This window comes from Pleurodeles waltl, chromosome 9, assembly GCF_031143425.1.
Source record: "Pleurodeles waltl isolate 20211129_DDA chromosome 9, aPleWal1.hap1.20221129, whole genome shotgun sequence".
NCBI lineage: Eukaryota > Metazoa > Chordata > Amphibia > Caudata > Salamandridae > Pleurodeles > Pleurodeles waltl.
The window spans coordinates 1,036,006,329-1,036,078,417 of record NC_090448.1 but is presented as its reverse complement, the minus strand read 5'-3'; positions in this window follow the sequence as shown (position 1 = coordinate 1,036,078,417).

Genomic DNA, 72,089 nt, shown 5'->3' with positions numbered 1-72,089 from the left:
ACCACTACTTAAGGAAAACACACACAAGCAACATCACATACCAACAGGACAACATGGAGGTGCCACTGATGCAGCTTGCAAAACGATGCCAAGCACAGGACCAACAGCAGCAGCCACCACCACCCTAACGTGGCCTACAAAGGCAAGGGGAAAAACAGGAGAGGTCTTCAGGAACAGGACAACCCTCCATGGCCTCAGGGAACAGGACATCATCCGGAGGTATCGACTGAACTGGGAAGCCATACAGCAGCTGCTGCGCCAAATTGAGCCACAACTAACAGCTAACCTGCAGACACCACACAACATACCACCGGTGACAGCTGTCCTTCATATGTTGGCAAGTGGTTCCTTCCAAACAACTGGTGCCCTGGTCGCTGATGTATCACAGCCCTCATTCTCAGCCTTTCTGCCCAAAGTCTTAGATGCCATAATCTCCCTCACACCCTGCCACATCAACTTCCCCAACACCCATCAGAAACAGAAGGAGATAAAACAGGGCTTTCCACAAAATCCATGGCTTCTCGCATGTGCTTGTGCAATTGACTGCACCCATGTCTGGATTGTACCACCTGCAGCAACAGAGCACCTATTCCAGAACAGAAAGCACACGCATTCTATCAATGTGCAGCCCATAGTTGACCACCAGAGATTGTTCACTAACATCCTGGCCAAGTATCCTGGGAGAGGCCATGATTCATTCATATTCCACCACAACACAATCAATCAGCACTTCCAGGATGGAAATGTGGCAATGGCCTTCTTGTCGGTAAGTCCATAAACCTAGCAAAATACACACAGAACAACAACCTTGTAGGACACACAAAACATTCACCACTACATTGACACATGGGCAGGATGACACTGAGGTGTGACACTGGTAGTTATGTTGTACACCCTGACACAATGGGATACACACCTCTGGACAAATGACGGCAGCCACAAACATTTGCTGCCACTCTAGAGCAACAAGGGACCAATGTCAAAGCCCACAGTGTCAATGACATGGCCTGCACTGGAAGTACAACTTAGAAGATGAAACATTTGCAAATACAATAGGCCACATAGTCAATCTGACACCCTCCCAAGCAGTTTGTAGCATGGAAGGGGTGTGCAATGTGTGTTGCAGCAGGTCTAACACCATGAGACACATAGCATGATGATGCAGACTCACATGTAGGGGACACAGAAATCCTGAGGCATTCACAACATCATACATCACTCCAAGGGTGCCGTTGCCAGATAGCAATAAGGATGTAGACTGTGCTATGAACACATATTGATGTGGCACAGATTCAAACTGCACACTGCTGCACACACTGAAAGAGCCAATTGTCCATGAAAATAGCATATATACAGGGAGATGTCTCTTCCTGCACAGATACATCAACCTCCACAAGGCAGTTAGCCAGGTTATCTGGAGCAAGTTTGGTAGTGTAGGTGCACAGTTGTACATGAGCCATTGGCAGAGGGAACAACAATGGTTTGCCTAGAACCAAGTCACACATGGGACAATTGTGCATTGTCAATACTGAACACCTCAGTGCTGCCAACTTATGGAGATGTGTTGTGCATTGTCACCTAGCCAAATCAAAGGGCCTCACTGTTGCATTTTATCTGCAATGACATATGTCTAAATTGATGGGATGTCCAGGACATGTAGTACAACCATGTTCCCACTACATCGGAATTTATTGCATGTGTGGAAGTATCATGTCCCCTCCAGTGAAAGCACGTTGAAACATGTTGGGCACTACAGAATGCATGGTACATACATACTGACCAACAGTTTGGAAACAAAATAATAGATCCCAGGTCAATGAGCCAAACACAAGTTGTCGAGTGAAACAACCCACTGCAGAAGAAACCTCACAGAAGCCCAGGATCTCACACAATACCACAAACACATATGAGTCACAGACGACACAAGATATCAACTTCCATGCTACATGACATTCCTGTTGCAACCACTAACAAAATATTAACTCCTATTATCTTTTGCAGAGGATCAGGGTTACAGGATCCAGCCATGGATCATGAACCCTTTCGCCAACCCAAGCACAGCAGCAGAGCATGCCTATAATGAGGCATATCGGAGGACACACACCATTGCGGAAAGGACCTTTGGCTTCCTGAAGTCCAGATTCAGGTGCCTCGAGATTACAGGATGCAGCCTCCTATATTCCCCACACATTGTGTGCAAAATTATACTTACCTGTGCTATCCTGCACAACATTTGTGTGAGGAGGAGCATCCCTCTATATGAGCCAGAGCAAGAACTGCCTGAGGAGGAGGCGGAGGAGGAGGATGGTGACAGGGAAAATGAGGGGGAACAGCAAAACACAGCTGCAGGAATGCGCCGCAGACAGCTAATTGTACAACACTTTTTCAACCAATAGTCACTCTACACACCTTGTTAAGATATGTAAATAAACACCTTACTTGATCACACAATTCTGCTCTGGTTTCTTCTTTCTCCATCACATGTTCCTTAGGAATGTGAGTATTACCTCAGGGAGTATGTTACAAAGACAAATCTGAAGACTTCTGATGCAACATCACATGTGATGCGTATGATTGTACACCAAACGTCACACACATATAAAAAATACTCATCGTCTGAATTTCACATATGAAGGACAAACTCAATGGAACACAGCATATGACTCACATTCACGTTGCCAACATGGTTTACTGTAGCACATGACACACAACTATGACATCTCCAATCATAAGGTAAATAAGCCCCCCATACATGAGACTGTGGATGTGAAATATCAGTGGAAACAAGAATGTATGAACAGACCCCTGACATTAGTAACTGTGACATTTGCAATCTCTGAAGGAGCATATGTGACAAGTGGGGCATCATTTGTGAAAATGGATTGCATGAGTGTCCGAGGTATGACAAGCAATGTTCACAACACATGCCCTGCGCAGTCCATCCCTGGAAATAAGTCCTGCCACTGCCATATATTACGTCTCTGCCCTCCCATCACTAGGGGGTGCTGTAAACGGACTATCTGTGCCCTTGGAATCATCATTAACACTCAGCCAGTGTCCCTTTCTGACTCCTGTTTGCTCCCATCTTCCACGTGGTATGCAATAGAAGAACTACATTAGCTTGCATGGACTTCAGGTCCCATAATGCACTCCCTGGTAGTGGGTAAGACCTGTAATCTTCTGTCCATTGCTTCCTATGGGAAAAGTCTGGTTGTCCCTTTATACAGGATTCTCTCCTCCAGGACTTGTGAGAGACTGAAGCTGCACACACCTGTGACCTCTCCTGTGCAGCCCAGCTATGTGACTCTGCCCCGGCCTTGCTGCTGCCTGGAACTGCTTATAAGCTGCAATTCCCTGAAGCTCCTCGTCGTGCATTGGAGTACGATTCCTTTGTGTTCCAGACCCCTTGTTGGATTGTGTTACAGTCCTGATTCAGCCTGAACCTGCTCTCTGTTTACCTAGTCCTGTTCCTTCTTCCAGTCTGAGTCTGCTTCCTGTTTCTCAGCCTTGTTCATTTTTGTTTCGGCCAGAGCCTGCTTTCTGTTTCCCAGACCTGTTCTAGCCTTTGCGTCAGTCTGAGCCTGTTCCCTGTGCCTGGCTTTGCCTCCTAGTTGGTTCCTTCGCTTTCTGTTTCCTCTTAGATTATCGTGTCTGGTAAGTGTCCTGTCAGTCCTCACCTGTGTAGAAGTGTTTTCCTTTGTACTTGGGTTGGCACCTGGTTTCCAGGAGGCAAATCCAGCCCCCATCCTTTGTCTAGTGTTGCATGTAGTCTTTAGTGCCTAACAGTGACAGTGTGCTAGGGTTGTATTCCAGTAATTGCCATTGTGTTTCCAGATGGACCCACAAGGGCTATTCTCATATATGTAAGTGCAATCCTTGTTTGTAGCCTATGGGTCCAGACACAGAATCACTTCTGCTGCCTCCTTTCTATGGGGCTTGTGTGGTGACTATCTGTAAGATTAATCTGCACAAAGGAACTGATGTTCCCTGTTGCCGTGGAAAGTTCTGAGCCCTATTGTTGGACTTTTTTGCTTATACAGGGTCATCCCCAATCTTTTTGCCTCCTGACTCCTATTTATTCTGACCTGTTGCTGTTGGTTTTTGAACTCTGAGCACTTTACCACTGCTAGCCAGTGCTAAAGTGCATATGCTCTCTGTGTAAATTGTATTGTTGATTGGTTTATACATGATTGGCAAATTTGATTTACTAGTAAGTCCCTAGTAAAGTGCACTGGAGGTGCCAGGGCCTGTAAATCAAATGCTACTAGTGGGCCTGCATCACTGGTTGTGCCACCCACATAAGTAGCTCTGTAATCATGTCTCAGACCTGCCACTGCAGTGTCTGGTTGTGCAGTTTTAACTATAAACCCGACTTGGCTAGTGTACCCACTTGCCAGGCCTAAACCTTCCCTTTTCTTACATGTAAGGCACCCCTAAGGTAGGTCCTAGGTAGCCCCAAGGGCGGGGTGCAATGTATGGTGAAGGTAGGACTTATAGTAATGTGTTTTATATGTCCTGACAGTGAAATATGCTAAATTAGTTTTTCACTGTTGCAAGGCCTGTCCTGTTTAAGATTGAGTGTTTGAAAATGCCTCTTTTAGAAAGTGAGCATTTTCTTGCTTATACAATTTCTGTGACTCTGCCTGTTTGTGGATTCCCTGTCTTGGTCAGTTTGACAGTTGGGCTGGTTGTACCTCACACTAGGCAGTGACACAAAAGGTGCTGGGATGTAGTCTGCCTTTCCTGATGAGCCATCTATGCTAGGAGGGAGGGGAGGAGTAGTCACTTACACCAGAAAGGGCTGTGCCTGTCCTCACACAATGCAGGCTCCAACCCCCTGGTGAGTGTCTGGGGCCTGGCCTGGGCAAGGCAAGATTTCACATTCAAAAGAGACTCTACTTTGAAGTAGGCCTACTTCAAAGGAGAAATTGGGTATAAGAAGGGCACCCAAAACCACAGACTTTAGATCACTTCTGGACATCAGGATGAACCTCTGCCTGGAGAAGAGCTGAAGAGCTGAGGAGAAATGCTGCCCTGCCTGTGACTGTGCTTTGTGGAGCTATCCTGCAGTTGCTGCTTCTGCCAGAGTAAGAGGGCAAGGACTGGACTTTGTGTGCCTTCCATCTTGTGAAGAAATCTCCAAGGGCTTGATTTAGAGCTTGCCTCCTGTTGTTTGAAGTCTCAGGGACAGCAAAGACTTCTCTCTGCCAGCACCTGGAGTCTCTGGAGAGACTCCTGCTCTGACAAGTGATGCCCTATCCAGTCCCAGGGCCCTTGAGAGGAAAGCTGGTGGAAATCCAAGAAAATCGACTTCGGACGACTTCGGACCAATGCCGCTGATGAATCCGGTGACGTGGCCTGCAACCGATTCCCTGATCTTCGATGGAATGCAACGACCTTCGCAGGCGCGACGCTGCTGCAGCCCTGCTAAAGTCCGCAACTCCGTGGAAGTCGCCGTACCACATCATGACCGACGCAGCTCGAAGTGCGCGGGTTCAACGTTTCGCACAGACGACGCAATCCCCGACATTGACTTGTTCTCACTCTTCACCAAAGGTACTGTACTTGGGGGTCTACGCGAATCCGTGTCCGGCGGCGCAGGTGTCAGCTTGTTGGGAACGACTCCGTCTTGACGCAGTGTTAACACCTCATTGAAGCATTTTGTGTTTCTAACTGCTATTTTTTCGTTTAATCTTGAAAAATTCATAACTTGATTTGTGTATGTCAGAATTTTGTTGTTTTGGTCTTGTTTTGTTTAGATAAATATTTCCTATTTCTCTAAAGTGGTGTTGTGTCATTTGGTAGTGTGTTCATTAAGTTACTGTGTGTGTTGGTACAAATACTTTACACCTAGCACTCTGAAGTTAAGCCTACTGCTCTGCCAAGCTACCAAGGGGGTAAGCAGGGGTTAGCCGAGGGTGATTCTCTTTTACCCTGACTAGAGTGAGGGTCCTTGCTTGAACAGGAGGTAACCAAAGACACCATTTCTAACACCTATTCTGTGTACAACCTTAGTGATATCCCCAGCGTGTTTGTCCATTACTGAACCGTTCCATATTTGTTCACACTAAGGTTGCTTTGCCTTCACATTTCTGTTTTCTCTGCCTTACCATAGCTGGCCTTTCCCCTTGTATGCCTTTAGCTGCTCTTCTGCTTTGGTACACTACCTACTTGAGAGATACTCTGTGAACTTAAGCGGTGCCCTTAACAGAGTCCTGACTAGACCCGCCCAAAACCGTATGGTACACATACCCACACACTTGAACTGGACACTTCTGTGGAATGCACATCTGAAAATATGTGAACACATGCAGCCAGGGCAGCAGGTCCACCACAACAACATAAGTAACAAAGGTAATTGTTATGAGTCACACTAAAGTGTACCAAACATTTTATGGGTGGAATTAAGGCACAGTGTCTCAAACACAGTACATACCAAACATGTACACATGTCCGACATTTGTGTAGTTCACACACAAGTCACCATGAAGTCTTAACCAACAATTAATGACATATGAGAGGTAACATATCCTACATAGCACTCATCAGCCATTCTCAATCATCTCTGAGTTTTGTTTGTCGTGTGAAATGTAATGTCCCCAAAGTCAAACAACTACACACATCGCATGAGTCAACACATATTACAAACACATGTCATGACTATTGTAGATCACTGATTGCCATCAGATGTAGATACCCATTTGGAACACATTCATTCATTAGCATTACGTCCAATGTATTGCATGCCGTTCCTTCAGAATCACACATATTGTTGTTACAGATCATTCACACCCTAAACACACAGTTGCATGCTCTACCACATGTGGCCAACCACTATACCACACACTGCAGGCCATACCATACTATCTTCATATTGATACAGGGTGCATGCATGGTAAAAATTTTAAAATCACGCAATCACAGATTGAGTCAAAAATGTTGATGTAAATCCAGCCAAAAATCACGCAAACGCTAACTAACCATCTATGGGCCCTCAGTGTGAGTTGCACCTGTGCACCACATGCATGTGGATATCCACTGAAATTGAAGTCTTCAGATAATGTGTGGCATTTTGCCACAAATGTAGGTTATGCGTTGAAAATATGAATGCAAACATTGTATACATCAAAAAAATACACGCATGATGGAAAACAGGCCGCAAAGGGGACAGTAAGTGATGTAATAGGAAATCCTATTTACAGGCAAGTTACAGTGGGTGTACTTTCACTTTCACTTTACAGTCTATGCTTTTTCTTGACTGTGTGGCTGCGTCTTGGTGTTGCTGGTGTCTCGATTGCGTTTTTGTATCTTGTAGTGTCTCTCGTGTGTCTTTTAAGAATTCTGTTTGTTTATTGTACCTGTTGTAAGGAAATGCCTCCTTGGCATGGTTACCCCCTGACTTTTTGCCTTTGCTGATGCTATGTTTTGAATTGAAAGTGTGCTGAGGCCTGCTAACCAGGCCCCAGCACCAGTGTTCTTTCCCTAACCTGTACTTTTGATTCCACAATTGGCACACCCTGGCATCCAGATAAGTCCCTTGTAACTGGTACCTCTGGTACCAAGGGCCCTGATGCCAGGGAAGGTCTCTAAGGGCTGCAGCATGTATTATGCCACCCTAAGAGACCCCTCACTCAGCACAGACACACTGCTTACCAGCTTGTGTGTGCTAGTGAGAACAAAATGAGTAAGTCGACATGGCACTCCCCTCAGGGTGCCATGCCAGCCTCTCACTGCCTATGCAGTATAGGTAAGACACCCCTCTTGCAGATGGAGGATTCCCCCAATAGGATTAGGGATGTGACCCCCTCCCCTTGGGAGGAGGCACAAAGAGGGTGTACCCACCCTCAGGGCTAGTAGCCATTGGCTACTAACCCCCCAGACCTAAACACGCCCTTAAATTTAGTATTTAAGGGCTTCCCTGAACCTAAAGATTTAGATTCCTGCAACAACAAGAAGAAGGACTGCCTAGCTGAAAACCCCTGCAGAGGAAGACCAGAAGACAACAACTGCCTTGGCTCCAGAAACTCACCGGCCTGTCTCCTGCCTTCCAAAGAACTCTGCTCCAGCGACGCCTTCCAAAGGGACCAGCGACCTCTGCACCCTCTGAGGACTGCCCTGCTTCGACGACGACAAGAAACTCCCGAGGACAGCGGACCTGCTCCAAAAAGACTGCAACTTTATCCAAAGGAGCAGCTTTAAAGAACCCTGCAATCTCCCCGCAAGAAGCGTGAGACTTGCAACACTGCACCCGGCGACCCCGACTCGGCTGGTGGAGAACCAACACCTCAGGGAGGACCCCCGGACTACTCTACGACTGTGAGTACCAAAACCTGTCCCCCCTGAACCCCCACAGCGCCGCCTGCAGAGGGAATCCCGAGGCTTCCCCTGACCGCGACTCTCTGAAACCTAAGTCCCGACGCCTGGAAAAGACCCTGCACCCGCAGCCCCCAGGACCTGAAGGACCGGACTTTCACTGCAGAAGTGACCCCCGGGAGTCCCTCTCCCTTGCCCAAGTGGAGGTTTCCCCGAGGAAGCCCCCCCTTGCCTGCCTGCAGCGCTGAAGAGATCCCTTGATCTCTCATTGACTTCCATTGCGAACCCGACGCTTGTCCTAACACTGCACCCGGCCGCCCCCGCGCCGCTGAGGGTGAAATTTCTGTGTGGGCTTGTGTCCCCCCCGGTGCCCTACAAAACCCCCCTGGTCTGCCCTCCGAAGACGCGGGTACTTACCTGCTGGCAGACTGGAACCGGGGCACCCCCTTCTCTCCATTGAAGCCTATGCGTTTTTGGGCACCACTTTGAACTCTGCACCTGACCGGCCCTGAGCTGCTGGTGTGGTAACTTTGGGGTTGATCTGAACCCCCAACGGTGGGCTACCTTGGACCAAGAACTGAACCCTGTAAGTGTCGTACTTACCTGGTAAAACTAACAAAAACTTACCTCCCCCAGGAACTGTGAAAATTGCACTGTGTCCACTTTTAAAATAGCTATTTGTGAATAACATGAAAAGTATACATGCAATTGAAATGATTCAAAGTTCCTAATGTACTTACCTGCAATACCTTTCAAACAAGATATTACATGTTAAATTTGAACCTGTGGTTCTTAAAATAAACTAAGAAAATATATTTTTCTATAACAAAACCTATTGACTGGATTTGTCTCTGAGTGTGTGTACCTCATTTATTGTCTATGTGTATGTACAATAAATGCTTAACACTACTCCTTGGATAAGCCTACTGCTCGACCACTCTACCACAAAATAGAGCATTAGTATTATCTCTTTTTACCACTATTTTACCTCTAAGGGGAACCCTTGGACTCTGTGCATGCTATTCCTTACTTTGAAATAGCACATACAGAGCCAACTTCCTACACCTGTGTATGTGCTTTTGTGTAGTTTAGTGTCTTTCAGATTGTATTTGTACTGTTGGGTGTCTGTCTGGGGGTTAGATTGGTTGGGTTAGTGGGGTTCTTAGGTTTGGGCTGTAAGTTTCCTTTTTTTACATTTATTTTCCTTCTTTTTTACACTTTTTCAGTTTTGATTTGTTGTGCAAGGAAATTTCAGGAAGGGTGAGGCTGACCCGCATGGGGGAGGAGGAGCTTGGGGGCTTTGTGTGGCTGGTGTGCCACTTCCTTCCCCTGACGCTGGAGATGGGTTGGTGTGTGATACAGGGGTATCACACAGAGGCAAGGTGGCTGCGGTCGGGCACGGTGCTCTACCACCTCAAAAGAGTCTACCATATGAGCTGGAATGAGCACCAACTGAAGCATCGCTGGTCTGACCTGGTGGCCAGAGAGCAGAATCTGCTGGACCACCTGGGTGTGGTGATCAGTGGCCCTGTTGGTGAGCATCACATTGACGAATGTGTATAGTAGAATGCTCCTGAGTGACAGAAGCAGATGTCTTGACGTGCTGCATGCAATGTTTGTAGCCATGTTGAATGCAAGCAGAGCAAAGTGTTAGTGTCCCAGTACTGAGATGGAGTCCACGTGTCTATACATGTTAACAATGCTGTCCTGAGGTTTTTTGAGTAATGTAGGGCTATCACTTAGGGCCACATGTACCAAGCTATTTTAAATTTTCACAAACGACCTAGTTTTCTGAATTTGTGTGTTTACGTCAAGAAAAAATGTTTATTCCAATGCACATACCCAGTTTTGCCATTCTGCAATCACATTGCCGAATCACAAAACAGGGTTTGCTAGTGGCATTTAAGAAGGGGCGTTCTCCTTCATAATTGTGAGTCGCCGTCCACTGATTGATTGTTTGGTGACTGCGAATGCCGTCACAAAACAATTACAGTTACCACCAGTTTTAAGTCAGTGCTAACCCATTCACAAAAGGGGAGGGCTCCCCATGGGATTTCTTCCCCTTTGTCAATGCATGCCAAAAAATTGTTTCAAAGCAGACAGTGGTCAGACAGAATATAAAAGTTATAATATTTGTTTTTGACATGCTTTCTGTTTACCCTTAATGGTCACTGCCAATGGGGCATTTGTTACCTACATACAACTATACCACATCTGTCATGGAGCACTGAATGCATGATAATTGCAGACTGAAAATTGAGCCACATGTCCATCACACAGTAACTCAGTGTCCCTTGATGCACAAGCCACAATACCTGAGTCACTTGTATTGCAGTGCACCAGGGAAGTGCCATTGAAATTGTCACCAAAATACAAATCATGACATGGAGTACCATCTAAAATGGATTAGCCACAAATGGTTGTAAGCGGGTTTAGCACCACATGATTGTTAGGCCCAGTGCATGTGTGCAGATGTGTGGCTGTCGCTTACTGGAGTGTCAGTGTCAATGTGAGTTTGCAGTGGTATGTCTGTTGGACTGTCTACATGCAGGATCACCAGCTCACTCATGTAAAATGTTACACACTGTGATATGTTGTCCACACGTTTGTACAGTGATCTGACATTGAGCATATATTTCCTTTCCATGTCTTACAGGTGGACCTGCCCCCATACCATCGGGGAAGTGGCTTGATTTCAGGACCCAGACATATCCAGTAAGCGTGATAATGTCTGTCCTGTGTAGAGATTGTAGCTGTTCTGTGAGTGACCCTTGTGTGTTGCACTCATTGCAAGATATGATAAGCTTGCACATGACCTGACATATTACTTGACTGGATGTTGACATAGTGTTCCGTGCAAGGGTTAGACATTAACAGGCAGAGTCATACCTTGGGAGTCTTGTGCTGCGCAATATGCAGCAGCATGTGAACAAGTTGATTACTAGCCACATGTAGGCCCACATGTGACTTGGAAGTTCTCCAGTGTCAGTATATTGATACTGGGTCATACCCTCATTCTCAAAACACAGTGATGCATCAGTTTTCCAATCAAAATTGTACATCCCTGTATTGCAATGTGCATGTAGGACTGTATGGGTAATGGTACCCCAGCATCTAGCCCCATAAGTTGTACTCCATTTACGTGACACTTATGTTATATGCAATAGGTGTGCATGCAGGTCAAGGCCAGACGTGTGCTGGCATCAATGTGGGTATTTTGTGAATGTGTTGGCAGATCAGGTGTTGATGGTTGTCCACAACTGGACACATGAATGCATATGTGAATGACCTATAGATACCTTATTCCTAGGTGGCAGCCCTCCTCACATGTGTTCCTATGCACTAAATCCATGTACAAGTGGACATGCCTTCGTGGTTGTCCTCAACAGTTGTGCTGATGTATTGCATGCCCATCCCCCCTGAGATACAGGGGTAGTGGAACAACATATATGTAGGTAGATGAGATGGTCACAGTGTAGATGACAGTCATCTAATTCAAGCATTCATGTGTCCCAAACAACACTGACCCCTTAGGATTAGCAACTGCATACCATCCTGCCAGTTACATCTACAAGTCACTGGTCTTGTGTGCTTTGAAGTTGACTCAGATGATAAAGATTGTTCTGCCTGGCCCATGTGAAGTGGTTGCTGCCTTTGCATTGTGACACATTGCACTACATCAATGCACAGATCACTTTATTTGGTCCATGTTGTGCTTTGCTGTGGTGTAAAATACATGATGGATAGGCAGTGTTGCCATTACATACATTAGGGACATTGTATTATCTGGACTGTGATTTGGACTGCATTTGCAAATTGAGGCAGAGTATCATCTGTACATGCATGACACAATGATGACAGTGATGGTTGCCTGGCTCATTTTTACAGCTGCCAACATGGATTTAGCGGAAATCAGGGCTTTCCAGAAGCGGGCAGTGAGATACATCTTGGATGTGGAGTCTGGGTACCGAAAGATGGCAAGACACTATCAAAGAGGGTGAGCCACAGGGGAATGGGGGGCTTTCAGCCAAGGTGGACCGGCATTGGCCACAAAGGATGTAGCCACCACCACAACTACACAGAGTACCACAGCGGCTACCGTCACATCTGCCCCACCTGCTGCACCATCAACCTCTGCACCACAAACCACCACACCTGCTCGCAATGGACATGGCCGCAATTGCTGAGCTCCAGAGGGACATGAAGAAGGTGTTAAAAAAGCTTAACAGTATTCAGAAGGATGTGGACAAAAACACACAGAGACTGAAGGCAATGAAAAAGACAATGAGGAGGACCAACCTGTGAACTCTTTCCTCCCCTCACCCCAAATTCAGTCCCCTCCCTCCTCATTCCTCATCCTGTTTTGTAGTGGGTTTAAACAGTTTAGTGATAGGTTAGAGTATGGTAGTTGTTTAGATAGGATCAGTAGGTTTGGGGGTGTTTTTTCATATTATTACATGTTAGTTTGTGGGTGGGCGGGTGGAGGTTAATGTTGGGGCTTTTGTGTATTTAAAATATATATCTGTTTAGGTTAGTATATTTTGTCCTGCATGTGTCTCGTCGTATCAGGGAGGTGGGGGCCAATGTTTAGAGTGTGTTGTTAAATGTGGTAAGTAAGCTTAGCATAGGGTAGTTAGGGCCAGTTGTGGATAATGTATAGTTAGGATAGATTAGGTTAGTATAGGTGTGTCACATAGTTTTATGTTCTGTTCAGTACATAGTTATTAAAGATTTAGGTACTCCCTTACTGCATGTATCATATGCTTGCGGCTCAGGGTCTTTGCATGAGTGTACAGTGCCAATTGTCTGTTGGTCTGTAAATTTCGTCCTGTATCCACATCCCTCTCTTGACATGTTAACTCCCACTTCCAACTGAGCTGTCACATTGGCAGCTACAGCAAATCTAAAACTCAATGCATCTGCCATCCATTGTAGACACCATTCAACATGACTATGGTTCCCATGTATTGGACAGGCAGGTGTGCTTTTGAAGCTGTAATTGTTTTGATCCTGTGTCAGGGTGTTGGGCACTGTGTTGCATCTGCCTGCAGCCTGAAGTTCATGTGAACACTGCTAAACTGAATAGTGCCGATTTCAGATGATGTCAAGCATACAAATTTCACACCAATGTGTTTTATTTGTATTCCCAGCTGACGTTATTGGCCGAGCACTGTTACACAACCATTCCTGCTATATGTTGTGGGTGAGGCATGTCTTTTTTAAAGTTTTAAAGCAAATGTCACACACACAGTGACTTGCTTGTAGGGGATGTGTCCAGCATTGACGTTCATCTTGTAGATACCTTCTGCGTAGATATCTGCCCAATTTTTTTCTGCACTCTGGTATTGACACTCTGTGACCATAGACATGTTTCACGGATCACAAATCTCCATCAAAGTAGGTGTGAAGGTGCTGTTTATTTGAAAGTGCTGTATTGCAATATTTACATAGTCCAGGTCTGTGACCCCCATTAGTGTAAAGCATTCTATTGTGACACAACACAAGTGCAAGTTTGAGGGACATGTCATTGGACATGCTGAGGAGAAGTGTCATTCAGTACAGAGGAACGTGAATTGCCAATTGAGTAGTAGGAGACAATTGCAGTCCATAGTGAAAAGGTTAACAGTGTGTTGGTGAAGAGTGCATGTCACCAACTGTAGCCACACTGGCATGTTTTCAAGCACAGGATAAAGGAAAATCAGTGCCCATGTGGCATGGGCTGGTGCTACCGGGTACTCCTACAGGTGAAGATGAACTGTTCCACATCTTCATCCTCTGATGTGTGTGTCATCTCCTCTGCCCTTGATGGTGGTTCTGGTGCATTTGAGGTGGCCACACACACTTCAGTGGTTGGAGAAGTGGACACCAAATTCCCGGCAGCTGCCATCTGTGGAACTACATATGGCATCACTGCAGCAAGGAGGACCAGCTGATTAATGAGTATGGTAGCAACATCCCTGTGGTAGGCAGCCATGTCTGCCCTGAGGGAGGCCAGTTCCCAGTGCATGGAGTCCAGCTTGTTGTCATGCATGCAGGAGCAAGTTTGGGAGGGCAGGTGTTGGTAACTCCCTCACAGCAGTGGTTAGATCCTTCACACACTGTTGGACTCCATGCAGTAGGGATTGTGTGCCTTATTTGGCTGCTGTCTGTTCTGTGGATGTCATGATAGATAGGCGCATCCCCTTAAGGCGGGCTGCCATAGTTTGCATCCCCACCCACACCTACCTGACCAGCTCCCGTTGTACTCCCACTGCTGTCCTCTCAAAGTGGTCCCTGTGTCATCAGAGTCCTCAGCCATGTTTGAGCTGGCAGGTCGCACTGTTGGGGTGGTGGGTGGGTCCTCTGGGATGGCTGCTACATGAATGCTCCTCCTTGCGACTAGAGGTAGTGTCTGGAGGGTTCTCCGGGCATCTTGGAGGGTTTCCTGGCTGATGGTTGTCAGCTGGTCATCAAGGTCATCAGGGTTGTCCAGGACAGGCAGATTCACAGGAGAGCCATCATCCTCTGCAATGAGATATTGTACAAATAGTGTGTCTCTGTTGTGCCAGTTGTAATGTGACCTCACTGACTTCCTATTGGTGGTACATTGTCATCTTGGTTCCCATTCATTGTTCCTGTCATTAATATTTGCAGTCTCTCAGCCCTATGCCCCACCTGCATGTCACATGTAGTGTGGGCAGTTTGGGTAATTGTCCGCGTCTCATCTTCTAGGTGTGGGTTCTGTCAAAATTGCAGCTTGCTACCTTCTTTTCCTCATCAACCCTCCCTCTGCTTCCATTTGCATGGTGAGGCCTTGCAATGGTTGTTGGTGTGCTGATGCCACAGCACCACACATAACAATATGGCCCAGTCCCAGTCTATCATTTTTCACATACACCTATGCGGTGCTGAGACCTGGCACCACACCATGCATGGCATTTCCATGAGACAGTACAGATGTTACCATTGATAGTTTCTCATATTGATTGGTTTGCGTATGTGTGCTACATTGCATTGCACTGATATACCTGGCAGAGTTCCATTTCTTCTTGTGACTGTGCAGGTGTGTTTGCCTTCCTACACACATATGTCCTCCCCCTCAATGCAGTTGTCTTAGCACTATGATATCTGAGATGTTGCATGGTGGCATTGCAGGTATTGTGACAAAGGCACAGGGTTAAACCCAGGGATGGATAGCATGGCTATGAGATTACTGCTGTGTACATCATTATGTTTGTGACAGTGCCTGATGGTTATTGAGTCTATGGATATGATCAGTTGACAGGAGTTGCACTTGGATAGGCATTGATGGGGATTTATCACGTAGTCATACTGAACCCTCATTTCGATTGTGTTTGTTCCATGGGCACCTAACTGCCATATCCTAATTGACCAGCGCATACAGCGCAGGTAGCTGTGGCAAATGTTGCCAATGGTGAATGCCGCTTGAGCCAATGGCCCGAGTCTGGGCATTGTCCTCTAGTTTACATTCTGACAATACCAGCTGTCCTGTGACACCAGACCAGTTTTACGTTCTACCCTACCCTCCTGATCTGCTTCAGCATTTCCACCAGCCTTGGCATGGCGGTGTACCCCCATGCAAAGGTTGTTGGTGTTGTGTTGTGCTATGCCCCTGGATGCCCCTGCACAGCCCATGCACCTGTCATGAGCAGTACAGGGAGCCCCGTGCCATGCCCCTTTGCCCTTTCCACTGCCTGATTTTCAGGGCTTTCATGCATTGTGTAGTAGGTATGTGCCTCCTCCTTCTTGCACTTGACATTTAGGCATTTTGCATGCAACTTACCCTGTATATGTGTTGTTTTCTGGTAGTCTGCACTTTCCTGTCCTGCGATACCTGTGACGATTTCCTCCGGGATGATGGCTTCAACCATCTCCTCCATCTCGTTCAAGTCCTCTTGCGGTGCTGGACTCCCACCTCCGGCCTGCAGTGTTGCTTTCCTGTTCCTTGCCATTTTTTCCTTTGTCCTCCGCTTGCAGTCATGCCAGTGTTTCTTGCACTCAGTGACAGTTCTCCTGACCTCTGCCACACTGTTCATCTTGTCCACAATCTGTTGCCAAATTGCCTCTCTCCTCCCAATTAGCAATTTAGAGGTGATGATGAGTTGATGCTGGTCCTCCGTCACCTCTCTCACCAGTATTTCATTCTCCTCAGCGCTGAAGCGACACTTCCTCTTCTTCTTGTCTCACCCCGGGTCTTGTCTGTGTCCTCCTGGCTGGTTCCTGGTTGTCTGGGGTCTCTCCTGGCTTCTGGGATTCCTTTTGGGGCTCCTTAGCACTGTTTGCTCTGTTTGCGTTGCTTTTTGATGCTATTGCTATGAAAAATGGCACATATCCGTTTTGCGACGTGTTTCCATGTCGTAAACCGGATTAGAGTAATTTTTCCTGCTTTAACATCATTTAACGCAATGGTTAGCATCAGGAAAAATGACTCTAACCTATTCTTAGCGCCACCCAGCTTCAAAGTGTAAATATGACTCACAGGTGGCTTTAAGAAATGGCGCTAGCCAGCGCAAAACTTTTTGACACAGAACTGCATTAGCACAGTTTTGCGTCAAAAAGTGTAAATCTGTCCCCAGGTCATCCAAAGCCGAGCCAAGGATGGCTTTTCTTTGTTGCGGCTAGCTGTGACCAACATTTTTATGACTGCTAAATTACACGTCTGGGGTCTGGTTTTAGGGGTGAAAGCTACAGGGAGATTGGGTGGGAAAATATCAGCACGTAATCTGTAGTCTTCTAGAGTATTGGATGTTTAAGTCTACCAACAGGTACCTTTGGGGTTTAGCGGTGGCGTTCTTAAAGGCTTCTAAGAAAAACAGAGGGCCTCATTCCGACCCTGGCGGTACAAGACCGCCAGGGCCGGGGGCAACGGAAGCACCGCCAACAGGCTGGCGGTGCTTCATTACCCATTCTGACCGCGGCGTTAAAGCCGCGGTCAGAAAAGGGAATCCGGCGGTTTCCCGCCGGATTTCCCCTGCTTGGGCAGAACCTCCATGGCGGCGCTGCAAGCAGCGCCGCCATGGAGATTCCGACCCCCTTCCCGCCATCCTGTTCCTGTCGGTTTTTACCGCCAGGAACAGGATGGCGGGAACGGGTGTCGTGGGGCCCCTAGGGGCCCCAGGGAGATTTTCACTGTCTGCATTCGGAGCCGGCCTCTGTGTTGCAGGGCCTTTCCCGCTGGGCCGGCGGGCGCTCCCTTGGCGGGCGCCCGCCGGCCCAGCGGGAAAGTCAGAATGGCCTCCGCGGTCTTCTGACCGCGGAGCAGCCATTTGGTGGTTCCCACCAGGTTCAGAATGACCCTCAGAGTGTTTCCAGGTACATCTGCTTAGTGATGATCGTTATTTGTTGTTTGTCCCTGGGGTTTTTAAATAAAACAAGATATGAGACATTCAGAGTTATAAAACAACTTCTCTTACCCTTGTTAAACAATTTCTGCACAATGTAACATATGCTCATGTTACGATACTGTGAATATTGGGTAAAAGCTTTTTCTATCTCTGGATCATCCCCACCCTCACGCATGAGATTGTCTACAATCACCAAGTTTATGAGCTGTGCAGGTAACAGTGCATCATCGTTGAGATTACCAGGTATGCCTTTTTATAAATTTGATGTGCGGGAACCTAAGGGATAGTTCCATATAAAGATCTTGCCAGCATGAATAAAGCCAAACAATATTGTTTTGGTTTTGGGATAGAACATGGGGTGAATTTCTAACAACTTCTTTATAAAATAACTTTTACCACAATTTGAGGGACCTGCTACAATGCTGGAGAATGGATGCTGCAAACGGGTGTCCATAGTCGTGGGGATTAAAATGCCCTTTTAATAACCACACAGTAGGGTTTTGTAGTCCTCAGTCAGGACCCTTTTATCAAACACTACACGTAATGTTTTATGTAAAGGTTGGGTTGTGATTTCCCAACCGCCTTTTGGACCGCACTATGCTAGGCTGATATCCAACAATTGTTTTAATATTTTCACAGGTGTCGTACATCGCGTATTCGCTCGCCAGGTCCTTAAGACTGTCCAAATTGATTTTTACTGTATTGTTAACATTTAAGGTGATACCTTTGACTTTCATCCATACATTATTATTTGAGGTTTTATACGAATAGGTTTTAGGTACTAATGAGGTGAACTCCACTAAGTGTTCGTCCTTTTGAAGTTCGCTGGTCAAATCCCTTAGATAATCACCTTATGGTGAGTCTTCATCACCTACTTTACTCACAAATATAACAGAGTCTGTATCATGATACAGATACCCGCCCTGCAGTTTATCTAACACTCTGTAAAGCTCTAAACGGGCTTGTGCAGTTGTGAAACATGCTATGAAGATGTTTATATTGTTACACACTTTGGGATACTCATTAGTGTACTTCCAACGCAGAGTGGCTGTCATCATCGATAAACTCACAACTGGACGCCTCATAACTGGGGGCAAAAAGGTTCTTAAACAACTCATCAGGATCTGTTAATATGGTTGTGTTTGACAAGTTTGTATGCTGTGTGAATTTCCCCCATAAGAAGTTTAGGCATAGTTTGGCTAACTGGCGCGGGCAGGGTTGACCTCGATCAATTCGGGTCTCAAGCGTATACCCTTGTGACTGTAGTAGTCATCTATGTACTTTTGTTTAGAGACCTGATCAACACACCACTCTGAAAACCCCGAAGCCCCCTGGTTGTTGCTTAGAAACAGGTTGAGATGGTTAGAAAAGTTGTTGTCCTTTCAGAGTGCCAAATATCCACTATTTTACCAAGCCTGTATCTTTTCTCTAGAGCCTTTTGTACCTCAATGCTATACCATGTACCAGTCACCATCCTTTGCTCTTCAATGTGACTACACACACTAGTCTGTTTACTTTCAGCACATGTACGGCATAGTAGGAACATTACCTTTCCATCTACTCTGTACAGTAATACCGGGAAGTAAAGACGACGGGGTGGGTCGATTTGGCATTTAATGAGCCCAAAGTATTCGCCAATGGGCTTAAATTCACTGTATATGATGTTTGGGTGACCTACAGGGTATAACTTCTGCTTATTCACAAACAGATACAGACTTGTGAAGTCATAATAGCATATTTTCTCATCATCGCCCACAACCCTATACAACTGTATAGTGTTTGTACAACCCCCAAATAAGGTGTTGCGGGGTTCCATAGGCTCTGGTAACTGTCGACTCATAATGAAAGACACAAGCTCAACATTTGTTGTTAACATAGCAAGCCATTCATGTTCCAAAGGGTTTGCATGACAAAGCTGCAGTTTTTAACATATTGCACCTTATTCAGAGTGCAACGGTGTAGGTGCTCAAACTTGGTGCCCAACAGCCTGTTAAACTCATGGGGTTTGTAACAACGAGGAAAAACATGGTAAAAACACCCATTCTATTCAAAGGCAGTTGGCACACCATTAATCATGGCATAACCATCAAGATAATAAGGCCCCAAGAGGTATTCACCACCCTGTAACTCGTGTTGAATGCCCATGTTTTCTATGTCTGATATATATATGAGCCACTGGATCAAGGGGGTTGAATAGCGCTTCTATTTGCCATTATACAGGTCTGGCGGTACTAGGGCGATGCTGTACGGTTTCAAAAACACGTGTTTGTAGATAGACATACACAAGGAAGCAGCGTGATATTCTGGAAGGGGTCTATGTATTCTACAGTCTTTGTCATATGGGGTGTGTTGGACTTCAAAACCTGTACCTTTTTGGTCATCTCCACCACTACATCTCTGAAAAGGTTGCAGGCTTTTTGCAAGATCATTACATCGGCCTGAGAGTACGCTTTCAACTTGGTTTGAAAATGAAAGTTATTTTTACAGATTTTCACAACACCATTGTAGAAATCTCTCTTTCTCAGCAGGCATTTTATAGTCGACGCCACAGCTGGAGGGTGGAGGCATCGGAACCTCATACTTCTGGTTTACCCATGTGTTGAAAAAGTGGGAGAAATAACCTTTGCGACCTGTGAAACCAAAGGCTTAGGGTAATTTACTCAATTTAATTGGGAGAAAATGTAGGGTATCGATGAACCTTATTTGAAAAGGCACTACCGTTAGCAGCATTAATTTTGAGCCCTTGGTTATGAGTTCTACAGTCATCTTTTCACCAATCATGGCCTGTAACATAAAGAAGGAGTCATATGCTTTATAGTTATGGACCAGCATAGAATCCGCTTTGAATTTAGGCTGCATGAAAGTGGTGAGTAAGTCGCTCACGCATGTGCCCCCTTCATACTCCCAGTTGTCATCGAACATCAGGTAATGAACATAAATATAATTAGGCTGGTGTACACCTGTCTTCTGTGTACCCTCTATATCAAACAATATGTAGTCTTCAGTTTTGGTCTGAGGGCGCCCTTTAACCATGTAACACTTGTGCTCTGTTGAGGCTGAAAATACACCTTACACCTGGGACATTTCATGCCTTTACATTTATGCGCATAGAGGACATAACGCCTGCAAGCCCTACAGCCTATTTTAGGTAAGCAACATGTAAGTCTGGTGTGTATGCTCAAGCAGTTTTGCGAGCCACAAAACAGATCACTTAATTTAACACTGGACCTTCTGCTCAGCGACCTCAATACATCCATCCCTCTGACACTTTTTACAGTACATTTCACACTGATGAGTTGTCTGTGATTTGAAGATATGGTCGCATAGTGGGGGCATACGTACTTGGCTTCTAGAAAACCCTTACAGTTCAAAATACCATAAAAGTGGTTTTCATGATGGAGAACATAAACAGTCTTGTTTTTCACACGCTCCCTGGTTGTGAAGTACTTCCAGGAACCATTTTGGTAAAGAACTGTCACAGTAATGGAAAAGTAGTTCTCAAAAAGCCCCAGGTCCCCGAGACCGACCATTCTGTCATGTGGTATTTCAGGAGCCCTGTGGGCTTCAGCAGCTGTAGACATAATACGACCATTGGACTTAGTGCGGTCCAACAGTAACCCCACCATGCTGGCTGCCAGACAGGTGTTGGTTGCTCCTGTTTTAAAATTGAGCAGCCATAGTTGTTTCTTACCAATGATCTGACTATACAAGATACTCTTTAAAGGTCTGGAAACACCACCCTCGCGGCCCCAGACAATGAAGGTTATAACTCTAAAGGTACAATATGCTCCTATTTCTGCCTTACTCTGGAACACGTTACACAATGTCAAACACATCGCTGGGGGTTCTACTTATGTACAAGGACTGTCAATAACCTGCCCCTGGAAGTGCAGTTGGAAGTAATCATTAGGACCCATATCATGTAACAACCTTTCTATTAGTGTTTGTACAGCTTTGTGGATGGCTAAACCACCATGATCAGAGGAATTTATATGGTCTAGGTTAACAAACCGGAATTCCTCGTAGTGTTCTGTAGCGCTAAACCGTTCTATTGTACGACTGTACCTTCTAACACTTTCTAAAAACACAGGTTCCAAATCTTCAGCTTCATGATCACGACTAGTAGGTGTGGTATCTTGAGGCTCTGTGCTGTGTTTTTAAGCCTCCTGGTAACACATATTTTGGCTTTCTTTAATTTCCTTACTAGACACCTTTGCTGTCTAGCGCTACTAGCCCACTTCTGCTTATTACAAGACCACTTGTTTGTAGGTAAGCGCCCATAGCCTATTTGAACAGCAGGTGTTGTATTTACGGGCTGTGTGCCAGCAACTTTACCTATGGCAACCACTTCTAAGGACCCATCAGGGTGCTGGGGTACTAAAGGGCTCTGAACATTGGCCCTTGAGGTCCTAAAAGAACCTATGTTTCCGCTGTTCCCTCCGGACTTTGGGACATACATTGTACTCTGTTTGTGCCGGATTTGCGTAATTTTTTATTATGCAAAATCCGGCGCAAACTTAACTACATATTTATATTTTCATGCTAGACATGTCTAGCGCCAAAATATTGGAGTTAAAGTCATTTTTAGCCTGTGGAAAACTACCTTGTGTCAATGAGATGTGAGGTAGGCATTCCTGGGCACAAAATGACTCAAACTCCTTAGCGCCTTATTTATCCTCTCGTACGGGAGGAGAAGGGCCTTAAATAATGGCACTAAGCCTGCTTAGCACCATTATTTAACACCTGGGTCAGAGCAGGCATTAGGAGACCTGTGGGCCGTTTTCCATGGTCAGAGACCATGGAAACAGCCCACAGGTGCCCTTCCCTGCCCCCAAGGAGACCCCCACCCACCCGCACCCATACCTTGAGGACACCTAAGGAAGGGGGGACCCATCCCAGGTACGTCCAGCTAAGTATTCTTATGTTTGTTTGCAAAGTGCCATGGGGGGGCTAACCTGGGCCCTCCTCCATGTCAGTGTGCCCAATGGCTATGCCCAGGGGACTTAAGTCCCCTGGGCATTGCCACTGGGCTGGGGGGCAAGATTTCTGTCTTTACTTAGACGGGAGTCATATCCATGGGGGTTGTGTGTGGAAATAATGATACTAATCAGGTTAGAGTCATTTTTTTTACTCTAACCTGACTAGCGCAATTCTTGTACGCACAACCTCCAGTTTCCCCCACGCCTCCCCCACCTGGTTAGCGTCAATAATTTTGAGAAATTTACACGTATATGTATATTGGATTGGCTACTTGATCCTGGAATCAATTCCAGGTTTCTTCCCTAATTCACCATGCTCTTAACCCTGTGAGGAGCAGGGCTATGGGGGCTGCCTTGCTAGGAAGAAGGGTGGAGCCAGCTAGGGCACAGCCTGATGTTCCTCCCAAGCACATGGAGTTAAGGCAGGCCTCCCCCAATCCCATGGAGTGCGCTAGGGCTCCCACGTATGGAGGCCCTGCTTTTGCACCTCTGCACCACACGTATGTTAAGGGGACCCCCTTTGATGGGGCCCCGACTAGGGTTACATTTTTTTTGTTAATTTTTTTTAAAACTCCTACTCGAGGTGGGTGGTTGGGGAAACAAAACAGCATTTCAGGTGCTGTTCAGGCCTCTCCTGGGGCCTGCGGAGGTGATTGAGGGGCAGTTGTGGGGCCCCTGGTTCATGTGTGTGGCCCTGGGGACCCCGTGGTTCTACAAAAAAAATACAGCTGTTAAAAATAAAAAGGAAAAGGATGGGGATCTGGGCCCCAACAGCCATTATATACACTGCTGTCCTAACAATATTATATATAATGGCGGCTGGGGACATGGGCTGCACACGGCTCAGATCCCCGACCTCCATTATAGGCACCTCTCTTAGGACCACTTGGTTCTAACAACCATGTACATAATGGCCCTAACAGCCATTATATACATTGTTGTTAAGACCGCATGGTCCTTACAATATTGTAGATAATGGTGGCCGGGGACATGGGCCGTGTGCGGCCTGCGTCCCCGACCTCGGTATGGGCACTCCTGTTAGGACCGCCTGGTTCTAACAACCATGTGTATTATGGCAGTCGGGGGATCCGGGGCACATGCGGCCCAGGTCTCCGGCTGCTATTACACACATGGTTGTTAGAACCCCCTAGTCCTAACAACCATGTGTGTAATGCAGGACGGGGACCCCGGTCACGTGCGGCCAGGGTCCCTGCCCTACATTACTGGCAGCGTTCCACCTGGATCCCTGACCTCCTTTACAGATAATGTTGTTAGGACTGCACGGTCCTAAAACCTATATCTGTAATGGCGGTTGGGGGCCAGGACTGCGCGCAGCCTGGGTCCCCGGCTGCCTTTACAAAAATAGATGTTAGGGCCCGCATGGCAGTAATATTGATATGTGTAATTCCAGTCATGGCCCCGGGCAGATCACGGCCCCAGGTCCCCAGGCCAGCTGTACAAACATAGATGTTAGGGCCCACCTGGCCCTAACACTGATATGTGTAATGCCGGCCGGGGACCCGGACCGCTCGCAAGCTTTATGGACCTTAATGTTAGGGACCCTTGGTCACCCTCCCAGGCCCCAACCCCACCAACCACCACCACAGCAGTAACTTTGGGCAAATGTACATAACATCTCTCCAAAGCCCCCATTTCACATACACTCATTTGTTTTGCAATATTTGTCAAGGATTGCTCTACTAGTCCACACAATTGTTCACATAAAAATATAGTTATGATCTTTGCAGCCGGCCTCTGTGCTTCTTCATAGGGAATCAAAGTAGCCTCTAGACAAATCTCCTGCATGAACGTTAATTCCAAGGGGTATCCTGAGATTATAAATGTTTCCTGAAGTAGGATACCCAAGGAACATTTCATCAGGTGTTTTTAAATTGCTAGTTTTATAAGTTATTGCTAAACATAGCACCCCCATGAGAGCTGCTCCGCCCAATCCACATCATCACCAACCTTAAAGCAGACACTGCTAATAACCTTTTAAAACATACAGACCCTCATTATGACCCTGGTGGTGAGTGATAAAGTGGTGGTAATATCGCCAACAGGCTTGCAGTAATTACCGTCCAATTATGACCATGTCGGAGAAAACTCCCATAGACAGCCAATGTACAGCACCAACCGCCAGGGCGTTAACACCACTGACCACAGCAGTAGCCAACAACAGCCATGTGGAAGACAGATTACTGCTCCCCATATTTTGACCCTGCCAGGATTTCCGGGACGGTACCAACGTCATCAAAAGCCTGTCAAAAACACATCGCCGAAGAGCAAAGACTCACCATCGGAGACACAGGGAAGAACAACGCCGCCATGGAACCAGAACTGCAAGTCTTCCTGATGCTCATCTAAGTCATGCTCCACCTGGAACACCAACACCGATGAAGACGACGACAGTGAGTACAGCTGCCTAGCACACAAGGGAGGGTGGGAAGAAAACAAGAGTGACACACACATGCACAACACACACCATACACACACACATACCATACACACAACGAGCTGCAGATGAAAAACAATGTCACATGACACATGGCATAATAATGCAAGGACAGCAAGAATGCAGTAATGAGAATGTATTGATATATACAGCTACCAAATGAACCAACTGTATGAAAAACAGATATGTACAAATGTACACAAAAGGCCAATGCCCAGTCCAAAGTACTAAGGGCCCACATGGCGACAGGGCACAGTCCAAGGCCCAACTTGAATCCTGAATTCATAAGGATAGAACTCTGCAGGGGTATCAGTTTGTAAGTGGGCAGCACCTCAGGGGGATGGGGGGTGGGGGCACCTCAGCTGACTATGGGAACAAGCCCACTGGTTCTGGCTGGGGCTCCATGCCCATTACTCTTTGTTGGGGAGTGCAAGGCCACAGTCTCTCAGGTGGGTGACTTTCCCACTGGTTCTGGATGGGGCTCCATGCCCATTTCTCTTTGCTGGGGAGTGCAAGGCCACAGTCTCTCAGGTGGGTAATTTTCCCACTGGTTCTGGAGGGGGCTCCATGCCCATTTCTCTTTGCTGGGGAGTGCAAGGACACAGTCTCACAGGTGGGTGACTTGCCCACTGGATCTAGAGTGGGCTCCATGCCTATTTCTCTTTTCTGGGGAGTGCAAAGCTACAGTCTGTCAGGTGGGTGACTTTCCCGCTGCTACTGGAGGGGGCTCCATGCCCATTTCTCTTTGCAGGGGAGTTCAAGGTCCCAGTCTCTCAGGTGGAGAACATGGCCACTGCTTCTGGAGGGGGCCCCTTGTACAGCAGTCCCTGGAGGATAGCCTGCATGGCTTCCGCTGGTGGTGATTGCTGCACTGTGTCATCTGGAGGTGAGGGCTGCACAGTGTCAGCAGGTGAAGGTGCCTCCTGGGAAGCCCCTGCTGGAGGTGATGGCTGCACTGTGTTGGCAGTTGGAGGTGCCTCCTGGAAAGTCTCTTCTGGAGGTGAGAGATGCACTTTCTCAACTGGCAGTGAGGGCCCCAAGACCACTGGTGGTGGTGGTGTCACCCTGACAGCCTCTGCTGGAGGTGAGGGCTGCACTGTGTTAGCAGGTGGAGGTGCCTCCTAGGAAGCCTCTGCTGGACGTGAAGGATATACTTCCTCAGCTGGTGATGAGGGCCCCGTGACCACTGGTGGTGGTGGTGGTGGCACTCTGACAGCCTCCGCTGGAGTCAAGGGCTTCTTTCCCTTCATGGCAGGAGGCGTTGGATCCTTACCCTTCCTGGCAGATGTTGAGGGCTTCTTCCCCTTCATGGCAGGAGGTGCGGGATCCTTAATCTTCCTGGTTGGTGGAGTGGGATCCTTCACTGACTTGTCACCATAACTAGGTGACGCCACCACTGTCCGTGTAGACTGTTTGGCTGACGTGCTGGGCTGGGTCGTTGGGACCCTGCTCTCCTAGGGGCAGAACGGAGGGAAGGAAAGAGGTCAAGTTGGACAAGGAAAAGCTTCTTAGGGATGGTGGGGCGGGATGAGGGATATGAGTTGAGGTTGAGGGAGTGGTTGTTGGAGGTGTATGTCTGCTGGACTTGGATGCAGGTGCATGGGCAGTGTGCTGATGTGAGGTGGATGGCTGTTGGGTGTGTGAGTGCTTGCATTTGGGTCCTTTAGGAGGGGGGAGACAGATAGGGTCAGAGAGGACACAGGGGATGCGTGCATGGATGTTGTGGAGGTGTCTGCTAGTGAGGTGTGTGTGCTGCTTGGTATGGTGATGCTGGTGGTTGATGTTGATGCAGTGCATGCAGGTGTGAGTGTGGACGTGACTGTGAGGGAGGTGGAGGAGGAGGAAGAGGGGAAGACAGTGGAGGCAGTGGATGTGGTTGTGTCTGCAACTGGCTGGTGTTTGCTTGAGTGCTTGTGTGATGAAGTGTGGTGTCTGTGTTTGACTGTGCCACTCTTGTGTGTTGTGTTGTGTGCATGCTCGTCTGTATGTATGCATGGAATGGGTTGGGGTTGAGGAGACTGGGACTTGGAAGTGGTAGTTGGAGGGGGGACAGTAGTAACAGGGACAATGGCTGCCATTAGAGAGGAGACCAGAGCCTGAATCGATCTCTGTTCGGCTGCCAAGCCACTGAGGATGCCCTCCAGGAATGCATTGCATTGCTGCATCGGGGATGCCAGCCCCTGGATGGCATTCACAATGGTTCACTGCCCTACAGAGATGAATCTCAGGAGGTCAATAGCCTCCTCACTCAGGGCAGCAGGGCTCACTGGGGCAGGGCCTGAGGTGCCTGGGGCGAAGGAGATGCCCTCCCTCCTGGGTGAGAGGGCACGGGCAACTCGCTGAGGCGATACTGGGAGGGCGGTGCTAGTATAGGGGGTGGCAGCTGTACCTGCAGCTGGGGTGGTCACAGAGGTGTCCGCCACCACCAGGGAGCTTCCATCAGAGGAGGTATCTGAGTCTGTGTTGTTGTCTCCTGTCTCCGCGGTGGAGCTCCCCTCGCCCTCTGTCTCACTGGTTCCCTCGGCGTCTGTGGGTGGACTCTGCCTCCGGGGTCCTGTGGGATGCAGCTCCCTCTGTCGCTGGTGCCTCTGCTCCTCCGCCAGATGATGCTAATGCACACATGGACAGGATAACAGAAGAAAAAAGAGGGGGAGAGTGAGAAAGAAAACAATAGGTCAATTGCTGCACCGACACCACAGTTGGCATACACAGCACTGTCACACACAGGGATCAGGCATGAGCACTATGCATTGCACTGCCAGTGATTTGGCTAGATGCCACTGCAAGATGATGGCCACACACCACCAACTGCACCCCTCCTGGGACCCACAAAGCCCTAAAAGACATGGAATGCTAACAAGCTAGGTTAACTGTATTTGCCATACACCCATTACCCTTGAGCTGGATCACACTGCAATATCTGTCCTGGCCCTAGGGGCACCCACTATCTCACACCCACCATCCAGATCCTATGCCACCTGCCAATTATTGTAGTAATGCCCACTGTACTCACCCCTTGTGACTGCTGTGATGCCATCAAGTTCCCATCCAGCTCTGTGTAGGCCACCGCTAGAATACAGGCCATCATGGTGGTCAGGTTCCGACGGGCACCCCTTCATCGTTGGGAGGCCATTCCCAGCTGGGCCTCCGCGGTCTTCTGTGACCAGCGTCTCAAGTCCCACCACTGTTTCTGACAGTGGGTGCTCCCTCTGCCATAGACCCCCAGGGTCCGCACGTCCTTGGTGATGGCATGCCATGATCCCTTCTTTTGATGGGCGCCGACCTGCAGAGGTAATACAGACAGGAGGACACCATTACTCATACAATCCAGCCTGTCACACATATGGTCCACCAATCCAGTTTCCGTCACCATTGGCACATCCATTGGCTGGCGCACACCATGCACACCACCACAAGACGTTCCCCCCGATGACACAATGCTTGCACACACATCTCCATGCATCCTTCCCACATGCATCGTGCCCAAGGTGTACTCACCTGTTGGTCTAGAGGCCCATACAGCAGCCCCTACTGTGGCAGGACCCCATCAACCAAATGCTCCAACTCCTCTGAAGTGAAGGCAGGGGCCCTTTCCCCGGTCACATGGGCCATAGTAGGCTCCTGACACAGGTCACAGCAGCACACGCATTGTAGGTGTTCTCCTGTTGATGGTCAGGAAATAAGTGAGGAATCAGATAGAAAATGTTGTTCACGTCTGCAGCGGTGTATACCGTCACCGCCGGCGCAGATCCCCATTGGCCACTGTACTCCATAGAGCCCCATATTATCCAATGAAGAATTGCATGGTGGTGCAAGACTGCCTTCCACCATGACGCCCAACGGTGGTGGAGTTACCTCACTTCCACCTGTCCCTACATACAGACCAGGCGGTCGCAATTTCATGGTGGCGGCAATGGTCATATCAACCTTAATTGCGTCACAGCCTAGATTTGCACATACCTCGCCATTTCCACTATCCCATCACATAAATACACTATGTACACTGAGATTGGGGTTCAATTTTTCAGATTGTGACTGCCTACTCAGTCTTGTGTCCCTTAGATACCTACCACTGTGGATAAATAGGAGGAGGAGACATACCCCCGTGTACAGGCCCCTTGTGTACTTGGCTACACTGGAGGACAGGCACACTTTACTCACTTAAAGAATGGACAAGGGCACAATCACAGAGCTTTGTGCCCAATTGGAGCCTGACCTCATATCTGCTATCTGTTATCCGACTGGGACCCCCCCTTTTGTGCAAGTGCAATCAGTGCTCCATTACCTGTCAACTGGTTCTTTCCAAGTGACAGTGGGCTTGGCAGCAGGAATATCACAGCCAATGTTCTCAATCTCGCTGGCAAGAGCTTTGTCTGCCCTGGTGAAACACATGTGCAGCTACATAGCTGTCCCCTAGGTGGAAGATCTGGCCACTGTGAAGGCCAGATTCTATGCAATGGGACAAATACCCAATATTGTTGGGGCCATTGACGGGACAAATATTGCATTAGTCCCTACCCCACCGGAATGAACAGGTTTTCCAGAATCGGAAGAATTTCCACTCACTGAATGTGCAAATGGTGTGCCTGGTGTACCAGTGCATCTCCCATATCAAGGCTAAGTATCCTGGGTCAGTGCATGGCGCCTTTATTCAGAGGAATAACAGCATACCCAATGTGATGGCTCAACTACAGAGGCACAGGGTGTGGCTAATAGGTGAACCATGGTCCCCTCCCACTGTATGTTAGTGTATGCCTTCAGGTGTCATCCACAAATCATTGTGTGAGGCTAAATGTTGTCCCTCAATACTTGCCGGTGACTCTGGCTACCCAACCTATCGTGGCTGCTGACCCCTGTGAGGAATGCCAGGACAGGGGCTGAGAAGCCTTATAATGAGGCACATGAGCGAACCAGAAGGATCTTCGAGAGGACCTTCGGGACCCCTGAAGGCCAGGTTCAGGTGCCTCCATCTGACAGGTGGATCCCTGTGCTACTCACTCAGGAAGGTCTGCCAGATAGTAGTGGCATGCTGCATGTTGCACAACATGGTCCTCAGATGGCATGTACTTTTTCCTGCAGGAGGAGGAGTCTGGAGAGGCCCCTGTGTCAGCAGTGGACCCTGAGGACAATGAGGATGAGGAGGCAGAGGATGAGGATGAGGACAACAGAACATCGGTTACACAACAATACTTCCAATGACACACAGGTGAGACAGTGCAACTGACCATTCCTCTGACTATTGATGTTTTCTCTGTGGCTGTAGCATGGTGGCATTAACTTCCATTGCATCTCAACTTACTGTCACCTATGGCTTGTCATTTTACAGACGTTGATGAATTCACAACTGTGTACTGATGTGATGGGTACAGCAGCTACATGTCATTATTTGTATGCTCTCACAGTGTTCAGATCTTTTGCTCTAGATGTGACTGTTTTCATAAATGCACATTTTCAACACATAAAATACTAGTAGTCAAGTTGTGTTCATCTGTGTTTATTGTAGTGCTATGAAATTGAGGGAAAAGTGAGGGAAAGGTGCAATGGAATGGGGTGATAATGGAGGAAAGTCCAGGGTATTGTTCGAGCCTGTTTGAAGCATAGGTCCAGTGTCCAAGGGGCCATACGAAGGGAAGCAAAGGCAGTTCAAAGTGGACAAGGTGACAGTGTGGGACACAAGGGGTCCGGAGAGTCTCATTTCCTGGTGGTGGTCTTTGCAAGTTTCTCTGGCTTCTGTCTGGGTCACAGGGAACATTTGCAGGGTCGTTCACCTTCTGCAAGGGGAGGGCTGCTGGTGGCCTGTGGGTCCTGTGGTGGGGCCTCCTGCCCACTAGCTGCAGCGGAAGTGGAGGGCTGGTCAATGGACTGGCTAGTGGTAGGGGCCCGCTGGTGTGCTGTTGCTTCCCTCATGATGTTGGCCATGTCTGCCAGCAACCCTGTTATGGAGATCAAGGTGATGTTCATGGCCTGCAAGTCCTCCCTGATCCTCTGATACTGTTCCTCCTGCAGCCGCCTGTTCTCCTGCACGCTGTCAAGGATCTGGCCCATAGTGTCCTGGAAATGTTGGTAGGCTTCCAGGATCTCGGTGAGTGCCTCCTGGAGAGTCAGTTCCCTGGGCCTGTCCTCCCCCTAGTGCACAGCGGTCCTCCCAGTGTAACTGTTGGCCTGTGCCTCTGTCCCCTGAATGGTGTGCCTACTGCCACTGACCCCAGGTCCCTGATTGTCTAGGGTATGAGGTGTGGCCTGGAGTCACTGTACAGGTGGGCAGTAGTAAATGTTGACTCACCAGTGTCCAGTCCCCCGGATACTCTAGCGAGTCACTCAGGATGCAGTAATGACAAGACTTGCTCCTCCCATGATGTGAGCTGTGGGGGACGAGGTGGGGGTCCACCGCCAGTCCTCTGATTGGCGAGCTGGTGCCTTGCTGCCACGGAACGTACCTTCCCCGTAGTTCATTCCACCTCTTCCTGATGCCATCCCTTGTTCTTGGATGCTTTCCCACAGCGTTCACCCTGTCCACGATTCTCCGCCATAGCTCCATCTTCCTGGCAATGGATATTTGATGTACCTGTGCTCCAACAGCTGTAGCTCTACCCTGGCAATTTCCTCCACCATGACCCTTAACTTATCAGTGAAACGGGGGTGCCTTTGTGGGTACATGGGTGTTGTGTGGTGTGTGTTGGTGAGATTGTGTTGAGTAATGTGGTGGGGTGTGTGATGTGGGATGCGTGATGGATCTATGGGTGTGTGTGGTGTGTGTGTCTAGTTGTCTCTGTGCTGGTCGTGTCAATCTCCTGCCAGTAACTGTTGTTTGTAAAGGGTTGTGGGTAATGTGGGTGTGTATTTTATGGTTCTGTGGGTGGGTGGGAGTGGTGTGTTTATGAGTGTCAGGTGTGTGTTTTTAGTATTAGCTAATGTAGTGTTGTTTTGTATGTGGGTGTCCATGCGCAGCTGTATGTATCACCTATTTTTACCACCATTGAATGTCCGCCGTGGTGATTAGTGGGTCATAATGTGGTGGGCGTTGTTCTGTTGGCATAACAGTTTGGGTATTGGGACCACCACTTTAGCACTGAGTTTTGGGCTGGTGTATTTGTGTCTGTGGCTGTATTCTGTCAGATCGGAGTGTGTGTCATAAAATGTGGAACGGATATTCGCCACCGCGGTAGTACTTTGGTGGCTGTCACCGTTGTGGTAAGCGGGATTTACTGCAAATGTCATAATGAGGGCCACAGTGTTTGATAAACCTTTTTAAAAAACAGGTTAGTAGTAAAATTGTACAGGCTTCACTACATATCTAGGGATTTCAATATTTTAAAAAACCCAATTAATTATCATGTATATTGTACTATAAATTTAGACACTTCTATTTTTACTACAACCCCTGTTTTTTCATCTTTAAAAATTCTAAACACCTCTACAAATTAAACAACTATTTCAATACCTTATAATTGTATATCTCTGATAACTCTGAGTAAAAACATGGGCGTTACGCTCTCATGGGGCCTTGTTGAAAAGGCGGTGGGGGTAACATCTAGGTTAAACCACACTAGAACATATACATAAAACACATTGTTACAGACCTTAAGTAGAAGAGGTTACCAGTGTGTTCTCTACCCTTCATGTTTTCAGCCTTGAGGTCCTGAAGGTACCTGCTCTCCTCAAACTTCAAATATGTAGCTCAGAAAAAAAGAGGTCTGTGAATGTGGGGGCTTTTATACCATCCGCATTGTGCTAATTATGCCTAGGCTTTGTCGTGCGTGCGGCTTAGAAATAGACATCTGTTTGTTTCAAACTTTTAATTGCATGGTCAGTTTATTATTTAACCTCTACTGAGACCCCCTTTGATGGCTGTCCTGGAAAGTCCTGGGATATACATCTGCTTTAGATTTGTAATGCCTGTCAATCTTTGAGGCTTGTCCTATGAAGTCTTTGGGAGGCATACATATAGACTTAGGTTTGCATTACTGGGCCACTGTTTGTTTCAAACCTTTAATTGCATAGTCAGTTTGTAATTTAACCTCTACGGAACCCCCTTTGATGGCTGTCCTCGAAAGTCCCGGGGTATACATCTGTTTTAGATTTTTAATGCCTGTCATCCTTTGAGCCCTGTCCTGGGAACTCTTGGGGCATACATCTGTTTTTAGGTTTGCATTACTGGGCTACTGTTTTGTTTCAAACTTTAAATTGCATGGTCAGTTTATAATTTAACCTCTACTGATACCCCTTTGAATGCTTTCCTGGAAAGTACTGGGGGCATACATCTGTTTTAGATTTGCAGTGCCTGTCATCCTTTGAGTCCTGTCCTGGGAACCTTTGGGGCATACATCTGTTTTAGCTTTCCATTACTGGTCCATTGTTTTGCTTCAAACTTTTAATTGCACGGTCAGTTTATGATTTAACCTCTACTGAGACCCCTTTGATGGCTGTCCTGGAAAGTCCTGGGATATACATCTGTTTTAGATTTTTAATGCCTGTCATCCTTTGAGGCCTGTCTTGGGAACTCTTGGGGCATGCATCTGCTTTTAGGTTTGCATTACTGGGCCACTGTTTTGTTTCACATGTTTAATTGCATGGTCAGTTTATAATTTAACTACTAATAAGACCCCTTTGATGGCTGTCCTGGAAAGTCCTGGGGTATACATCTGTTTTAGATTTGAAATCCTCTGAATCCTGTCCTGAGAGGCATACATCTGTTTTAGGTTTACATTTCTAATATTGATTGGCTGGCTTTAACAAAATCAACATTTGGCCAGCCCCTCTTTTTGGATTAGCCAATAGCGTGGAGGTTTGGACTTATATTCCCAATGCTCCGCCCTGTGAGGAGGAACCCAAGCAGCCACATGGTCCTGAATGTCTGACATGTACAGACTTGTACTCGTAGGCGCAGAAACAGGCTGCACACCAGCAGGGCCCCCATTTTATTAAACTCATAGACCGAGGCAAAGGGGCTAGGACCCTGGCACATGACTAACATGTGACCTCATGATGTCACAATCCATGTGACACACCTACAACTACGTCAGTTCCGGGTCTGGCTCTCAGGGGGACCGGAAGTCCCTCTAATGGATGTGATGTCATTTCCGAGAGGGCAGGACATCTGTCACTTTCTAGTTTGATGAGGAAAGGTAGCCCCCAGTTCTACTGGGGAGTTCCCAAAATCCCACAGTCTGGCACATGGCGGAACTGTTTCTTCCATTAGTAATCAGAGCACCACAATAGTTTTAGGCTGCTTGCGAGTTGGTGTGATAGTTTGAGCCTGTTTGCACGGCTTCCAGCCACAACAGCACCATTATAGTGACTCTTGCGAACATAAGTGACCGCGGGTGCACCGCAAGCAGATTCTTTATTGAGAAGCAGCTAAATCAACTCAAAAAGATGTTTTCAAGTGGATTTTCTTCTCCAACAGAAATTTCACATTGTTTATTTTAGTGCAAGAAGCCTTTTTTCTTATTTTACTTTTTTCCCAACAGGATGAAAGTGCTCCAGAGACTTCAACATCCTGTTCCTATTCAGCAGACTCCTCCCAGTGCTTTGTCCATCGCCTGGTCACTTTTAACTTGGATTTCGAGGTGAAAGGATCACTTTCTTTGCTTGCTGAATATATACCTTTGAATTTAAGGACTTTGTTTTGTGATATCAAACAAGTAAACTCAAAAACTATTGTATAAGGGTGTTATTTGTTTGGAATGCCATGCGCCAATATTTCTTTGTAATTCATTTGATTTTTAAGTTTCATAGTGGTGGGTGGCCTGGAGTTTCAGTAGGGGCAACATTTAGTTGAGGTAAGCCTGGTTCGCACTATGGCACTGGAGGCCAAACGGCCCATATGAAAGAAAACTCACACAATCCAGAGGGAGGAGCACCTCAAGAAAAGGCTGAAAATGGTGTTGGTGAAAGTGAAGATAGACGAGAATCATTAACTCCTCCAATAACAATGGCAGTTCATGAGGAAGAAGAGGGTGACATCTTTATACAAAGCAGCCCTGTCCCCAGCAGTGTGACAGCATCACCCACCTCAGCAACCTCAAAATGGCACTCAGAGTCAGATTGAGATCTCATGGCATACAGTAACTGCCAAAAGATGCATATTGAGTCTACCACCTCCTACTTCTCTGTAGGTGCCTGCATCAAAGGTCAAAGGCCACAGAAAAAAAGAAAATCCAGGCTACTGTTGCAGGATTGTTTAGGCAGAAGGGGCCTTACGATCACAAACACCCAATGGCACATTTGAACAATGGAAGCTAGCAAAAATGTTAGTCGTGACTTCCTCCCTTTTTCTTGTGTGTGATTTTTAGAATCTGTGGAGGCCATCTGATCAAAATGAAAGGCTCCAAATAATAACCTTTTTCACAAATGTTGCTTTTACAGTGCTGCATCGCAATGTGCTGCAATTGGTTGGACAAGTTTTGCAGCAAAGTGTTCTTCACACTATTCAACAAAAATGTGGACCAGTTGTCAAGTCACTAATTGCATGTGTATCACTGCACACTGGATCTCAGTTTGGACCAGTGCGCACTGTAGAAGCATACACATTCCCTTTAGGACATTGGAGGCAATGCCTGCCTGTCTCACATGTCTATCCTTTTTTTCCATCACCTAGCAGGGCTGCCTCAGAAGATCATTGATTTACAAGACTGCCAATGTCAGATTCTAGTGTGTTGCTTGCATTAAAAAGGAGATACAATTGTGTACCTACCACCATGCTTGGATTGGAAGAGGTAAGTATAACCTTTGCACCAATGAGTGATAATATATTACTGAGTGATTATGAGCGATGACTGATGATTTATGCAGTGGAACACAGTGAGGGAGGATGTTCAATAAGTACATTTGACTTTGATGATTTGCAATGTTTGGTGCCTGATGGATGATCATTTTTCCTAAAGGTGATTGGCCCTTTCAAACTTACCAAAAATGTCCACTCTTTTTTTCTGGTTCTTCAGACACTAGACCAGTCGCTTTAGTTAACAAACTCAAGTCTATATAAAATACTCCAATTCTGTTTCTCTACTTGTTCTTCAACAGCAGTGCACTACAGTCTATCTTGCTTGGGGCAGGACTGGGACACAGTTAGGAGGAGTTAGGAGGAGGATGGAAGGACTCAAGATGGGACGCCTTTCACAGTTAGACAAGAACGTTATCAACTTCAAAGGAAAACCATTATGATGAGGACTCTGCAGCCTAGCACTCAGCTTTGTGGAATGGATTGTGGTGTGTTGATTTGAGAAATGCTGAGTGTGTGTGCTGCACTGCCAGAAAACCTGAAATTTCTCTTGCTTTTGCTCTGCCTCTGACTCTTATCATCCTTCTCTCCTTCTCCGTGACTCAACAATACAGCTTCTGTTTTACAATCCACAGACCTTCACCTCTACTGCATGAACAAATGGTGAAGGCTGAGCTCAACACTCCTGCTTACCTCCCAGACTGGTTCAGCCATTCACCCAAGAGTGGCGAATATTCTAAGAAGAATTCAGATGCACCACCCAATATGACAATACAGTATTGTTTTTCTTTTAACAATCATATTTTGTAAAACTGGGTGGGTTCACTTCACTCCTCCATAGTTTGAATTGTTCAAACCTAGATGACAGAACTTTTAGATGTCTTATAACTTGGGTTTCAGGGACAGAAGGACTTTTTGAAATGCATTTAACTAAACTGTCTCATACTCATTCCTTCATTGTCTTCCACAACAGATCAATGATGATGTGCTGCTCTTCTCCCTGATGAATATTATTGTTGTGTTTGTCTTTGTCACAACTTTCCCCAAATCCCTAGGCCTGGGCGGAGCTCATGGAATTCCACTCAGAGGAATTCCACTGAGTTGATTTAAAACTCTGTGGAATTCCACTGAGGCAGAGTTCTGTGAATGGCGGAGTGCCACTGCCACCTGCCCTAGTGGCACCCTGTCCCGAATGCAGGATCAGGCCTGGTTAGTCTGGCCGAACACTGCTTAGCACTTCCGAGATTGGGCACATTCAGGACAGGGTTTTAGGCCTGCCCCATTTGCACTGCACACAGGGCAGGCCGGTGCACAAGAGGCCTGAAATGGGAGCCTTCACTGCCTACCGCCCTTGCCTGAATTCAGGCCAGGGCCGTGGGCAACAAAAGCTGCAGCTTCAGGCTTCTTGTGCATCAAGCTGCCCCGCTGTGTGTACACAGAAGAGAAACAGAAGCAAGGGGCGCACCTGGGTCCAGGTTGACTCCAAGGTCCCTGTTGTCACTTGCCAGCAGCCTGGCTCTCTGCAGCTCTGTGCTCCTTGCTACTAGGCCCGGCCTGGACATGCTGGCGAAGGGAGACCTGGATCCTGAGCCGGCAGCAGGTCCATGTCATGGAGGTCAGGCTGAGAGTGAGCACTGCAGCCCAGACTGTCTGTGCTTGCGATGTGTGGCCCATAACTGGGTTGCAGTGCACATGCAGTGAGCTCTGTTCCCCTGGCGGGGCTAGCAGAGTTTTTGATCAAACTCCACACTCCAAGTGGAGCACAGGATGCCAAAAACTCAATTTGCCCCACCAGCGAAGAGGAGCTCACAGTCCACCCTTAAAACTTCCCTTTCTCATCTATTAATCAAACCCCCAAATGTCTTCCCCCAGGGTATATGATTTATTGAGGTATGACTTAATTGTAACACCATAAAGGATTGCACACTTTGTGAGGTGGATGTTGTGAAAGCAACACCAACTCACTGCAAGATCTTCTATTATCTGAGCAATAGCCCACACCAGCCCCATTTACGTACCCACGCATCATTTGTCAACCTCGTTATTCAGGTTTTTGTGTTGTATTGCATAAATGCTTAACTTGTCCACTCCATTTCTGACTTCGAGTCCACTTCCTCTAACTTGAGGATGTCTCAAGTTCAGTTTTAATTAAATACTAGTCCCTCATTGCTCAGAAGTTAGTATTGCTATTTTTAGTTACCATAGCAGGCATTTTTTGTTGTGTCACAGTGGTAGTCTGGTCTCATTCTTTCTAAAGTTATGATATAAGTATTATAACCCACTAACTCTGTATTTTCTTTCAATTTAATTGCCTTTGATGGATAATCCTTTGATTAATCCTTTGATGTTCACCTAGGTGGGAGTGGAACCTCAATTGTGATGTCTTCCCTGTTAATGGGTTAGCCTGCTGCTTCTACCATTACCAAGATGGCACCTTGGGAAACCCTGCAGTAGGAAGACTGAGAGAGGTATCAGCTCCTGCTTCTTCTGTTCAGGTAACTGGACTATGGAGTGAAGTGAAATGGTTCAATTACTAACTAACTTTTACTGAAGAGATGTTGTTTGTGTGTATCTAGGTTGTTGAAGCCAATATAGGCAAGGGCAACCCCCCCAGTGGTCAATATAGTTGCAGAGGGTAGTAGGGCACGGGTATAATTAACTGGCATACACTTTTTTAGGTAGATTTATAAAACAGGCTACGCTAAAAGCAGTGCAAAGTAAAACATCGAAATAAACATTTGAGACATAAAATAAAGTAAAATAAATTCCCTTTTTATTTTTTGACAATTATAAACTCTACCATTTTCACCCACAATAGACCCAACCTTTTCCCCCAAAGAAATCACCACATTCCCAACCAATATCAAAGAAAACATAAGTGTCCAAGTCCAAACTTGTACAAATTCCAGTCCCAACTCCATTTCCCACCCTCTCCAAACACAACAAATGTCCCTCCCACCAAAAGAAATTCCAAAAAAGAGCTAAAAGAGGACATCTTCCACGCAGGTCCAGAGTTCTTCGAGAAGTTCCTCAAGGTGTGCCATCCTGTGGTCCATGCTCTCCAAAGGCTGCAGGACATGGTGTTGGAACTTGTGGTCTGAGCAGGAGCGGGTCAGCAGCGGTCTGACTTGGACAGGCAGCTGCCAGCTGGTGGTTCTGCCAGTGTTGTTGCCGCTAGGAGGCTGGAGGTACTGGTGGCTGGCTAGAGGAACTGGGGCCTGCAGGCAAGGCAGCTGTCTCATCCTCCTGCAGAGCCACCAGCTGCTAGTACTCTAAATGGATGCCTCCAGTCCCTGCCACGACAGCCGGGCTGCTATCTCCTGGCATGTAAGTGGTCTACCAGGAGAAGCTATATCAAGAAAGAAAGAAAAAAGATAAATTGTACACAGTGCTATGAGCAATTACTTGTTTAAAATTAGATAGAGTGGCATAGCAGCAGTACATTGCTTGCCCCCTAGGGTTGTTGGATTTTGATATGACTGATTAAGTGACAAAGGGCCATTTTTTAGCAACACATGCCTCCGTGTAATTTATTAATGTTGAAAGGGAAAAACGTAAATGAGCTTTGTGCCATTATGGAAGCCATTAAATATATGGGTCACTTGTCCAGAAAAATGTTGCACATCCCAAAAAGGGATTTTTCAATTTGTTTGGGTGGCTGGGACAGAACTTTAGCAATAATAAAGGACTGTAGCACTAGGAGGTGACTGAATGGGCACTGGAAGGGCAGGGAAACACACCTTTTCAGTTTGCAATGCATTGAAAATTTTGTATATGCTGCATTATCTGAAGCAGGTGCACATTGCAAGGACAATACTATTTTACTGCTGAATTGACTCATGCTGCAGTTAGGTCATGGCATGGATGACTAAATGCCTTGGGCAGGGATGTAATGATGGGTGAGCAGATACATATCAGCCTTGCTTAACAAACATATTAAGTTGAGGGAGTAGACAAAAAATTAAAATACCCCCACTTTCACCCAAAGCTTTGATAACCAAACAAAGTAGGTGAACACATATGTCCCTGCCCAGAAGAGCTCCCTTATTTTTTCATCCATGCAATTATCCATTCACCCTTTCATGGTTCTATTCACCCTTTAATACCTGCCATTAGAGCTTTACATTCTCTCATCCAATCTTTCACCATTACAATCCATCCATCTACACATCTATCCATCCATCCATCCATCCATCCATCCACCCATTCACCTGTCTACCCTTTTAATCATCCTTTCATCCAGTTACCCAGGCACTGTTACCCATCCACCTATCCTTTAACCCACTAGATCATCTGTTTACCCTTCTACCCTTCACCCACCCAGGCATCCTTTCACCCATATACCCTTTCATCCATTATTTTACCCAGCCATGCATCTCCCATCACCTACTTACACATCCTTTCACCCACCCACACATCCTTTCACTCATACCATTTCACCCATCCCTTCTTTTAACTGTCCATCCTTTTTTATGTTTTCCATCAACCCATCATTTGTAGCATTCCTTATGAGCTTTTGTCTGCTGAGGTGCTGCTAGAATAGACCATTAACAACTCAATACCCTCTTTAGCTGTTAAAGTGGGGGTTCACAAGCAATGCCCTTGCAGTGAGTATGCTAGTAATTGTCAATAAGCAAGCAATATGACTTACCAATGCCTGACCCTGCTGCCGCTGCTCCCCCTCCAACTGCTGCCACATCTGGTACACTGGCACTGACGCTGGCCCCAGCATTGGTGGTCAGTAGAGATGAAAAAAAACATTGCCTCCTCTTGCACCAACAAAATATACAACAGCAATAGATCTCTTTAGTTCTATCTTCTTCTATCATTCACTCTAGGAATTTTATTGGTTGGCTATGCTAGAAAAGCCAGGTAGTCAAGTCAAGCCAATGGCAAATGTTTTGTAATGAAGGGGAAGCGCTATGTCAATTGCAATGAAGGGGTGGAATAATTATCCAATCATGGACATATGGTAAGGTCTTTGGTCACAAATGCAAATAGACTGCCCTCATACTACTTTCCAGCCATGCTGCATTGTCATCAACACTGTTGGTATGGTTTAGTACTGTATAAATGAATGACAATACATACAACACAACATTAAGGGGGGGGGGGCACCATGGCTACTCTCTCGTTTTACTCTTTGAGCTTGAGCAAGAAAAGGAAAGCCTTTCAATAAACATGCATAGAAAAGCTTACTTGGGCATACAACTTCACGGTAGAGTGTCTGTCCTAAAATCTGTTCTCTTAGTCTTACAGTACAGTCCACACGATATATAAGTCAGCTACAGAAACATGAAATATACAAAAGAGAAACAGGATAATGCAGGGATAACAAGAATTTAACAAACCCTTGAATGAAGAAGAGTAAGAAAACAGGAGACAGGCACATTAAAAAAAGAAAAAGATATTCTCAATGGTGAGAGGTAAAAGTTAGGGAAAACATAGTAATATAACACGAGGACTTACTGGGGCCAGCAGATCAGCCAGTTGCTGCACTGGTGCTGGCACTCCCATCTCCCTGACTCCACCCCCCCCCCGAAGACCTCTTCTTGCCCTTGGGGCTGATTTAAGGTATAAGGAAAATAACAAAAATAGATGAGTGATACAGTTATTCTCCCCAAAAATATTTTTTCAATATCCATTCCAAATTTCCTACACCTAAACTACACTTGGAGCTACTATGCATTGCAACAAATGATATTTGCTTCTCAACCAACTTTGATGGGCCAACTCAGTCTCCCTTTTCAATGCATATGTGCATACTACACATCACTGGGAGATTGCGATTGGGACTATATGAGCTACATAAAGAAAGGCACAGAGAATGCTAACTCACTGATGTTAGTTATTACTACTGCCACTGCCTCAGCAACAAGACAGTGGAGTCTTCATGGCTTCTTTAATAATAAGCCCAAGCGATTGCCCACAAGTTGGATTATGTAGTGCCGAGCACCTGGCCAGTTCAAACTAGATCACATAATATTCATTGTAAAATAAACGTAACTCACTTCTGAGTGTGAGCAGCATACTATTTGAAATAGAAATTAGCCTTGTAGAATACTAAAAATAAATACTCACTGATTCCCGACACCTCAACGCTCAGCAGTTTGATCAGTATCTGCTCGCAGTTCACCATGTCCACCCAATGGTGCATTAACTGCTAATGGATGTGTCCTGTGTTGCTCATAAGGATATTGGGGATGGGGGTTAATGCAAGTGATGCACAGCAGAGGTTCATGATTGTTGGTTGGAAGCATAGATAGTATGTGAGCTAGGTAGGGCCCCGATAGTGTAGTACCTTGTAGGTGTGGTAGTGCAAATTGAACGGGCAGTGTCTCTGAACAGAGAGACATTGTTTCTCCAGAAGGCAAGGGGTGATGTGTGTGCTGCAACTTAGGCTGAGTATTAGGCACTGCTGTGTATGATAGTCTACCACTTGTGTAGCAGCTGTGCTTAGATGACGTGGTAGAAGGAATCAGTGTACTACAGTGTACATGTGATTAGGGCCTAGAGGCAGGTGTTACATATAGCAGGAGGAAGGCAGAAGAAGAGACGTCTGACTATATTACATATGTAAAAGCAGGTGGAGGTGAATCAGGGAATTCTGAAATGTCAGAGTGAACCAGGTGTCCAGGATGATGGTCAGGGGTCTAAGATGGCTGGAAGTTGATGGGTTTTGGCCTAGTTGTCAGGGCAACCCGGGTAATTACATGTTGCAGAATATCATCACTAACATCTAGTGAGGTTCAGTATGTTCCATTACTCTCACATACAGGTAGCCAAGCTGGACAATAGCATAATGTAACAAATGTTAGTGGTATTTGTATCTTCTGAGAGTTAATGTATGATCTAGGTTTCATCAGTATGTGAGATTAAGTAGAGTCCTAGGGTCTGAATCATGATTGTCTCAGAGGTCATGTACAAGTACAACTGAGTGTGGTTGAGCGAAGGGACTAGTGTGACTCTGCAGTTGAGTATTATGGGTTCTGAGGAAATGGACTGAGCTTGAAATGTTTCATATTTCCAATTGTGATGATGGCTACCCCCCTTCAGAGATTGCTGTCATTGTCCACTGTTCTGGACTCTGGAGATGAAAGTGTGTGCTAGGAAACCACTGAATTTCACAAAACAATTAAGGTATGGTATATACATGTCTTTACCTTTTCCTGCAGTGTTGTTTTCTGTGTAGAGTTATGTGGATGCATGACAAATTTGACACTAAGACCACATATATTGGTACAATTTCATGCAAGACAGTACAGTTACGGAACTTGGTGAGATTTAGGGGGTGATTCTAACCCTGGCGGTCGGTGATAAAGCGGCGGCCAACCCGCCAACAGTTTGGCGGTCAAAACAATGGAATTCTGACCCTGGCGGGAACCGCCAACACAGACAGCCACTTTAACACTCCGACCGCCATGGCGGTACAAACAAACAGCGCGGCGGTCGCCGCCAACAGACAGGCGGCAGACAATGTACCGCCCACACTATCACAACTCACCAATCCGCCACCTTTTCCGGGGCGGGAGCACCGCCGATAAAAACACGGCAGAAACAGACTACGAACGGGAAAACGCACACCACTACGCACTCCAGGAGGAAGGAGGACAGCATGGAACCCGAATTAAACATCCTACCTGCTCTCGTCTACCTTCTCATCTACCACGAGTACGAAGTCCGGCGCAGACGACAACGGTGAGTACTGCACCTACGACACACGGGAGGGGGGAGGACGAAAGGTTACGGGCACACACATATGCGACCCCCCCCCCCAACTATGTACACACCAATGCAGAGCAACAAGTCACAGTGACACCACCCAAACACCCCTGAAAAATGCTATGACATAATCAAATTTGGAATAAATATTTATGTACCAAAAAGCTCCTGAAAATTATCGTACAACCATGAAAGATATTTACAAGAAAACAAATGATATACACATCAGTGTATAACTGAAGTAACAAGTCCTGCACATCCTACGAATTCATCATGTCCATGGGGCAAAGTTTTGAGAAACAAGGGCAAAGCCCACACAGGAGACCTGAGTCCTTTGGAGAGAACACTGCAGGGGCATCAGATGTAAAAACTACAGGCACCTCAGGGGGAAGGGAAGGGGGGGCACCACAGCCACATGAGTCCACGACGCCAGATCCACGAGGAGCCACTATGCCCACTGTACCATCCTGGGGAGTGCAAAGCCACAGTCTCTCAATGTCTCTACAGTGGCTGGGCTGCCCACTGTACCATCCTGGGGAGTGCAAAGCCACAGTCTCTCAATGTCTCTACAGTGGCTGGGCTGCCCACTGTACCATGCTGGGGAGTGCAAAGCCACAGTCTCTCAATGTCTCTACAGTGGCTGGGCTGCCCACTGTACCATCCTGGGGAGTGCAAAGCCACAGTCTCACAATGTCTCTACAGTGGGTGGGCTGCCCACTGTACCATCCTGGGGAGTGCAAAGTCACAGTCCATCAGGTGGATGACAGTCTCCACTGGTCAAGGAGGAGGCATGGTGGGCACAGTGAACCATAAACAGTGCCTGAGACGGCGGTGCCCAGCGGAGCGGTGCTTGAGACGGCGGTGCCCAGCGGAGCGGTGCTTGAGATGAAGGGCCCAGCGGAGCGGTGCTTGAGAAGAAGGGCCCAGCGGAGCGGTGCTTGAGACGGCGGTGCCCAGCGGAGCGGTGCTTGAGACGGCGGTGCCCAGCGGAGCGGTCCTTGAGATGCAGGGCCCAGCGGAGCGGTGCTTGAGAAGAAGGGCCCAGCGGAGCGGTGCTTGAGACGGCGGTGCCCAGCGGAGCGGTGCTTGAGACGGCGGGGCCCAGCGGAGCGGTGCTTGAGATGAAGGGCCCAGCGGAGCGGTGCTTGAGATGAAGGGCCCAGCGGAGCGGTGCTTGAGAAGAAGGGCCCAGCGGAGCGGTGCTTGAGACGGCGGTGCCCAGCGGAGCGGTGCTTGAGACGGCGGTGCCCAGCGGAGCGGTGCTTGAGATGAAGGGCCCAGCGGAGCGGTGCTTGAGATGAAGGGCCCAGCGGAGCGGTGCTTGAGAAGAAGGGCCCAGCGGAGCGGTGCTTGAGATGAAGGGCCCAGCGGAGCGGTGCTTGAGACGGCGGGGCCCAGCGGAGCGGTGCCTGAGATGAAGGGCCCAGCGGAGCGGTGCTTGAGATGAAGGGCCCAGCAGAGCGGTGCTTGAGAAGAAGGGCCCAGCGGAGCGGTGCTTGAGACGGCGGTGCCCAGCGGAGCGGTGCTTGAGACGGCGGTGCCCAGCGGAGCGGTGCTTGAGATGAAGGGCCCAGCGGAGCGGTGCTTGAGATGAAGGGCCCAGCGGAGCGGTGCTTGAGATGAAGGGCCCAGCGGAGCAGTGCTTGAGATGAAGGGCCCAGCGGAGCGGTGCTTGAGACGGCGGTGCCCAGCGGAGCGGTGCTTGAGATGAAGGGCCCAGCGGAGCGGTGCTTGAGAAGAAGGGCCCAGCGGAGCGGTGCTTGAGACGGCGGTGCCCAGCGGAGCGGTGCTTGAGACGACGGTGCCCAGCGGAGCGGTGCTTGAGATGAAGGGCCCAGCGGAGCGGTGCTTGAGATGAAGGGCCCAGCGAAGCGGTGCTTGAGATGAAGGGCCCAGCGGAGCGGTGCTTCAGACGGCGGTGCCCAGCGGAGCGGTGCTTGAGATGAAGGGCCCAGCGGAGCGGTGCTTGAGATGAAGGGCCCAGCGGAGCGGTGCTTGAGATGAAGGGCCCAGCGGAGCGGTGCTTGAGACGGTGGTGCCCAGCGGAGCGGTGCTTGAGACGGCGGTGCCCAGCGGAGCGGTGCTTGAGATGAAGGGCCCAGCGGAGCGGTGCTTGAGATGAAGGGCCCAGCGGAGCGGTGCTTGAGATGAAGGGCCCAGCGGAGCGGTGCTTGAGATGAAGGGCCCAGCGGAGCGGTGCTTGAGACGGCGGTGCCCAGCGGAGCGGTGCTTGAGATGAAGGGCCCAGCGGAGCAGTGCTTGAGATGAAGGGCCCAGCGGAGCGGTGCTTGAGAAGAAGGGCCCAGCGGAGCGGTGCTTGAGACGGCGGTGCCCAGCGGAGCGGTGCTTGAGACGGCGGGGCCCAGCGGAGCGGTGCTTGAGATGAAGGGCCCAGCGGAGCGGTGCTTGAGACGGCGGGGCCCAGCGGAGCGGTGCTTGAGATGAAGGGCCCAGCGGAGCGGTGCTTGAGAAGAAGGGCCCAGCGGAGCGATGCTTGAGATGAAGGGCCCAGCGGAGCGGTGCTTGAGATGAAGGGCCCAGCGGAGCGGTGCTTGAGACGGCGGGGCCCAGCGGAGAGGTGCTTGAGATGGCTGGGCCCTCTTCAGCAGTGCCTATCTTAACGGCGGGGCCCTCTTCAGCGGTGCTCTTCTGCACCGCGGGCCCTGTTCAGCGGTGCTCTTCTGCACGGCGGGCCCTGTTCAGCGGTGCTCTTCTCCACGGCGGGCCCTGTTCAGCGGTGCTCTTCTGCACGGCGGGCCCTGTTCAGCGGTGCTTTTCTCCACGGCGGGCCCTGTTCAGCGGTGCTCTTCTGCACGGCGGGGCCCTGTTCAGCGGTGCCTATCTTCACGGTGGGGCCCTGTTCAGCGGTGCTCTTCTGCACCGCGGGCCCTGTTCAGCGGTGCTCTTCTCCACGGCGGGCCCTGTTCAGCGGTGCTCTTCTCCACGGTGGGCCCTGTTCAGCGGTGCCTATCTTCACGGCGGGGCCCTGTTCAGCGGTGCCTATCTTCACGGCGGGGCCCTGTTCAGCGGTGCTCTTCTGCACCGCGGGCCCTGTTCAGCGGTGCTCTTCTGCACCGCGGGCCCTGTTCAGCGGTGCTCTTCTGCACCGCGGGCCCTGTTCAGCGGTGCCTATCTTCACGGCGGGGCCCTGTTCAGCGGTGCTCTTCTGCACGGCGGGGCCCTGTTCAGCGGTGCCTATCTTCACGGCGGGGCCCTGTTCAGCGGTGCCTATCTTCACGGCGGGGCCCTGTTCAGCGGTGCCTATCTTCACGGCGGGGCCCTGTTCAGCGGTGCTCTTCTGCACCGCGGGCCCTGTTCAGCGGTGCTCTTCTGCACCGCGGGCCCTGTTCAGCGGTGCTCTTCTGCACCGCGGGCCCTGTTCAGCGGTGCCTATCTTCACGGCGGGGCCCTGTTCAGCGGTGCTCTTCTGCACGGCGGGGCCTGTTCAGCGGTGCCTATCTTCACGACGGGGCCCTGTTCAGCGGTGCCTATCTTCACGGCGGGGCCCTGTTCAGCGGTGCCTATCTTCGCGGCGGGGCCCTGTTCAGCGGTGCTCTTCTGCACCGCGGGCCCTGTTCAGCGGTGCTCTTCTGCACCGCGGGCCCTGTTCAGCGGTGCTCTTCTGCACCGCGGGCCCTGTTCAGCGGTGCCTATCTTCACGGCGGGGCCTTGTTCAGCGGTGCTCTTCTGCACGGCGGGGCCCTGTTCAGCGGTGCCTATCTTCACGGCGGGGCCCTGTTCAGCGGTGCTCTTCTGCACCGCGGGCCCTGTTCAGGGGTGCTCTTCTGCACGGCGGGGCCCTGTTCAGCGGTGCCTATCTTCACAGCGGGGCCCTGTTCAGCGGTGCTCTTCTGCACCGCGGGCCCTGTTCAGCGGTGCTCTTCTGCACGGCGGGGCCCTGTTCAGCGGTGCTCTTCTCCACGGCGGGCCCTGTTCAGCGGTGCTCTTCTCCACGGCGGGCCCTGTTCAGCGGTGCTCATCCAGCAGGTCAAGGGAGCCAGACCTGGCCTGGACTCCCTGCTCAGTCGCCCTCGGACCGTGACGTTTCTGGACCCTTCGGGGACGGACTCCTGGCCTCCTTAGTGTCCTCCTTCCCAGCTGGGATGTGGCATGTGGGGTCCACCTTCTCCGCGCTCCTGCTGCCCTTCCGCTCCTTTGATGGGGCTCTCGGGCCCTTGCCTCCCCTAGATGGTGTGGCTGGTGAAGTGGCCGCACATTGCTCCTTGGGGCAGCCCTGTCAGTCCTCGCACGGCGGCCCTTGTTTTTGCGGGTCTTCTTGCCGGGGGGGGCTGGACGTGTCCTTGCTGCTGATCGATGTGTCACTGCTGGCAAAGGGTGGACTCCAGAACCCATGCACAACAGTGACACTCGAAGCTGGGCTGGTGGTGGCTGCGGTGCTCTTGGGACTCTTTGCAGATGGAGGGGGGAGCTCATCGGAGGGAAAGAGGTCAAGATTAGCCAGGAACAGCTTTTTAGGTCCAAGGTAAAGGGTAGGAGAAGTGGTGATGGGAGTGGAGGAAGAGGATGTGGGTGTAGGAGAGTCAGGTGTGCTGTCATTGGGTGAAGGTGCTGGTGCTGTAGGCTGTCGTGAGGTGGATGTCTGTTGGGTGGGTGGCTGCCTGCGTTTGTGTGTCTTGGAAGAGGGGGTGACAGACACAGTGGGAGAGGACACAGGGGACGTGTACATGGCAGTGGGGGTGGTGACTGCACGAGTGTGGACTGTACTGGAGGGTGAGGTGGTGATGGAAGCACTGGCTGATGTTGGGGTGCATGCAGGTGTGAGTGTAGACGTCACAGGGAGGGAGGAGGGAGACGAGGAGGAGGGGGACACAGGGGTGGCAGTGACTGTTGGAATGTCTGCATCTGGGTGTTGCTTGGGTGAGTGTTTGTGGGATCTGTGGTGCTTGTGTCTGGATGAGCTGCTCTTGGGTGTTGAGGTGTGTGCAGGCTGGTCTGATGGTGTGGATGGGATAGGCTGAGGAACAGGAGACAGAGACAGGCTGTAGGCAGTAAGAAGAGGGAGGCTGGAGACAGGGACAATGGCTGCCGTCAGTGCTGAGGCCAGAGCAGTGAACGCTCGTTGATCGGCAGCCTGACCCGAATGAATGCCCTCCAGGTACGCATTGCTCTGTTGCACCTCCCTTTGCACACCCTGGATGGCATTCAAAAGGGTCGTCTGCCCAACAATGAGCGTCCTCACCAGGTCAATGAGCTCCGCACTGAGGGCAGCAGGGGCAACAGGGGCAGGGGCTGAGGTGCCTGGGGCGAAGGAGACGCGCGCCTTCCTGGGCGAGCGGGCACGGAGCGTAGGCTGAGGGGCTGCTGGGACGGCGGTGCTGGTGCGCTGGGTGGCGGCTGTACCTGTAGAGGCGGGGGGCCCGGATGTTGCCGCCACCGCTAGGGAGCTCCCATCCGAGGACGTGTCGCTGTCGCTGCTCTCACCAGCGGTCCCCGTCGTGGTGCTCCCCTCGCCCTCCGGATCACTGGTGCCCTCGGTGTCTGTTCCTGGGCCCACCGGGGCCTTGTGTCCTGCAGCTCCCTCGTGCTCTGATGCCAAATCTCCTCCGCCTGATGATGCTAATGCACACATGCACAAGAAGATGAAGAGAAAGGGTGGGGGGAGAAAAAAGAAGAGCAGGTTGAGTGCATGCAATGTCAACACCGTTGGCGGAGAGGACAGACACAGGAGCCTCACGCACTAAGCCGCGCATTCGGGGTACACTACTCAGTACTACTGACTAGGACAACAGGCCAAGAGACGTCAAACGCGCACATGGGTGATGCTGGACCTTCAATGGCTGTACTTGTCACCCTACAGAGGTGGGGGCCGGGGGCACAGGGCCATGCCTAAGGGAGAGGACTACACTACAGAAAGCGCCCTGGCCTAATGTCACCCACAGCCCTCCTCCCCCACCCAGACGCCTCCACTGCGCAGAAAGATAGGAGAATGTGCTGATACTCACCCCCTTGTGTCTGCTGTGATGTCTTAAAGCGCCCATCCAATTCAGGGTAGGCCACCGCCAGGATCCGGGACATCAGGGGGGTCATGGTGCGACTGGCACCCCTCCTAGGTTGGGAGGCCATCCCCAGCAGTGTTTCTGTGGTCTTCCTTGTTCCGCGGCGGATGTCCTCCCACCTCTTGCGGCAGTGGGTGCCCCGTCTGTTGTGGACCCCCAAGTTCCGGACTTCCTTGGCGATGGCACGCCAAATCTCGATCTTCTGATGGGCGCTGACCTATTTGACATGTACAGGGTGGAAAGGAGGAAATCTTCAATGACCTGCATGTTAGATGTGATTGGCCCCCCCCACCAACTTTGCCATATGGCACATGCTCTCATCTGTCGTGCGTTGCACTCCTCATTCGCCCCCACCCCACCAACTTACATCCACCCCAATCCACACAGGCATAGCCCATTCCATGTGCACCCGGTGTGCTCACTTGTTGGTCTGGAGGACCGTAGAGTAGCACATACTGGGGGAGGACCCCATCCACGAGCTTCTCCAACTCTTCAGACGTGAAGGCAGGGTCCCTTTCCCCAGTCGCAGCAGCCATTGTCACTTCCAGACCGAGGTCACAGCAGCACTTGCAGTATAGGTCCTCTCCTGTGGATGATCAGGTCTCGAGTGATCAATCAGCTAGGAAATGGCGGTCACGCCCGCTGCGGCGTGTACCGACCGCTGGTGGACCTGTCGACAATGGAAGAACGCCATATAATACTTCGATACAGACTTGACCGTGCCACTATCCATGAACTGTGTGCCCAGCTGGAGCCAGCCCTGATGTCCCCCATCCGCCAACCCACAGGGATTCCCCCTCTGGTGCAGGTTTTGTCAGTCCTCCATTTTTTGGCAACTGGGTCATTCCAGACAACAGTGGCCATGTCATCTGGAATGTCTCAGCCTATGTTTTCAAAGATTTTGAGCAGAGTGTTGTCTGCCCTAATGAAACTCATGCGGAGCTACATCATTTTCCCAGAGGAGAGTGACTTGCCTACAGTGAAGGGTGATTTCTATGCCCTTGGACATATTCCCAACATCATTGGTGCCATTGATGGGACCCATGTGGCTTTGGTACCCCCAAAAGACGATGAGCAGGTGTACAGAAACAGAAAAAGTTATCATTCGATGAATGTCCAGGTGGTTTGTTTGGCTGACCAGTACATCTCCCATGTAAATGCCAAGTTCCCAGGGTCAGTGCATGACGCGTATGTGATGCGAAATAGCAGCATCCCCTATGTGATCGAGCAGCTACAGAGACATCGTGTGTGGCTAATAGGTGACTCTGGTTACCCCAACCTGCCTTGGCTACTGACCCCAGTGAGGAATCCCCGGACCAGGGCAGAGGCACGGTACAATGAGGCCCATGGGCGAACTAGGAGGATCATCGAAAGGACCTTTGGCCTCCTGAAGGCCAGGTTTAGGTGCCTGCATATGACAGGGGGATCCCTGATGTACTCACCAAAGAAAGTGTGCCACATCATCGTGGCCTGCTGTATGCTTCACAATCTGGCATTGCGACGTCAGGTTCCTTTCCTGCAGGAGGATGGTGCAGATGGTGGTGTTGAAGCAGCTGTGGAGCCTGCGGAGAGTGAAGAGGAGGAAGACTCAGAGGACGACACAGACAACAGGGACAGAGTAATAGAACAGTATTTCCAGTAGCACACAGGTAATAATCACCCATGCCATTTTACATTTCCTGAAAGCCTCCTGCATCTCAACTTTGTCGATTTCCCCCCAGAACTATAAACATGATGTTTGATTTTCCCTTCCCTTTTCTGTGCTGTATGAGCCACTGCGTGACCTCGGCTTGGTTGGCCCATGGACTAATGCAAAGTTACCTCGGTATGTGTAATTCACAATGTTAATTATACGTAATTGATATGTAATGTGTCATACATTTGAAAATAAGACAGGCTGAGTCCTGATTGATTTCAGTGCAATGTGTGATTTATTATTAGTGCATAGATATTGGTACATGATAGTGAAACAGTGATGGGTGGGGGTGGAGTAATGTCCATGGCGGAGTCCAGTTCTCAGTCTCACAGGTTCATTGTCCATATGCCTGTGGCAGGATGGAGCAGGGGCAGTTCAAGGTTTGACAGGGTGGCAATGTGGAACAGTGGGAGGACTTCAGGGGGTGTGTGATGCTGGCGGGGGTCTTGACATCCTACTCTGTCGTTTTTTTTTATCTCAGGCTCCTTTTGTGGGGCGGTTGTTGTTCAGCAGGAGGTGGGGTTCTGGTGGGCTGTCGTTGTGGTGGGGCCTCCTGTCCACTAGCGTCGGCGGAGGTGGTCGGCTGTTCCTGTTCCTGGCTAGTGACAGGGGCCCTGTGTGAAGCCACATGGTCCCGAAACGTGTCCTCTATACGGTTCAGGGCCTGGACTATGCTCTCCATAGCAGTTGAGATGTTGGTGAGTTGGTCGCTGAACCCCATGTAGCGTTGCTCCTGCTGTGCCTGGATCTCCTGGAACCTGGCCAGTACCGTCGCCATCGTCTCGTGTGAGTGGTGGTAGGCTGCCATGATGGTGGTGAGGGCCTCTTGGAGAGTGGGTTCCCTGGGCCTCTCCTCCCCCCCCTGTCGCACAGCAGCACTCCGAGTTGCTCTGTTTCCCTGGGCCTCTCCTCCCCCCCCTGTCGCACAGCAGCCCTCCGAGTTGCTCTGTTTCCCTGGGCCTCTGTCCCCTGGACGGTGTGCCCACTCCCACTGCCCCCAGGTCCCTGTTGTTGTTGGGTTGGTGGGTTACCCTGGGGGCCCTGTAGTGGTAGACACACCGCTGCTTGACCTGTCCTAGAGACAGAGGCATGGGCCCGCTGGGTGGGAGCTGTGCTGTTGTTCCCAGAGGGGGTTGGGTCTGCAGTGGCCTGTGTCTGGGTGAGGGGAACCGACTGCCCAGAGGTCCCCGATGGTCCGGGCTGGTCGTCAGGTTCCAGGTCGACAGAGCTGCTGTCATCACTAGGGGCCTGTTCCGGGGGTGGGATGGACATTTCTGGTCCCTCCTGACCGGTGTGTTGTCGTTCGGGTTCTGCATGGGGTAAGAGGGTATGGTTATTGTTTCTGTGTGTGCATTAGCTTGCGTTTTATGGGTGCCCTTGTCCCCCAGTGCTGGCATTCCCTTGGGGGAGGTGTTGTGAGGGTGTTTTGTGGGGGGGGGGATGGGTATGTGCAGTGGTCATGCTTAGGTGATGGGTGTCCATAGTTTGGGGATGGCATGCAGGGGTTGGTGTTGGGTGGGTTGTGCTGGAGAGACATTCTCAGGGAGGATGTGTGCTGGGGGGTTGGGGGTGAGGGTGGGGGTTAGCATGCTGGGGGGGGGTGAAGTGGTTGGCCTTGTACTTACCAGAGTCCATTCCTCCGTGTACTCCAGCGAGGCCATCAGGATGCAGGATGTTTAGTACCTCTTGCTCCCATGTTGTGAATTCGGGTGGAGTGGGTGGGGGTCCCTCGCCAGTCTTCTGCACTGCGATGTTGTGTCGCGAGACCATCGAGCGCACCTTCCTCCGTAGGTCGTTCCATCGTTTGCGGATGTCCTCTCGATTTCTGGGATGCTGTCCCACCGCGTTGACCCTGTCCACGATCCGCTGCCAGAGCTCCGCCTTCCTTGCTATGGTGGTGTGCTGAACCTGTGAGCCGAAGAGCTGGGGTTCCACTCTTATGATCTCCTCCACCATGACCCGGAGTTCTTGGTCCGAAAAGCGTGGGTGCCTTTGTGGTGCCATGGGGTGGTGTGTATGAGGTGTGGGGTGGTGTATGTGATGATGTGTGTGTTGGTGTGTGGTGCTTTGTGCTTCTATGTGGTGTGTGTGATGTTGTGGTGTGCCTCTGTGTGTCTGGCTATCTATTCTCTGATGTGTCTCTCTCTCCTTCGTCTCTGGTTTTTGTTGGTAGGGGTTTGTGGGTGATGTGGGTGTGTGTTTTATATGGTATTGGATGTGTGGGAGTGGTGTGTGTATGTGTTTCAGGTGTGTGCCTTTCAAATTGTCCAATGTGGTAGGGGTTTGTAAAGGTGTGTGTATTTTGACCGCGGCGGTGTGTACCGCCAATGGAATACCGCGGTTGAATGACCGCCGCGTGGATTTGCGGGTCATAATGGGATGGGCGTATTTCTGTTGGCGTGGCGGTGGAGGTTTGGTCGTCTCCAGTTTACCGCTGGCCGCTGATGTGGTGGACTGCAGTGGAGGGCAGATTTTTGGAGGTTTTGCAGTTGTGGGTCAGAATGTCCGTGGCGGCTGACCGCGGCCGCGGCGGTATTGTGGCGGCCTTCTGACCGGCGGTAAGCGGCTTTTACCGCCGAGGTCAGAATGACCCCCTTAGTGTGTAAAAGGCAGAGTGTGGTATAATTTATAAAACATAACAAAATAACATGACTGTTGTGATATTAACTGATGGCTAGAAGGAATTCTGGCACCCTAGTGACATGGTACAATGGTCTCAGCAGTAGTGTAAAGAAGCAAATGTAACATCAGTGTTGACACAAACCAGAAAAACAATGTCAAATATAAAATGGGCCCCTTACCTACACTCACTCTTTCAAGCAGGGCAGGCCAGGAAGCTGCCAAGCTGCGTTGCATTGTGTGTCATTAAACAAATAGTCCCCAGTGCTAAGGTTGTGTGAACAATGTGAAGGTACTGCCATGTGAAAGGCAACAATAGTCTAACATGGCCTCATCTGCTTCGAGTAACCTATATTCCACACATTCATGTGTACTTTAAATTGTAAACAAATCTGCCAGAATGTCCCGAAAATCACTTATATCTACATCTATCATGGATCATTATTGACATATTCCTATCTCTTTCCAGAGGGAAAAACAACACCTCCTGCTGAACAGCCGGTCCTTAATGAACAACCTGTTAAGGACATAGGCCCTCATTCTGACCTTGGCGGTCGGCGGAGAGGCGGCGGTCGGACCGCGAACAGACCGGCGGTCCAAAAAATGGCATTCTGACCGCGGCGGTCACCGCCGCGATCGACCGCCACTTCCCCACTCCGACCGCCACGGCGGTCATGACCGACGGGCTGGAGTTTGCACACTCCGGCCCGGCGGTCGACCCAAGACCGCCAACCGTATCATGACCCTGCTTACCGCCGCGGTTTTTGGCGGTCGGGAACCGCTATGCGAACCATGGCGGTAGGCACTATCGGGGCCAGGGAATTCCTTCCCTGGCACTGATAGGGGTCTCCCCCACCCCCCACTGCCCCCCACGAGTCCTCCCCCCACACCCTCCACCCCCCTGCCACCCCCCAGAGGTGGTACGAACCCCCTGCCCCCCCCACCCCGACATGCACATACACGCACCCCGACATGCACGCACCCCCAACATGCACATATGCACACCCCCTACACACACACATACACAACGGGGGCACATACCCGCACACATACATGCCGACATGCGCACCTGCCGAACTACACACATTGCCCAAAGGCACAGCAGCACCCCCCGCCCGCATGCACGCACTCACACACCCCCTCTACACACCCCCATGCACGCACACATCACACAACACCCCCCCACCCCCTCCCCTCACGGACGATCAACTTACCTTGTCCGGGAGGCGACGGGAGCCATAGGGACGTGACCGCCAACAGAAGACCGCCAACAGAAGACCGCCACACAGAAATGTGGGTCGTAATTCTGGGGGCGGTGTTCTGCTGACGTGGCGGTGGAGGTTGACCAGTCTCCACTTTCCCGCCGACCGCCAGTGTGGCTGCTGGCGGTATTCCGGCGGAACGCTCCCAGCGGTCGTAATACGCGCAGCGGCATACCGCCGCGGTCGGCGGTCTTTACCGCGGCGGTAACTCGGCGGTCTTGCGAAAAGACCGCCAAGGTCAGAATGAGGGCCATAATCCTGCCCCATGTATGATGACACCTTTGAGCAACTCCTTGACTCTATTGATTTGCCTCCTCCAGTCTTGGCAAGTGAATACAATGTTGTAGGGTCTCCAGGGGAACCACCATCCACAGGACAGGCCCCATCAAGCTGTGCAATCTCAGCTGAGGACTCTTAGGGCCACCAAGTTGAATTTCAACAGTGAGCAGTAGGAGTCCAGAGGGAGTACGTAGGTGTCTGAGCCCGAATAAGGGCATGACTAAGGCTGTCACAGATACCTACATATGTCTTCATTTGATTGATCAGTTCCTAGCTGTCATCACCGGTATGCAGAGGGAACAACATCAACCCTCTACTTCTGACACCAGGGATGTAGCTAAGCTGCTGGGGACCATCCGTAACATCATGGGACCCATGAAGTGCAAGTGTGATTCCTACACATCAACAATGAGTGACCTTAATCACAAAACTGCTGCTTTGTTGGCAAGTCAGCTGACCCTTGTCAAGGATTTGTTGGCTGATAAACTTGATCCAACAAATACTGGTGGAGCCAGGGGAGTCACATCTTCTGCCTCTGATGTTTGTGTGCCTCCGATGCTTCCAATACAAATACCACCAACTGCAGGGGAGGCACTACACCCATCAGAGGATTAAGATGTGGAGCTCCCCAGTTTCCATTGATGAACTGCTAGATAACATTTGTCTGTGCCTCCTGGCCAGTTTCTTTGCGGTCTTGTGTTTAATATCATGCCACCTTTGTCATTCAGTACTGTACTATTTCTAAACATGTTGATCTTATTCAGTTGTGAACTTTCAATCAACCCTGCCTTCCCTAATGGCAATTTGTACCTTCTTATTGAAATACAACTCACCTCAACATGTCACCTAACATGTCTTCCAATTGGACTGGTCTGTCTGGTCATCTAAGCTTTCAAGGAGTGTTACTGTTTACCCAAATTAAACATCTATACTCCCAATAAACAATGTATGAAACGTATAATCTCATATAATAATAATTCTTAAACAACAATTTAATCAAAGCCTCAATGAGTATTGCATGTGCTTTTGCTGAAAGGACTGCATACTGTGAATACCATGGTAGAAGTGTACTATCATAACCCACTTCTTTCGATTTCAAGAAGAGTGAGCTAAAGTCACTTGCACATGCTGTCTTTGGTTTTAAACCTACAACCACTGCAATGGAAAAATGAGGAATGTGTTGTTTCCCAGTGGAACTTCAAAGTGTGACAACTAGCTGCAGTCATTTGTCTGTCATACAGTGAGAAACTCTTTCTAAACACACAATTATTTATCTGCTATAAATGGGATGTGTGAGGAATGTGAGGGCATAACACTGTTCCATGCATCCACATATATCTTGCTCAGCGAACATGACAATGTGAACACCCTAATATGATAACCTCAATGCTCACACTGAAGAGATTATACAGTATATACATTTGCATGGTTTTACTAGTAACAGCAGGTTATCCTGCCCATAGTCCTCAAGAATTAGCATCATGCCTGTGCCACACAAGGATGCAAAAGGACAATCCAATCCCTTGAATGTCAGTCAGCAGGAAATGCAAGGGCTTCTTGTCAGGGCCCTGTGTCAGCTGATAAATGGTGAATAATGCTACATTGGGATGAGTAATATAAATGTGTCCCTCTGCCCCTGAGAGGCTTCATATATGTGTTGAATGTGATTGGTACCACACATTTCATCTATTGTATATTGTACACACATATATCTGCATAAGAGCCAGAAACAATGCAACACCTCCCCAGGGAAAGAGGACATAGGAGATTTATGGGCATGAAACTTTGAAAGTAGTTAACCAAAGTGAGTTGCATAAAGTGGATACTCAGGAAGTAGTCAATGACAATGATGATGGATGTTCTCCAGGCAGGTCTGGATACATTCATAATTTGTAATCAGCCAACAACAGTGACCCACTTGCACAATGGTGCAAGGGTGTGTGCGGTAGTGGCAAGCATCAGTGTGTGTCTTATCGCAGCCAAGGATCTGCAGTCTGTAGTGACAAAACTATCCCAGCTATGGACGTTCTATCACTTTCACACAGAGTGCCATAGTAGGAGACTATGGTGGTCATTATGACATTGGCGGTGACTGTTAAAGTGGCAGTAATACCGCCAACAGCCTGCCGGTAATTACTGCCAAATTATAACCAGGGCAGTGATACCTCCCATAGACAGCTAATGTACCACACCGACCTACAGGGTGTTATCACCACTGACCACAGAGGTAGCCACCTACAGCCAAGATGGAAGTCAAGGTACCGTCCACCATATTATGACATAGAAAACCGCCATGATTTCGGGGGCGGTACCAATGCCATCAAAAGCCTGACAGAAACACACTACAGAAAATGAAAGACTCACCATCAGGGACACAGAGGACTTCACATCTGCCATGGAACCAGAACTCTAAGTCTTCCCGATGCTCTACCACGCCATGGCCGTCCTGGAGCACCAATGCCAACGAAGTCAACGACGGTGAATACAGCCGCCTAGCACATACGAGAGGGAGGGAGGAAAAGGACAGTGACACACACACGCACAACACACACCATTCACACACACAGAACCAGCTGCAGAGTAAAACCACTGTCACAGGACCCACAAGCAAATAATGCAAGGACTACAATTCTGAAGTAGGAACACTGTAATTTGCTGCCAACAGCTGCCATAATGAAATTAAAATGTAGGCGTCAATGTCCAGATTGGGCCAATGGCCAGTTCAAAGTACCAAAGGGCCACATGCCGCAGGGCATAGTCCAAGGCCCAACTTGACTCCTGACAACTTCCGGACTCCACTGTTCAGGGGTATCATGTTGAAAATGGGCAGGCATCTCAGGGGGAAGGATGGTGGGTGCACCTCAGCTTGAGTGGGTAACATGCCCACTTGTTCTGGAGGGGGCTCCTTGCCCAACAGTCTCTCGAAGGGACTGAAAAGCCACAGTCTCTGGAGTTGGTAACATACCCAATGGTTCTGGAGGGGGCTCCTTGCCCAACAGTCTCTTGAGGGGAAAAAAAGGCCACAGTCTCTGGAATGGGTACCATGCCCACTGGTTCTGGAGGGGGCTCCTGGCCGAACAGTCTCTGGAGGGTGGACTACATGCCCTCAGCTGGTGGAGGGGGTTCTTTGGGTTCCACTGCTGGTTGTGGGGGCTCCTTGCCCTCAGCTGGTGGAGGAGGCTCTTTGGGTTCTACTGCTTGTTATGGGGGCTCCATGCCTCAGCTGGTGGAGGGGGTTATTTTGGTTCCACTGCTGGTTGTGGGGGCTCCATCGGTTCCTCTGCTGGTTGTGGGGGATCTTTGCCCTCAGCTGGTGGAAGGGGTTCTTTGGGTTCCACTGCTGGTTGTGGAGCTCCTTGCCCCCTGCTGGTGGAGGGGGCTCCTTGGCTTTCTTTGGTGGTGGAGGGGGATCCTTGTGTTCCCTCTTGTGACGGCCCCCCTTGGCCTTTATCATGTGACTTGTGTCCTTGCCCCCAGGTCTATGAGGTGCCTCCACTGACCCTGTGGCTCTGTTCCTTAGGTTTCACCACCCTAGTCCTCCCTTTCTGAGGTGGAGGTGTAGACTTACTAGGAGTGGCTGCCTGAGTCCCCACCTAATGCAGTCAGTGTATTGCTTCAGGAGTCATCCCCCATACCATTGTGCAAGGCTAATGTTTGTCCCTCACCTCTTGCAGGTGACTCTGGCTACCCAAACTTGTTGTGGTTTTTGACCTCTGTAAGGAATGCCAGGAGAGGGGCTGAGAATAGATATAATGATGCTCATGGGCGAACTAGGAGAATAATTGAGAGGACCTTCGGCCTCCTGAAGGCCAGGTTCAGATGCCTCCATCTGACAGGCGGATCGCTCTGCTACTCCCCTGAGAAGGTCTGCCAGATAGTTGTTGTATGCTGCATGTTGCACAACCTGGCCATCAAACGACATGTACCGTATCTGCAGGAGGAGAAGGATGGAAGTGCTCCTGTGGCAGCAGTGCTCCCTGAGGACAGTGAGGATGAGGAGGCAGAGGATGAGGATGTGGACAACAGGACATCAGTCATACAGCAGTACTTCCAATGACACACAGGTAAGACAGTGAAATGAATATTCCTCTACTGTGGAGGGCTGTTCAGTTGAATGGCTAGTGGAAAGGCCTCGCTGGTTTGCTGTGTAGTCCCTCATTATGTTGGCTATATCACCCAGCACCCCTGCTGTAGAGACCATTGTGGTGTTGAGGACCTGCAATTCTTTCCTGATCTCCTGGTAGTGTTCCCCCTGCATCTGCTGGTTCTCCCGAATGATGTTTAACATCTGACCCATCTTGTCCTGGGATTGTGGGTAAGCCCCCAGGACATTAGTGATTGCCTCTTGAACAGTCGGTCTCTGGGCCTGTCCTCCCCCTGGTGCACAGCTGTCCTCTGAGTGTCCCTGCCCCCCTGTGCCTGTGTCACTGAATGGTGTGACCACTGCCACTGACCTCAGGACACTGAGGGGGTGATTCTAACCCTGACGGGCGGCAGAGGCCGCCCGCCAGAGTTCCCCCCTCTAGAACACCGCTCCGCGGTCAAAAGACCGCTGCGGTGATTCTGGCTTTTGCACTGGGCTGGCGGGCGGCCGCCAAAAGGCCGCCCACCAGCCCAGTGCAAAAGAGCCTTCCCACGAGGACGCCGGCTCAGAATTGAGCCGGCGGAGTGGGAAGGTGCGACGGGTGCAGTGGCACCCGTCGCGTATTTCAGTGTCTGCAATGCAGACACTGAAATACAATGTGGGGCCCTCTTACGGGGGCCCCTGCAGTCCCCATGCCATTGGCATGGGCACTGCAGGGGCCCCCAGGGGCCCCACGACACCCCATACCGCCATCCTGTTCCTGGCGGGCGAACCGCCAGGAACAGGATGGCGGTATGGGGTGTCAGAATCCCCCATGGCGGCGCAGCAAGCTGCGCCGCCATGGGGGATTCCCAGGGCAGCGGAAAACCGGCGGGAGACCGCCGGTTTTCCCTTTCTGGCCGCGGCTGAACCGCTGCGGTCAGAATACCCTGTGGAGCACCGCCAGCCTGTTGGCGGTGCTCCCTCCAACCCTGGCCCCGGCGGTCCATGACCGCCGGGGTCAGAATGACCCCCTGATTGTCTTGACTGTGAGGTGTTGACTGGGGTCCCTGTACAGGTGGGCACACTGCTGATTGACGTGTCCTGGGGACAGAAGTGTGGGGATGTTGAGTGGCTGCTGTGGTTTTGGATTTTGAGGGGGTATGCTCTGCAGTGGACTGGGTATGGGATGGGGTAGCTGACTGACCAGTGGTCCCTGATGGGCCAGGTAGTTCATCCAGATCCAGAGCTCCAGAGCTGCTGTCATCACTGGGGGCATCTTCTGGTGGGGGACTGGTTAGCCGTTGTACCTCCTTGCTGCTGAGATTGGCTAGGGCACCTGTGGGGATGTAAGTGGTGTACAATACTACATGTCTGTGACATATTCTATATCCCTAGCCTCCCCTAAATCCTTGTTGTTGCCCTGCCACCTTTGTTTGTGTATGGTGATGTATTGTGGGATTGTTAGTTTCCATGCTGTGCACACATTGGTGGTGGGTGTACATGAAGGGCTGGGAGTGATGTTCATGTAGTGGGTATGGCATGCAGGGTTAATATATTGTGGTGGTGCACTGTGGGGGTAATGGAGTGGAGTGATGGGTGTCAGGGTGAGGAGTGGTGGTGGCATGCAGGTATGTGGGGGGATAGGAAGTAAATATTCACTCACCAGTGTCCAGTCCTCAGGCAACTCCAATGGTCCCTCAGGATGCGGTATTGCCAAGACTTGCTCCTCCCATGCTGTCAGCTGCAGGGGAGGAGATAGGGGTCCATAGCCAGTCCTCTGGATAGTGAGGTGGTGCCTTGCTGCCATGGAACGTACCTTCCCCTGTGGGTCGTTCCACCGCTTCCTGATGTCATTCCTTGTTCTTGGAAGCTGTCCCACGGCGTTCACTCCGACATAGTTCCAACTTCCTTGCAGTGGAGATTTGCTGTACCTGTACTCCAAACAGCTATTGCACTACCCTGACTATTTCCTCCACCATGACCCGCAACTCCTCATCAGTGAAACCGGGGTGCCTTTGTTGGATATGGGTGTTGTGTGGTGTGTGTTGTGCAGTGGGTGTTGAGTAATGTGGTGGGGTAAGGGGTGCATGACAGACAAATGGGTGTTCGTGGTGTGTGTGTAGTGGTGTCTATGATTTGAGTGGGCATCTCTTGGTTATTTTTCATGATAGTAAAGGGTTGTAGGTAATGTTGGTGTGTGTTTGTAGGAAAGTACCATCTTTCTTGGAATATTACCCCCATTTTTACCTGTATGTAGTATGTTTTGCCTGTCTCACTGGGATCCTGCTGGCCAGGACCACAGTGCTCATAGTTTATGGCCTATTGAGTGTGTCTGTATAGTGCTTGAATGTGTCACTGAGGCTCTGCTAATCAGAACCTCAGTGCTTATGCTCTCTCTGCTTTTAAATTTGTCACTATAGGCTAGTGACTTAATTTACCAATTTCAATTGGCACACTGGGCCCCCCTTATAAGTCCCTAGTATATGGTACCTAGGTACCCAGGGCATTGGGGTTATTTCACAGCCCTTTTCACTGCACTTAAGTAACTTATAAGTCACCTACATGTCTAACCTTCACTTGCTGAAGGTTAGGTGCAAAGTTACTAAGTGTGAGGGCACTCTTGCCCAGGCAAAGGTGCCCCCACATAGTTCAGGGCCATTCCCGGGACTTTGTGAGTGCAGGGACACCATTACAGGCGTGCACTACATATAGGTCTATACCTATATGTAGCTTCACAATGGTAACTCAGAATATGGCCTTGTAAGGTGTCTAAGATCGTTAATTGTCCCCCCCATTCCAAATCTGGTGTTGGGGAGTGAATTCCATGCATCCGCTATGGACCCCCAGTACTGCCAAACCACCTCGTTGAGGCTTCCACTGCAGCTACAGCTGCTGCCACCTCACATTCAGGGTTCTGCTCTCCTGGGGTCTGAGCAGCTCAGTCCAAGCAAGGCAGAACAAAACATTTCCTTTGGGAGCAAGGTGTTACACCCTCTCCCTTTGGAAATAGGTGTTGCAGGCTGGGGAGAGGTAGCCTCCCCCAGCCTCTGGAAATGCTTTGAAGGGCACAAATGGTGCCCTTCTTGCATAAGCCAGTCTACATCGGTTCAGGGACCCCTTGTCCCCTGCTCTGGTGGGAAACTGGACAAAGGAAAGGGGAGTGACCACTCCCCTGTCCATCACCTCCCTAGGGGTGGTGCCCAGAGCTCCTCCAGTGTGTCCCAGACTTCAGCTATCTTGCTTTGCAAGGTGTGAGGGCACTCTGGAGGGCTCTGAGTGGCCATAGCCAGTGCCAGCAGGTGACGTCAGAGAACCTTCCTGATAGGTCCTTACCTGATTAGGGAGCCAATCCCCCCTCTCAGGGCTATTTAGGGTCTCACCTGTGAGTTTCTACGTGCAAGTTTCCAGCAGGAATCCTCTGCAACTACTACTTCATCCTCTGACCTCGGATCAACTGCAGCCTGCTCCAGGAACCGCTGTAACAGCAACAAAGTATCCTCAAGGGATCGTTTTCTTCTGCAACTTCAGCTCCAGCCAGCAACTGCAAAAATTTCCACGTTGTGCACACTCTGAGGATTCCCTGTCTTCACCCTGCACCAGAAGGACCAAAGAATCTCCTGTGGGGTGACGGAGTCACTCCCCTGCTCATGCAGGCACCTTCTAAGTCAACCACTGGTTCTTTTGGACTCCTCTCACAGAGACGGGCGCGCTCTTTGGAACACAGAGGGAGGACCCCATTCGCACAGACTGTCCTGAGGTCCTGCTGTCACAATTTGGAGGAGGTAAGACCTTGCCTTCCCCCAGAATGACAGTACCCCTGTGCATTATGTCTTCTTCACCTCCTGAGGCCTCTGTGCACTATTTGCAAACTTCCTTCATGCACAGCCTGGCCCAGGTCCCAGCACTCTATCCGGCGGCGTGGGACCTTCTTTTGTAGTGCTGCACCAACCGCATTTTGCACCTCCTTTGTCCCCATGTCCTGGGACTCCCCTGGGTGCTATCTGGTGCTCTGAGGACTCTCTGAAGTGCTGAGAGCCCCTTCTTCCTCCTCACACAGAGTTGAGGCCCTCAGGTCACCCCTGTGTCCAGATAGCGCCTAGTTGACACAAAATCTGACTTTGCCGGAACCAAGGCTTGTTGGAGGAATCCAGTGCCAAATCTCACCTGCATCCAACTTCACAATGTGGGACATCCTTTGCATCATGCAGGAACCCAGTGGCATATTCCTAGGGTGCATTTCTGCAGTCTTTGTCTAACCAGTGACTTTTCTTTTGCACCCTCTTCTGGGGTGGCAAGAGCTCCTTTCCTTACTTCTTTCGACTTCTGGACTTGGTCTCCTTCTTTTGCAGGTCTTCAGGTCGAGAAATCCACTGTTTGTTGTTTGCAGACTTGGTGGGTTCTTGCAATAATTCCAGTCACGAGGTGTAGTGTGTCCTAAGGTAACTTGCAGTACTTTACTCCTGCTTTTCTGGGCTCTGGGGTGGGGTAATTTACTTACCTTTACTGTATTCTTACTCTCCCAATGATTCTGCACACACTACACTTGTCTAGGGGGGAATTTGTGATTTGCATTCCACTTTCTTAGTATATGGTTTGTGTTGCCCCTAGACCTATTTTCTCCCATTGCATTCTATAGCATTTCCTATTGTTTACACTATCCTATGTCTAAATATTTACCTTATTTTGGTGTCTAGTGTATATATTGTGTATAATACTTACCTTAAGAAGGAGTATTGCCTCTAAGACATTTTTGGTACTGTGTCAACCAAATAAACTACCTTTTTTTTGGTGACACTGAGTATTGTCTTTACTTGTGTATAAGTACTGTGTAACTATAAGTGGTATTGCATGAGCTTTGCATATCTCCTAGTTCAGCCTAAGCTGCTCTGCTATAGCTACCTATATCAGCCTAAGCTGCTAGAACACGACTACATTTCACTAATAAGGGATAACTGGACCTGGTATAAGGTGTATACCCAAGGTACCCACTACAAACCAGGCCAGCCTCCTACAGTGTTTTATAGTGCTGTGGGTGGGTGTGGTGTGTGTATCAATGTCAGGTGTGTGAGTTTAGATTTGGCAAATGTTGTGTTATTTTCTATTTGGGTGGCCATTCTGACCTCACTGGTGTGTACCTCCAATGGTTTACTGCTGTTTAATGTCCGCTGTGGTGATTTGTGGGTCATAATTTGGAGGGCTTTGTTTTGTAGGCGTAACGGTATGGGTGCTCGTACCAACACTTTAAAACTAACCTTTGGTCTGGCAGATAAGTGTTTGTGGCAGTATTCTATCGGTTTAGTGTGTGTGTCATAATATTGTGAACAGATGTTTGCCTCCGCAATGGTATGTGGGCGGCCATCACCACGGCAGTAAGCAGAATTTACTGCCAATGTCATAATGACGGACCAACACTTGTCCATAGGCCTCTGACAAAGCAACATATACCTTCAAAGACTGCAGGTCAATAGCTACATCCTCTACTCAATTCACCTTACTCAGTGGTGCCAACTCTTAGTAATGATGATGAACTTTTGAAAGTAGAAAAAATTTAATACTATACAATCTGTCTAAGCAACCTATACCTACCTAGCCTACACTAACTAACCTTAACACTACCTTACACTGTCTTAACTTATTCTAAACTACCTTCACCTATCTAGCCTACACTAACTACCCTTAACACTATCCTAAACTATCTTAACTTATCTTAAACTTTCTTAACCACTATACACAAATGACATTCTAAACAGCAACCCCCCTCCATAATACACATAGATTGGTACAATACAAACAGCAATTACACAAACATAAATATTAACTATACATATAAACCTAAAATAATGATATATTTTGGTGGTATTTTTGTTTATATTTTTTTCATAAAACACTTAACAACAACCCCCCACCCACTTAAAAACCTAAAAGTATACAAACATACTTAAAACAACTGCCTAATAAAATACCAAAAAAACGCTTACTACACTATACCTATACTAAGCCCTAACTCATGCTATGCCTAATAACTATGAAATACAAACAAAATAGTGATAAAAGAAAGGACAATTTCTTGAGGAGGAGTCTATACAAGTGCATAAACCTGCACCATGGCCTCCTACAAGTTCAACATAAGTTCATGCAGGCTGTCCCGCTGCTGCTGGATGCCATCTATCCTCTTGTGTATCTTCCTCAATTCACTTTGAAAAAACTACTTGAAAATCTATCCCCTAGGCCTTCTGGGCCCCCTGAGCTATGCAGTTGGCAGCTGGGAAGCAGCAAATGATCTGGCTGTGGCCTGTGGTTGGGATGGCTGCTGCTGCTGTTGGATGCTCATTTTTTTGTGTTCTGTTGTGTCCATTTGGCATTGGTATTCACAGGACCCCGATGCTGTGGCCCTCTCATATAGTTTACTCATCTTTCTAAAAGTCTTCAAGATGTGTCTGATGTGGCGGTGGTGATCTTTTCTCAACTCAAAAGTTTTTGCTTTTTCTGCTGTCATGTTATCTAGGGAGATAAAGTTATAGAATCTTGGCTCAAGCTGTAAATATACATGATGTGGTTGAAAATAGGCTGACATTATTACACAGTTGTATGTGCCTCTCCAGGCCAACTCCAAAATATGAGATAAAGATATGGACAAAATACCTTCAGTAAAAATACATCTCCTACTCAAACAAGGCAAACAGTCAAGTACAATCAGTATAGGTTCACAATATGGAGATATAGACACAAAATGATTACAACCATATCATTTAGAACAATGAATCACACTCATGATGATGTGCTTGTTTGAAAAGGGACACATGGTCCAGAAATTGAAACTGTTGTTATTGCATCGTGCAAGTGGGCTGAAACTTGCTCATCAACATGTGTGAAATATGATAAGTTAAGACAGTCCAGGTTGTGCTTCTGCATTGCATAAGTCATTCGGAGTCACACAAGGCAGCACACATTGCTGACTTTGCTTACCCATTGTAAGATAGCCACTACATGGATAGGGGGTTGTTATTATCTTCTGCAAAACATTACTGGAGTACATTTCACCAATTTATCCTCAGGCAAATGCACTGAAATCTGACATATAACTTCTGATGCACACTTGTACTTAGTATATTTATGTACATTTGTTCTCCCAGAGCTGCATTGATCTGCACACATTTTAAGTCAGACAGTGCATCTCAGTAGAGTGTATACATGCCGCAGTACACATCTGTACAAGAACTTTGTGGCACATAATACATGACCCTTTCACTATGATGCAGATTGACTACATTAATGCCAGCCAGTCTAATTTACCCCACCAGTATGTGCATTCCAGCATGTGAACTTTTACATAGTGCAGCAACTTTATTATATACCTTGCATTGTATGAATGCCTCCCAGAAATGGAACATAAGGGATATAAAGGGCATGGGGTGGGCATTTCAAGACCAATCTATGTGCAGACTAGTGAATTTGTTCTGCTGGCCATTTCATGCCAATAAATCTGAATCAATGCATTGAGGCCTACTGGCACTCCATATGTTTCCCAGCAATTGCAAAAGCACAATGTGCTTTAAAAATATGCACATAGATCTGAAAGCTGACACCCAGTTAAGACCTGCAAAACATATAACCATAACCCTGCCATGTGTAGATCCCCCCTCACAATGTGCATCAGTCAGTCATTCTGGTAAAGATTTGAACACCATGAACATCTAGAGTAGCAGGTCTACATCCCTAAAGCCTCCAGGACATCAGTGCAAATGTTCCTCTGTCACACCAGTTCACATAGTGATGACATGACCTAATATGAGGGAGGCCCAATTACCCCTGAGGCTGGGCTGCAATAGTCATATTTCAGGGTAGGATAAGAAATTGAGGGTTTGTAAGACCTTATGATAATTTGCTCACACCATTAGTGAACTCCATGTTGCCATGTCTTTTGTTTTCTGTCATGGGTCAAATCCATGATTTCGAAACAACAACATTCACAGCATCTATCATAGTCAAAATGGTTAGATTGTGATGGCTACCCTGCTGACACTGTCCAACATTATTTCACAAATTTGCTTTTGATTTGACACATAGCATCATGGACTGGTATGTGCCTACAAATAATTTAAGTGCTACACAGCAGGTATCTTTAGCCACAACTATGGTCAGTCACGCTGAAACTATGTTGCAGGGAAGGTAAAATATATGCAGCATGTATGAGCATAGTATACTGCATGATGAAGGAATGTATGTTGCATACATACATTTTGCATTACTTTGATTTCATGATACCTTCCTGTTCACACTTGATAACAGTGTCTGCTTATTATTGCTCATCATCAGCACCTGTGACATACACAAATGTGGACATATGCAGCAGAATCCTGCCCAGGAAGCCTAGCAACGTACATTTAACTTTGCTGTTACATCTGTTGAAACATGATTTCTCATGTTTGTGCTATTTGTGGTTCAACCATATTTGTTTGTGTTGAACATCTGCAGATAATCCACCAGATGATGGTTCATGTTTGTTCCAAAAGCATCAAGACTATAGATATGCTAACATCAACACAGATGTAAGCATTCGTATATCCTGTGGGCCTGCTTATTTTGCCCCTGCATTCCCAATGACATCCCTTCTTGTCCATTCCAAATGAATCTGTGGCCAAGGTCTGTTGTGTTGACACACTAACTGTAAATTGGTCTCAGGTGATTGATCCCTTCCTAAACACACCGCAATGTGGCAAATCACTCAGACATCAATAAGCTACGTCCATGTACTGATGACACTTACTGGTTGCATTGAGGGCCTGGAAACTGTCAACCTCACCTTGGTTGTAAGGGAGATGTCCACCTCAAAGACAAAGATTAGAACATTGTTTTATAAATAGTGCAGTTACAAACAGGCAAATTCCCATATTAAATACTATGTCATTGCAGTGTTTAATATATATTCAATTCTCTTGACACATACATGTATACATTATATTAATATGGGATGCAGCTAGTCAGCTTTCAGGGCTGAGCTAGCTGTATGTTGAAGATCAGAGTTATCTATCATCACATGCCTGAAGCATGCCTCAGGCATGTGAATTTTTTAGTACTGCTTGTCAGCACCATTTTCCCAAGGCAGAATAAAGTAGTGTTGTGATGGGAAAGGAAAGGTCTAGACCATATGTGACATTGTAAGGGCCATGTGCGAGTTTTAATGGCAGTGGTGTACAGAGTACTGACTAGCGGCAATGCATGCTACCTTGCCATATGGTGCATGCCTTGTAAGCAGGTTTGTTTTGTATTGTCCTGGATGGCCTACATTCTTGCACATTTATATTTGTCTGAGGTATATTAATCAGTGTACGCATGCTTCACAATGCAGCACACACAACATTTAACATAAATGGAGACCGACCATATATTTTCTGCTTAGCCATCAACTGTGGAGCTCTGGTATTTTGGGAGCATTCTCTGGTTATTCAGATATGGTAAATCAGGGGATGCTCATAATTCCATGTGTGTTAATTGTATACAACCTCTGACAACCCATTGATCACCCCTTGGGCCAGAGTATGGCAATGCAGCTATTGGCTCTGAGTTGCTATATACTGGCTTCATATCTCCTCTCTGAGGCACACACATTGCCCTTCAGTACCTTCAATTTTGTCACTTTATTCATTGTAATGCACATGATGCAAGTTGCATGATGCAATGTGAAACTACAACAGTGTTCCTTAAATGTTCAGGTTTTGAATGACTGATATAACTACATTGCTAAATGCAGATGGTACATACATACATACCATTGGACCTCAGATCTCCAGTCCAAACAAGTCCACCAGATCACCCTCCCGACACTAGTCAGCCCAATGATGTATGATTAGGGTAATGATGCGATCCACTTAAAAATATTTGGTGGGATGCCAATGCAACCCTCCCACCTGTACTTCCTGTCTGCTGAAGGGTACCCATATCTGACCCTACCCCCAGGAGCCAGCATACTGGGCAGGTTGTAAACAATTAGCCATAGAAGACCTCCTAACTCTCCCTTAGAAACATTTGGACCCCTACTACTTCCAAACATGTCCCTATCCTTCCCTGACATGCAACACTCCAAACAAGCACCCCTTAAAACCATCCCTACCCTAATTAAAAAATACAAAGACAAATATTAATGCAACACAATACCAAAATACACAAAAAGTACACAAGCCACATAAGACAGGCAAGGATAAGACATGGACAAGACCAAAAATCACTCCAAACCACCAGATACTCTCATAAACACCTCAAACATCCAGACCAAAATAATAGACTGTAAGAGAAAGTGAAACTAAGTTTCACACTCCCTAGTATGCAGCCTGCCATGTCCATTTTTGTGATGCATTGATATAAAAGTAGACATTGCAAGATGGATACACTGACCCGAGGCACTTCTGCAGTACAGTTAGTTACATGCAATGGTGGCAATGCACAGCCCTGTGCAACTGGGGTAATGTTCAAGATCAAAACTGTGCAACAGAGGTGATGACAGGTTCAAACCCATATAACAGGGGTAATGCTTAGGTCAGAGCAGTGCAAAAGGGGCAATGCACAGGTCTGGAACTGCATGACAGGGAGAACACTCAGGATCTACAGTAGAAGCATGGGTTTTTCTGGATCAAACTCTAAGGGACCACTGCCATAGTTTGTGGACTGGGGTGGCCCCACTTGGCAGATAAGAGGGACAGATGGAAGTGTCTACGTTCTGAAGCATGGTGGTTTGAATTCCTTCATGGCGCTCACACTTTCTGGTCTATTTACAAGCAGAGTAGCATTGCTCTTGCACCATGTAGGGTGGTGCAATAGCAATGCACGCCCTAAAAGACATTTATGAAGTCACACAAGGCCACTTTGTGTGGCCCTTAGTGGCACCATTAATCAGGAGTAAAGCAATGCAGTGCAAATCACGGTGCTGCTTTACTCTGCCCTGGAAACGCATTTAGGCGGTCATTATGACCCAGGAGGTCAGTGCTATAGTAGAGGTATTACTGCCAACAGGCTGGCGGTACCTACCTCCACTATTACGACATTGGTGGTTTGTCCAAAGCCAAACTGCCAAGCCAACACACCGACCTCTGGGCTGCAGACTTCAGTCTCCAGCATGGCGGCCGTCACTAGGCTGCTCATAGCATTTTGACCCCACCCACCGCCATGGTTTCATGGTTTCTGTACCGCCACGGAAACCATGGTACCAGCAAAACACCGCCAGGCCGAATAATGGAACATGATACCATAGGTGGTGTTTTGTTGGCGTGGCGCTGCTGCTGGCAGCAGCACCACGTTACCACCATCCGCCGCCTTGACCGTAGCTGGCATTCCGGCAACCTTCTGGCAGAATTCCGGCTATGGTCATAATGGGATGGACGGTCGGTAGCCACGGCGATGGTATGTTGTTGGGCGTGGCGGTAGGTGGCATTTGCCACCAAGGTCCTAATGAGGGCCTTAATGTTGTTGCATGGATGTTCACATGCAACTCCCTTAGTTTTAGATGCTTTCCAAGATTACCCAGTACTGGTAGACCTGAGAATACACAAGAAAAATATGCCTTTCCAGGAGAGGTCTAACATGGAGCAATAAATGTAAATATCCTTGTTACTTTCTCTTTCAATGGGTGATACATTCAGCCACACACATAGTTCAAGGAATATACCAAATCGTGAATTCATACTCGTTTAAAGGTGCTCCCTCATGGACAAATAGCATTCCTGTATGAAAAACAAACACCCTTGCACCATGGCTCACGGGTGCCTGAGTTGGCTCTAGGCAGCCAAATTGACACCACAGCAGGAAAAAAAGCAGCAATACACAATATTATTTAAAGAAAAGAGCACATTCCTTCCATTTCCCTGTCAAGCAGTGGATGATTTGCAGCACTGTGTGATGATACTTACTTAATCTATACCTCAGTTTAGCTCAACACTAATATTGAACTGTTTTAGAGTTTACCACATATAACTCAAAGTAAAGGCAGACACACATGACCCATGTGAACACTATTTTATACTTTAAACTATGTGTTCTGCACGTGTTTTTGTCATGCTTGCATTTTCAGAACAAACTGCTGTTGTGCAGAGGTGTGTGCAACACACAGCACCAGACCCTTTGAAGAGGTGTGATCCAGCGGGCCTCACTGCAGTAAACCAGGGTTGAATGCTAATTTACACCTTAGCTATGTCTAAATCCTGCCAAAGGCAGTAGCATACATCTATTATGAGGGCATGTGTTTTTGTCACCATCCTGATCCAAGCAGCCTGCAATCCTTAAAACAGCCCTATGTCATGGCTCACAAGCATATTCCCTGCTCCCATTTGGGGATATACCAAAGTTGGTGCTCCACACATCTCTGTAGTTTTATCCACAGGGCAGGGGTACAGTACAATTAACCCTTCTGGTGCCCCGGAAAAACTGTTACATCCTGGGCAGCACAGCTCGGGTGCCCAGTACGTAACCATTATGTCCAAGTAGGGGCCCTTGGGGGAAGCGCTAGCATTGCCTCCGGGGGCCTCGCACCCCACACCCCTGGGCAGGGATGGAAGGGGAATCGCTTCTCCTTCCACCCCAGCCCCCGAACCCCTGTGGCATCAGATGACATCAGCACGCGACCT